Genomic DNA, 72,089 nt, shown 5'->3' with positions numbered 1-72,089 from the left:
CTCAACAAGTGTTTGCTTCCCCTGCCTTCCCTTAAAAGAATCTTTTTCCCCCTTTATTTCACATGAATTCTAGAGTAGAGGGTAGTGTCCCTTTGTGAAATAATATGGCTTTGAAATTATTTTCTCCTGGAAATTGTTCCTAGACCTAGTTCTTTCTTATTAAAAATAAATAACTCCTATATTATGTAATATAAAATTCAAAAAATAAATTATTCATAATCTTAAATTTCTCAAATGATTAGATTTTTAAAAGAGAGAGAGAAAAGGAGAGGAAATGGAGAGGGGACTATGACCATGGAAAACCAGCATCTAATATGTGCTCATGTTTATAAAAATGTAAATTTCTTCAAGATTTCAAGATGCAGCCGACAATATTTTTCGGGGAATCACTCAGGGCAGCTGCCCCGCAAGCAGGGTGCTTCTAGGGAAGCCCCACCCATTCGCTGATGAACACTGCTGAGCACTACCCACCTGTAGGTGGCCACCATCCTTAAGAGCTATGTGCATCTGAGGGTTTGATTACTTAGTCAAATAATTTATAATTTTAAATGTTGGCTTAAGTTTTCTAAAGTTTCAACAAGTGCGAAAATGAAAACCTTGAGACCCCACCAATGAAATCCTGATGAAACAGAGACAAGATGGAAATTCAGGGCTTCCCAGGCCGCAGGCCACTGCCCAGGGAACAGGTGGCCCCAGGAGCCAGGTGACCTGAGACGGAGTCCCTAGGCCTCAGGGCTACCAGAGCACGCAGCCTGCTGACCCCAGAGCGTAAAACGGCGCTTTCTGTGTGTGAAAAGGGGTGGCGAAGGGCCAGAAGAGACTATGAGAAGACACAGGGAAGTTGGACGGGAATGTCGATGAGAGGAATCATTTAAAACCTCACAGAAAAAGTCACTGAAAAACAGTCACCAATGATTATGGAGATGAAGCCAATTAAAAGGAGATAAGAGTTAGAAATGAGTTACAGCTGTGAGCATCGCCAGGCAGAGTAACTGGGTTGAGTTACACAGGCAAATAAATACATTAAGCGCTCCAATAATGCTAAAGTGTCTGAAACAATTACTTTATCATAAAATCTGCTTCTAGCACACATGCACAGGAAAATAAATATTTTGGCTTGGTTTTGTTATTTTTCTTAGGGCTATACAACTCACAGTCGCGCTCCCCGCAGTGCACTCTAAACTGGAATCATCACCGGACACAGTTATTCAGCTTTTAACTACACAGCCAGATTTTAAAATGCATGCTTTTTATTGGTAACTATAAAAATCTACTTGAGTACAAATATATATGCTATTCATGAACTGATAATTAGTAGTATTTCTTATTTCAGTGAGTATAAAATTTAAATTTTAGTCCTGGGGCAATAAGAAAACAAAAGATTGGCAAAGTTACAGAATTATAATCAAACTTAATTTAGATAATCATATAAAGATGGTTTCTTGTTAATATTCAATTCAAATTCAAGTGATAAGCTCCCTTTGAGAATGCTCAGACTGGCTTGAAATTAAAGTACCTTGTTCATTTTGAAAACTTTTTTTATTCAATTCAAAATATAGGTAAAAACCTTACAATTAAGTGTCTTAGAAATTATTTCTATTCTTAAGGAATAGCCAGTCCACATGTAAAGTCTTCACAATCCTTGAATACTCTTAGTATTTTTTCATTGTTTATTTTTAAAATAATGTTAAAAACTGAAATAAGATCAGTTATTTCTCAAATAACACTTTCGATTGCTTAGTTTTCCCCTGTCCTCAGCCTTAAAGTATTTTATTTCAACCAAAATACAGACAATCAGCCAATACTGGAGTTATAAAGCACCACTGGTGTTGTTACTATTACTACTTAAGAAATTCTATGGTTTAGGAATGTTCATCAGTTACTTTTCTAGTATCTCTACAGAAAATAAAATCAATTAAATAATAATCTCATAAACCAGAGTCACTTTACATTCTAGTATATTCTCTCTTTTTTTATTGGGCAGGTATCAGTATAATTTTTTTTTAATTTCTCATTTACATTTACATGCAATATTATATTAGTTCCCAGTGTACAGCATAGTGATTGGACATTTATATAACTTACGAAGTGATCCCCAATAAGTCTAGTACCCACCTGACACCATACATAGTTATTCTAGTATATACTTATGAACATTTTTCTTACACATGTTTTTTTTTGTTCTCTTACATAATTATCAAATTATCATCCTACAATTTTGTATCATGCTTCCTAACCTAATATTATATAACAAGCATTTTCTATCTATTGGATTATATTTAAACCACATTATTTGTAATAGTTATGTATTATTCCACCTTATAGCTACATTATAATTGATTTCAGTAGTCCACTATTGTTAAACATTTAAGTCATTTACAATATTTCATCGCTAGAAACGCTACAGACTGCCCTGGTCAAAACATTAAAATATGCGCTAGTGTATAGCAAACAAAATAATTTAAATCTCAGTATGTAGCCCAATGCAAAACAGGAGAGGGAAATTGCTAGGTTCCAGAAACAAAGCGAATGCTAAAAATTTTAAGGAAATGTAGGAGATGAAAGCACTCGCCAGGGGCACCGGAATCAGACAGGGCCACAGGGGCTCGAGGCTGGGACACAGCGGGAGCCGGGAGCTGAGCTGAGTGAGGGGACGTGACCGCCAGGGTGGAACCGCGCTGCGCCCGCCAGGGGGGAACCGCGCTGCGCTCGCGGCCAGGAGCCAGGGAGGCTGCGCGCTGCAGGTGCTCGCCCGCCTCCGGGAGCTGCGGGGGGCTGCGGGGGGCTGCGGGGGCTGCGGGGGGCTGCGGGGGGCTGCGGGAGGCCGTGTGCACAGAGACGGCTGGAAAGGAACCGCCAGCCGCAAAGCAGAACCACGCGCTGCGCCCCCGGGGCCTGCGGGTCACACTCCGGCGCGGGTGTCTCCGTGGGAAATTAATGGACTAGTTTGTCCAAACCAGCGAAGCTCGTAAGTCCCCAGAAGAGGCGAACGCAAAGCCCTTCCACAGGCGTGAGCCCGCAGGGCCGGCTCTGCAGCCCGGGGCGCTGGGCCCTGTGCGGTGGCAGCCCCCCTGAAGCAGGGCTCGCAGCGGGAAACTAGGAGCCCCCCAGAAACGAGGCGGAGCGGGGAGGCGCCCCCGGCGGCGAGCCCTGGGAACGCGCTGGCGGAGCAGCCCCAACAAGGCCTTGCCAGTAAGTGTGAAAGCAAGTTCCAGATCATTTAAGAAATAAAGGAAAGAAGCTCTGTGTCAAGGACAGATTAGGTATAAATGTGGTTTTTTAAAAGGAAATTCTAGGAATAAAAATATTTAAAAGCATAAATATTTCAGTTCAAAGGTCATTAGGTGGGGTTCAGCAAGAAGGGCACCTGTGCTCGGGCAGTGAGTTGGTCACAGCTGCAGCGAGAACTGGGCTCCTTACAGGTAGAATTAATGCAATAAGTAAATATGTTGAGGATAATGGGAGCCAGTTTCCTCACCGTCGGGGAAAGGATGGCAAATGTGAAAAGAAAAAATAAGATGAATTGGAATTGGGGGTGTCAGTGGAACTCACGGGTGTGAATGTAAACAGTTTGGAAAGTAAATACAGAAGTATGTATATGTAGATGTATTTATGTAAAGTGTGCACATGCCACAGGAGAAAGGGAGAGAATATGTGAGTGAGGCCTGAGAATTACAGCAATGGTTGCATTTAACGCTCAGATCTTAGTTTCTAAATAATTGCTCTCCACTAGGAGAGGAACCAGGGCTCCTTGGAGAAATGGCTGCTTCCAGAGCTGGGGCAGGGAAAGCATCAGGTGAGCCTGGAACATCTTTGGGATAGAAAACAAGAAAATGCTCAAAGAATCATGGGGAAATATCAAAGACACAGACGTCAGTGTAAAGGACTACTAGCCAAATTTTTGACAATTTGAGCATCAAAATAAATAATTATTGCAACAGATTATCATCCATTACATAGGATGTGAGGGCAATCTGGCTGCAACATCTGTCACCCCCTTGATTGCCAGGGTTGATTGGGCTGATCTGGCTGGCTGGGCGGGTGTCCCCTTCCCCCCTCACCCACCCGAGTGCATCCCTCCCTAAGCTGTGCCCTCCGTGGAACAGGGTGACCTTCCCTGATAGAGTAAAGGAATGGTCTTCGGTCAAGGGTAGGCGAATAGCTGCGCTCCCCTGCTAGAACCTCCAAACTAGCTCTCAAGGTCCATTTGTAGGAGAACACAGGGTAGTCAAGCTTCCAAGTCCAGACACATCCAAATGAGGTGCTGCACGTGGCAATCCACCTTCCTTAAAAAAAATTAAAAAAATAAAGATCCATTGAATAAAGTAGGAATTCCTGAGTCCACACTAATATAAATAAGTGAATGTCTAAGTGTGGAGAAAGCTTTTCTTCACAGGAGGCTCCCAATGAATAAGTGGAGATAGATTAAGAAATCAGAAAAATCACAATTTGACAACTATGAGAGTAATAATTAATTCAGCTGAGAAACATCAATGAATGCTAAAGTTACTTGGCCAAAGTTTAAAGAGGAATCAGTTACTTGTACAGCTTCAAAGTACTTCACAAAGTCCTTATTAATTACAAAGGGACAAAGAGTTCCTTTACAGTGGAGAATCGTGACAGATGCCACTTTAATCATGGTTGTGATCCCCGGCAATGGAACAAATCCAAACCATGGGCCACCTGACAGCGCAATGAGACGAGTGTGGCATCACTTCTGTGACAGTCCTATCAAGATGCACAACCTGACTCTGGCCATGAGGAGACATCAGAGGTGCAAAAACTGAGGGACGTTACTAAATAAATGGGCTGCAATCTTCCAAAATTTCAACCTGAGAGTCAAGAAAGACTGGGGGCCTGCTCCAGAATAAAGGAGATTAAAGAGGCGTGGCAACTACTGCAGGGCTGAGTCTGTGCTGGGTCCTTTATGAAGGGCATTACTGAGACCACGGACAAGATCTGAAAGGAGTCTGATTAGATGGTAGTAATAGATCGGTGTTAATTCCCTGACTTTCATGTTTGCTTGTGGTTATGTAGGAGAATTGCCTTGTTTGTAAGAATTACACACTTCAGTAATTGGGAGTATCACATAGGGCAATACATCAGCCACTTACTCTTAAATATTTTTCAGGAAGAAAAGTTCTTTATTCTATTCTTACAATTTTTCATATCAAATTATTTTATATTAAAAAATTAAAATGTTAAAAAATAGAGCAGAAATAACTAACAGCTAGTTAATTGTTTAAAACTTAGACCAGAGCCCGGCTGGGCGTGGCTCAGCGGTTGAGCGTCGACCTAGGATCCAGGCGATCGGGGTTCGATTCCCGGTCGGGGCACATGCCCGGGTTGCGGGCTGCAGCTGATCAATGACTCTCTCATCATTGATGTTTCTATCTCTCTCTCTCCCCCTCCTTTCCTCTCTCTGAAATCAATAAAGATATATTTTTTTAAAAAAAAGCCTTAGACCAGAAATGACTTTAAAACAAAGGGACTAAAACATTGGTCAAAAACAGAGAAAAAAGTGGGGCCCTGGCTGGTGTGGCTCAGCTGGTTGGAGGATCATCTTGTACACCAAAAGGTTGTGGGTTCAATTCCCCTGTCAGGGCACATAGGTTCCAGATTTGATCCCTGGTGGGGGCATGTGCAGGAGGCAACCAATCGATGTTTCTCTCTCACATTGATGTCTCTCTCTCTTTCTCTTCCTTCCTCTCTCTAAAATCAATTTAAAAATTTTTTTAAAGAAAATAGAAAGCAAGTGGGGGATTTCAGAGCTAAGGGTTTGCGAGGGCCTTACATTGGTTCAGAGGAGGGTAGATGCAGGGTTTCATCTTAGACTTTAAGAAGGCACATAAAAGCGTAAAGATAGCAGGAAAGGAACAAGAAACTTCCAAAGCAGTAGAAGAAAAAGTGAGAAATAACAAAAACGTGATCAATCTTATAGAAAGCTGGATAAAAATAGTGCCCTGAAACTGAATAAGTATGATTTAAAAAATAAAAGTTAGCAACACCAAAATAAGCCCCCTTGGATATAAACCTCTTTATATATATCTGATCATTTCCTTAGGATCTCTAGAAGTGGGATCCTATGTTAACATTTATGCACGCAGTTTTAATATAGACACAGTAACTTTTGATTTATTGATACGTAGACTAAGGTTTTACTTCACAAACTATATGTTTTAATAAAAAAAGTTTAACTGCATATCGCTTAAATTTCACTTTGCCATGCTCCACACTATTGGTAGTTCTCCAGCCACAGTGTTCTGCCTGCTCTGGAAACACAGCAGCCTCGCTCACCTTAGGACCTTTGCATGTGCTCTTTCCTCTGTATTGGTCTCCCACTGTCTCCCACACCCCGTTACAAACATTCTCCCTTTGGTCCCCCCACAGTCGCCGCCCCCCGAAAGAAGTCCTCTCTCCTGTCCCTGAGGTAGCCCCTCCTGGAAGGTCGCCTCCCAGGTAACCCACAGCCACACTGCAGCAAACGTTCAACAACTTTCTCTTCTAAATCTGAGGACTGTAGTGCCACCTTCTTGGGTTAATTTTCATGCACAGTCTTCACTTTTGACACACTATATTCAATTTTTTTCTCTCATAAGTCAAGCTCCTAAGTGCTAATAAACCATATAATAAAAAGGTAAAAGGCCTCTGTATTAATCTTAAGTACTGCTGCCTGTAATATGATTTTTAAAGCTATATTCTCAAATCGCATAAACCCCGTGGGGCTGATTGTCAGTGTCTTTCATACATAAGAAAGCCTCATTGTGGCTGTCATATAGCTTATGCCAAATCTGTTTTCTTCTCCTGAAGAAAAAAAAGAGAAGAAGAAAAGAGAAAAGAAAAGAAAAGAAAAGAAAAGAAAAGAAAAGAAAAGAAAAGAAAAGAAAAGAAAAGAAAAGAAAAGAAAAGAAAAGAAAAGAAAAGAAAAGAAAAGGTTGTTATGAAGAGACTTGCACACTCCGTGCTGTTGAAAGGAGCCACGCTAACAGTGTTCGTGACCTTGGCTTAACCGCAGAAGCACTTCCCTGTAGCACCAACACGCCTCACACATTGGAAATCCAGGCTCCCTGGTACAAGCGTCTAATTCCGGTGAAAGTGTTGGTCATTAGAGTTTTGCCATTTCCTGTAGGAAATGACGGGGACTGCCACAAAACAGCTGGCTTTAAGGGCCTAGTGATGGCCGCCAGGCACGAGCTGGTGAATTGTTAACATCACTAGACCTGTCTGCAGCATTTAGGATTTTCAGAGTGTTTTACAATCCCCTTTTCTTAGTCATAACTCACAGACTTGTGAAGGAGGCAGCTCCTGTCATTTCGCTTTGCAATTTGGATGCTGATCCATGGAAAGGTTAAATACCGTTTCCAGGGTCACGGAGAGTTTCCCTGACGGAGCCTACTTAAGCATTCATTGCCTCTGACACAGGGCTCTGGGGAGCAGGAGGGAGGCGGGGGGGGGGGGGGGGGAGCACTAAGCTGCCACGGGAATGCAGCACCATCTGCACATCGCCAGGGAAAACCTCCTCATAAACTACTACAGACAGCGGCACCACGAAATATTTGATTATGTCCAGCCTTGCTGATATTAAATAACAGTAACCTTAGAATTCCTGGGGCACAGCAAAGCTATAAATTGAAATAGATTGTAAGGAGGCTGAAAAAAGTGCACAGACTTTTTAAATACCATGATCGAATATTTATTTTTCCATTGATACCATGTTGATGCTAACGCATGTAGCCTGTATTTACAAACACTAACGTAGCTCTGTCACCTGTGCTGAAAGTGGTAGGCATTGTTTGATTTCGCTGTCTAAGGGGCACAAGAGGAACCCTGTCATCTTTCAGAGAACACTGTGGGAGGAAAAGTTAAGTGGCTCGTCCAACATCACACAGGTACCCAGGGCACCTTGCCCCCAGCTCAGCGCCCTGTCCCCAGGCCATGCCGTTTCCCTCTGGCCTGCCTCTGGTGGGCACTGCTGATACCCTTAAATATGGAAAAACATCCGTGAAGACATTTTATCTTATGGGAGGGCTTGAGTGGAGGAAATCAATTGGCAAGAAAGAGCTAATAATGAACGGCAGAGGATTTAGCTGAAATGCTGAAAATACCCCAAAATTACATGATCTAAAAACCTGTAAGTAGCCCAGCCAGCATGGCTCAGTGGTTGAGCGCTGACCCGTGAACCAAGAGGTCATGGTTGGATTCCTGGTCAGGACACATGCAGGGGATCCCCAGCAGGGGATGTGCAGGAGGCGACCAATCAATGACTCTCTCTCATCATTGATGCTTCTAACTCTCTCCCTCTCCCTTCCTCTCTTTGAAATCAATAAAACATATTTTAAAACAAACAAACAAAAGTAGAGGAATTCATTATTGTTCAGTCCTCACAAAACCCAGTTTAGCTCTTATCGTTGGCCAGAGGAGGTTGGAAACCAGATCAGCTCTGGAGGCGGTGGTGACTCTGATCCTGGGCTCAGTCCTCATGGTCACATGTTTCATCAGACTGGCTTCTGCACACTGAAGAGGGCAATAGTGTTATTTCTCACCAACAGCAGGATAACAGTTCACAAATCAACTCTCCAGCCTTCGCTCTGTTTATTCCAGATACTAGCTTATTTCCATTGCGCTTTGGTTCATGAATACACTTGGTCATAAAAATTTGGCAGTCCTTGTGGGTTAATGGTGTTTAACCTGGAGTAGAGTAGATGCCAACCAGAGCCCAGAGCTACAGAGCAGCCTTGGACCTTCAAGAAATTCCTTTCCGTCTCACCGTCCTCCAAACAGAGCCCAAGCAGGGCTCTATTACTCCTGACTGTGGCAGCAAACCACAGACTTTTCACTGTGACCATGACTTTCCTAGCATGTGAGCAAATTCATTTTTTCTCTGCCCAGCTCCTCAACTTGTCCCCACAGAACAGACTTGGCACCCAAGACGACGCCGTTAGGCAAAGCGCAAAGTCCCCAGCCTGAGGAAACACTGGAAGCAGGTAACACATTCAGCAGAGAGAGCATTCCTCCCGGCAGTGTGAGGGGGGGCCTGATCGGATCTTTAAAGCTTCAGAGGCAACAACAAACGAACGCTGGCCTGGTCCTCTTAAGTAAGGCAAGGTAGGTAATGTGAACTTAAGTTTGAGTCGTTTGCAGCAACTCTGTCCATTTAAAAAAATACCACCATGGTCACTGTCCCATACAGGCCGCTGTCATGGAGTCATTCGGCTCTGCATCCCTTGCGTGTGATCCAAAGCTCTTCGCATCTCTGACCTCCTCCCAATACCTGAAGGTCAAGTGTCCCACTGGGAGCTTGGAGAGAGAAGCCAAAGAGATGTGGAGCGCGGGAGGGCGACTCGAGCACAGATGGCCAGCTATGGATGTGCTCTGCGTATCCGGGGGGCATGTGCTATAAGGAGGCAGCTGCTGAACCAAATGCATCAGGCACAGTTTTTAGACGACACAGTGTGGATTGGAAAAAGATAGGATTTTTGAAGGTATGCAGCTGTGCAGGGCTGTGATCGATGGTTAACAGTCAGGATTATATGCACTAATTGACAGAGGGTTGTCCCAAAATGAACCTTATGGAGGGTCCGAGCCATAATCTGTTTCACTGGGGGGTCATTTTGCAAGCTCAACTTTAACTCTCTCCGCCCATTGTCCTCCTGGTATTCCGAAACGGGTTTTATTCCTAATGTGCTCTGTGATTTAAGGGAAGACAGCAGGTTCGGGTTTAAAAGAAGGTACTGAACTGTCATTTTCTTGGAGAGGGAGAGCAGGGAATGTTTTTACTCCATTTATTGATCACTTAGATGCGTGGCTTAATCTGTACGACTGGGTGAACTCTGGGTTTTCTGATTACCCATGGTGTATCCCATTCTGTTAGTGGAAAAGGAGCCAACATTACTTTGTTCTGGCTATGTGAGCAGCACTGAACTCTAATCGTGTTGCTCAATCTAAGCCCCAGAATGGAAAATGCCAAGATCAATTCATTTTGATAAATCAACTGTTTCTGATGGCCATCTACACTGAACTACAGCTGCTGTGCTTTTTCTCCCAACAAAATTATGAAGCACATGTGCTCCAACTATTACTCATACTGTTTTGCTGAACAAATGAATTGCTCTGGGAAGCCTGTTAAGAAGACTTTTGATCAATTATTGCGTACAAACTGCTTAAAAAATACATCATAGTTAGGCTAACAAATCTGTTGTGAAGCTTCCTCTCCCGATGAACGAATTCCTTGGAGATGAGGGCTTGGTGGGCACATAGGGGTACTTTGAATTTTCCAGTTTATTGATTTTTATGCTTTATAATATGATGGATTAACAAACACTGGCTCACAATTGCTCTTTGTCTAGAGTTTAATGGAGAAGAAAAAAATTCCTTTCAGTCTCTCTTAAAAAACTCCTGGATGTGTGAAAGGAATAAGCAGATGGGCTCCAGCAGTACTGCTGAGGACAGTGACCGAGATCAAAATGAGGAGGCGCACGTCAGCGGTAACCGTGGTGTCGCGGCGGCCCCTCCTCAGCTGCACTCACGTGGCCAACAGGAAGCCTCGCCAGATCAAAATAACTGGAATCAGGCCCATGACAGCTGGGGCCCAGATAAAGGAAACCAAGTGATTTTCAGTCTCCTGGATACCAAGAAACAGGAGATGTCATCGATGGTCAGTCAATGGTCTTGTTCTACACCCCAGTACTGCTCATCTGAGTGTGACACTTTCTGTAGGGTCCTTGGGCTGGCATTGCTTGTTACAGTGTTAAGAGAAAAAGATTCCATTTTCCTTTTACTGCAAAGTCAGGACTCAGACATCAAGTATCACAGAGAAAATGTCACAAGTCCAGTCAACTACATGGCCCTTTTTATAGAATAATTCTATTTTTAAATCTGAGGCAAAATTGGTATGTATACATGTTCTAGACTAGAGAGCACCCAATGACAAATGGAGTATGGCTCTGAGTTTATTAAAATTTAACCTTCTATATTACATAGAAGGAGAAATGACTACATGACGAGAAAGTCATCAGTTGAACCTCTCACAAGAAGTTTTGGGCATCGATAAGAAATTATCCCTTTTATACCTGCCTAAGTTTAAAGGCACTGCCACGTTATGCTCTGTGAGATGAAACTTAATAAACTGAACATTTTACAGGTCAGATAGGAACGTGGGCAGGGTCAAAGTCATTTAGACTTTATGCCCAAACATATAGAAAAGAATCTCTGGACTCATGGGAAGTACATTTCTCAGGGAGAATCAGTCCACCCTCTACCCCATCCCCTGAAAGAAGCCAAAAAGCATCCCTTGAATGGGCTTCCATTTCCCTGGTCCTCGTGCCAAGAACTCACCTCAGGAACTCTCCCCAGGAACTCTTGAGCCTCTCCTCCACAGAGCTTCCTGTGTCTCTCCCGAAAATAAAGATATTGAGACCAAACATGAGATAATTTGAAAAAGTGTGTTTTCCTTTGAAGACCAGTGTTAAAAGAGTCAAATCACTAGTAATTTAGGGAGTGATTCCCAACCTTCCTCACATCACAGAGCACAAAAAGTTCATGTTTGTCACGCAAGGCTGTTTGAGGTCAGGCAACCTGCCTGGGGTTGCCACCCACCACCCCGAGAACTGAGAGCAGGGGTATCTCAGGCCTACCCGAAGCCACTCACACGGGCAGCTTCGCCATCCAGCCCAGGCGCTCGACCTTTTGTGTGCCGGGCACCCCGTCAGTACCTGGTGATGCCTATGAGTCCCTTCTCAGAATATTCTTAAATGCATAAAATAAAAGTCATAGGAAACTATATTGAAACACAATTTTATTTAAATGTCAAATGCATTATATAGTATAATGCTTTTACATTAAAGCTTTAAATAAGATCTAGTGACAAGTCCAGTAACTACCATGATTTCAAAGTACTTACACATTTAGGTAATATTTTAAGATATTTGCAGCAATTACATTGTACTATGAAAATAGTTGTTGTTCTATAGTCATGGGTGTTGCTAATGCTGCAGGGGTCTGCGGCCTGTATTTAGTTGAGGAAAATGTCAACTTGCCATTAGAAGTGAAGGGTTTAGGGATGTGACTTTTTTCAAACCCCAGCTCACGGGCCTGAGTTCTCTCCATGGATCTCGGGTTGAGGAGCCTGGATTACAAGGAGAAGGGTACAGCAAACAAGGGTCTTCCCTGGTGCTCTGTTCTGCCATGTTCCCGGGCGTGGCCCATGTCTCCTAAGCCCTTTTCCTGCAGCCTCTCGCTATTTCTTCTCTGTATCTGTTTTCCCTTCCTTCTCTCCTTACTCCCTTCTCCCATTCTCTTCCTTCACTTCATTTTCATGTCTCACGCCCCATAATCCACTTCTGGATGCTCTCAGCACGTGAGCAGGCCCCTGGAGCAGGCCCTTACCTGGTCTTCCATGCAAGCAGTGAAGGTTTGGGCACAGACGGACCTGCTCCTTGAAGCACAGTCAAGGTGTGAGAGGCATGCAGCTTGCCCCGGGCCAGGCCTCTTTGTCACAAGTAAAAGAAAGAAAGCAGCGTCCACAGCTCAGAATGAAAAGGGCAATTGTTTACCACCTTTAGTCAATATCCAATCAGTAAAGCTGGCCAATCTCCAAAGTAGAATATTTGCAGACATTATTTTTAACACTTAAATATCAAGCTCTTCCTATAGAAATTAAGGTTATATTAGCTAACCCCATATCATAATAGAAATCAGCATTAGCAAAATCCTAAAAATATTTCTGGACAGTCAAGAAGATTGTAAGGAAGCTCAAGCATTTAAAATTATTATCCACATACCTCAAATATGCAACCATACACTGGCACTTAGAAGTGTAATAATACTTCACACACACACACACACACACACACCACCACCACCCTCCTCAAATAACATTCTAGAAGCATCTTATATGATTATTCTCTTAGAGGTCACTGGATTCTCTGGTTGGCCTCTGGGCCACTGCTGAGTAATCCAGAAAGGCTGTTAAATCCCCCAGTAAGTGGTTAAAAAAAAAACACAGAATAAATATGGAAACAATAGTAAAACAAGAGACTTGTAAATGAAATTTTATTTTCAATTGTGCTAGATAGATTAGACTTACCAATGAGGAAAGGGAATTCATTAAAATGTTAAATATTTCATTTCAATAAAGCACGTGTAACAACATTTAATGTCATTTTGTGTAAAACTATATGAACTAATTTTGCAACAAAAATTCAGCCACCTGGGTAGAAAGCTGTCTGGGGAAAAATGGTAATTTATTAGAATGCCAATTGAGGAAAAGCACTTACTATGCTATCTAGCAAAGAAAATGAGGTCTGTTGCAACCACTCCATTACTCTGACACAAAGATTTCCATGTTTTTTTGTTCTGGGTTCATCATGAAGACCCAGTCAGGAGGCAGGTAGACGCTTAAGTGTGAGAGTCACCCCTGAATTCACACTTTTTCTTTTAGACGACTCACCCCTTTTCAGACTACACAGGTCTCTGTTCTTATTGTTTCAACTACAAATAAACAGATGCCTCTGATTCAAATCTCGGCTCCCCTAACTGTGTGTGACCCCAAGCACTTACTTTCTTCTAAGTCCCAGTTTCTTCAAATATAAAAGAGGAGTAATTCATAGAGCGGTTATGAAAATCAAAATAGGCAAGCCACGTTAAGCTGTTAGCACTGAGCTTGGTGCAGACTAAGTTCTCAATAAACAACATGGTCTTTAGCTGATCCATTCAGCTGGCCAGATAATATTGCAAACTATGAGAAGGAAGCATAGTTAAACTTTGTGTAATGTGAATTGCCTTTTCCCTGTTTAGGAATCTGTTTTGGTCTTCTTATATTCGGTAAAATATATACCAATGGTGTGCAATGCTGTGCCATTATTTACTCACCAAAGTTGGTAGAATAATAATTTTAACTTCAAGTATAAGCAGCTTGTATTATACTGAGGGTGATGTCACTTGCCTTGATACAACGTAAAGGAAAAAATCTCACCCAAATAAGTTAATATTTGGTCATTCCGTACTTCAAAATTCAAAATACATTGGCTTAGCCTGCAAATTTCCAAAATAATAATTTTTAAGTGATCTTTAAAACCACGGAAACAATTAAAAATCCATCTCCTTTATTTAGCACATTCAAACATAATATCTATAAAAGCTTTGTGTTGTGGTGATAATCCTTTACTACTTTCTCTCTCTCCTTGGTCTTTTCATTTATTCATTTCCCATTAATCGTAAAATTGAAATAACAAGAGAATGAATTTTTTAAAGTCACTTTCCATTTGGAGCTTTGTTAATTTCTTCCGAGTGCCCTTGCGCGGTTTAATTCGTACCTGGGGGCCGCACGCTGGGATCGCTGTGCCTGCAGACAGAGGCAGTTGGCTGGGCCAGCCCGGGCCCCACCTGGCCACCAGGACAAAGCCCCAGGCTGAGTGCTCCTCAGGGCCTGCTTCCTGCGGTATCAGAACCCTTTCTCCAGGGGTCCTGTGGTAGTGGAGGCGTATTTATGGAACTCAGATCATCTCTCATCCTTTCCCGGCACACAAGGAACACAGTTGTATTTCCTATGCTGATATTTCACTACCAAACACGCCTGTTTTTATTTAAAAGCTATTGGGCTGATAAGGACTCTTTAAAGTGCACTTACTAATTTGGCATTGGTTAATACTTCTGGGGGTGTGCGTGCGTGTGTTTGTGTGTGTGTGTGTGACTGCATGTGTGGGTGTGTGAGTATTTTAATACCACAAAGCAATTTTCTGTGACATCAGCTGGGTGACTTAAAATTGACCTCAATTCAGACACTATCCACCTGGAGATAACACGAGATGCCCCAGGTTAAGGACTCAGTCCCAGGAGACTGGGCCCCTCCCTCACTTCAGATGCAAATTGCAAGTTCTGGTTGTCACTTGTGCTCCTGACCCACCAGCTATAGAGGAGAGGTTCCCATGGCACCCTCTTTGGGTTTGATTAATTTGCTAGAGTTGCTAGCAGAACTCAGAGAAATATTTTACTTAAGATTACTGGTTTATTATAAAAGGATATAACTCAGGAACAGCCAGATGGAGGAGATGCATAGAGCAAGGTATGTGGGAAGGGGCCGGAAGCTTCCATGCTCTCTGGATGCACCACTCTCCCCAATACTGTATGTGTTCACTAACCCAGAAGCCCTCCAAACCTCTTCCTTTTGGGGTTTGATGACGGCTTCAGTACATAGGGATAACTGATTGAGATCATTAGCCATTGGCAATTGATTCAACCCTTCACTCCTCTCCTCCCAGAGGTCAGGCTAGTAAGAGTGAAAATTTAAACCTTCTAATCACACGGTTGGTTCCCCTGGCAGCCAACCCCCATCCTTAGGTGCTTTCCAAAAGCCACCTCACTAACATACACTCAGGTGTGATTGAAAGGGGTTTGTTATGAATATCAAGGCACCTTTATGGCTCTTATTGCTCAATAAATTCTAAGGGTTTTAGGAGCTCTGTGCTGGGAATTGGGACAAAAACCAAACATATGTTTCTTATATAAATCACAATATCACGATACTGGAATTCAATATTTTGTTGATGTTATATGAGAGAAGTCTAGAAAAAACAGGAGTGATCTTGGTGTAGCTCAACCAATATTATGGATGTCCAGACTTTGGAAAATGTATAGATTTTGGACTATGGTTAGATTGTCTTTGTAGGGTACTGAAAAACTCCAAACCCCTTTGAATTAGATTTTGATATGTTTGAAGTGTAACCTGATATATTTCTGTGTTGAAGATGTCCTTTCTCTTACATAATAGCATTGCTAGTTTCTAGGCTTTCTTCCAAAAACTGAGCACAGCATTTTCTTTAATTTATAAAAAGTTTCACTCCCTAGATGTCACTTGATGAGCACTCATTTTGACACAGAAAAGTTTTATTTTAAAAATTAAATCATATTTCATCTGGGAATCTGGTACCCAAGAGAGCAGGCATCTTTAAGTATCTATCGTGCTGCATTCAAATGAATCTAACATTAAGCATTTGTATAAAATCAATAGTGTGAGGAAATGTGTAAGAATTTTAGATGAATGGGACAGAACAACATTTTTATTTTTTATGCTTGTAATTAACCCTTTATTTTTATTTGTGAACAATATTTACATCTTTCTCCTTAGGTTTTAACAAGAGACGTAGGATTCAGAAGACCTCATCTTGGAGGTGTTGGAACTTTCAACTTAGAGAATGATGCTCCTCATCCTTGGTCACGTTTTTTCTGGTCTTAGAAGCTGCTCAATACCAGACCCACAGGTGATTCAGGGAAAAGGCCAAGTGAGTGATCACATCAAAGAACTCAAGGGAAGCCCCAAAGATCTTTAAATCAAGTAACTAAAAGTTATAAGTTTCTTCTTCCAAAGTAAATTAACTTTTTTCTAATTAGTTGGGAAAGCTATCTGCTATATAGTGGGTTTTTTTTTTTTACTGTATACAATTTAAATGGCTGTTCACAGTTTTAATCTAGGTTCCTAGCTCAGAGCCTAGCACATGGAAGATGCCACATAAATATCTTTAGAAATAAGAAGAAGTTAGTTTAGGGAATACATAAATGAATGAATGAAGACCATATGCTTTTTTTACTTTAAATAATTTTTATTTTTCAATTACAGTTGACATACAATATTATATTAGTTTCAGGTATACAGCCTAGTGATTAGAAATTATATAACTTACTAAGCGATCACCCCAATAAATCTAGTACCGATCTGACACCATACATAGTTATTACAATATTATTGACTATATTCCCTGTGCTATACTTTACATCCCCATGACAATTCTGTAATTACCAATTTGTACTTCTTAATCCCTTCACCTTTTTCACCCATACTCCTAAAACCCCTTCATCTGGTAACCATCAAAATGATATCTGTATCTAGGAGTATGTTTCGGTTCTGCTTGTTTGTTTGTTTTTGAGATTCCACATATAAGTGAAATAATACGGCATTTGTTTTCCTCTGTATGACTTATTTCACTCAGCACAATACCCTCTAGGTCCATCCATGTTGTGCAGATGGCAAGATGTCATTCTTTTTTATGGCTGACATATTCCATTGTATATATGCACTACTTTTTCTTTATCCGTGCATTTATTGATGGACACTTAGGTTGCTTTCACATCTTGCCTATAGTAAGTAGTGCTGCAATGAACATATAAATGCAAATGCCTTTTTAATTTAGTTTTTGAGGTTTCTTCAGAAAAGTTGAATTGCTGGGCCCTTCTTTGTCTCTTGTTATATAGCTTTTGTTTTAAAGTCTAATTTGTTTGGTATAAATATTGCTACCCCAACTTTGGTTTGTTTCCACTTTCATGAAATATCATTCTCCATCCCTTTATTTTCAGTCTGTGTCTATCTTTCAATCTGAAGTGAGTCTCTTGTAGAAGGCATACCTAAGGGTTTTATTTTGTTATCCATTCAGCCTCTTTATGTTTTTCAATTCAATCATTTAATTCATTTACATTTAAAGTGATTATTGATAGGTATGTATTTATTATCATTTTATTATTCAGATTTTTTTCTTCTTCTTAAAAAGGAAGTTTTAATATTTCTTTTAATACTGAACTCCTTTAGTAGCTTCTTCTTATCTGGGAACCTCTTTTTCTTTCCCTCAACTCTAAATAACTTTGCTGGGTAGAGTAATCTTTGTTGTAGGTCCTTGCTTTTTTTTCACACAAATCCCTTCTGGCTTTCAAAGTTTCTGTTGAGAAATCAGCTGACAGTATTATGTGAGCTCCGTGTAGATAAATAACAGCTTTTCTCCTGCTGATTTTAAGATTCTCTCTTTGTCTTTAACCTTTGTCATAATGTGTCTTGGTGTGGGCCTCTTTGGATTTATCATGTTGGAAACTCTCTGCACTTCCTGGACTTGTCTATTTTCTTCACCAGGTTAGGGAAGTTTCAAATAGATTTTCAATTTCTTGCTCCCTATCTTCTCTTTCTGGAACCCCATGATGTAAATGTCTGTGCCCTTGAAATTGTCCCAGAGGCTCCTTATACTATCCTCATTTTTTTTGTATTCTTTTTTCTTTTTGCTGTTCTGAGTGTTTTCCGCTTCCTTATCTTCCAAACCTCTGATTTCATCTTCTACTTCATCTACTCCACTGTTGATTCCCTGTAATGTATTCTTCATTTCAGTTAGTGTACTCTTCACTTCTGGCTGGCTCTTCTTTAAATTTTCTATCTTTGTTTTTTCTCCTGTCTCTTAGTTGAAGTTCTCAATAAGTTCATCTACTCTTCCCCTGAGTTCATTGAGCATCCTTATGACCAGTGTTTTGAACTCTGAATCTGGTAGATTGCTTGTCCTCATTTAGTTTAGTTCTCCATCTGGAATTTTGTTCTGTTTTTTCATTTCGGACATGTTTCGTTATCTCCTCATTTTGGCAGCCTCCCTGTGTTTGTTTCTATGTATTAGGTAGAGCTGATACATCTCCTTGGCTTGGTAGAGCGACCTTATGTAGTAGATGTCCTGTAGGGTCCAATGGCACAGCATCACCAATCACCTGAGCTAGGCACTCCAGGTGTGCTCCCTGTGGGCTGTGTACACCCTCCTGTTGTAGTTGAGCTTTGATTGCTGTTGGTACCTCAGTAGGAAGGATTACTCCCAAGCCTATCACTGGATGAACTGGTTGTGACCACCAATGAACAAGAAGGATCAGCTATACATGGGCCTACCCCAGGAAGCAGGACTTACTTCAGTGGGTGTCTGGTGCTCACTGACTCCACCCCTTGCATTTGTTGCTTCTGGAAGTAGTTGGGTGGTTCTTCAAAGTAGTCTGAAGATATCCACTGGGTACAATGGCACTGCAGCCTCCCAGGAGGTTTAGACCAAGGTCATCTGCCACCTGTGCCCAACCCAGGACCACCCAGCATGAGCTTCAAGGCAATCTGCTGTTCTGGACTTGGACTTACCCAGGAAAGTCTGCCACTAGTGCCAGGCCTCGTGCTACTTACCAAGAGGTACAGGGCATGTTAAGTCCAGATGCTGTTTGTTTGATAGATTTTAGGAAAGTCTGAAGCATGAGTTAAAACAGGCTCTTTATATGGAAAAGGCACTGGAAATGGCTTGGATGGGCCCGAAAGTTAGGTGGGGTGGAGTCTCAGGGAATAACTAGCACTGAGTGAACAGTTATAGCCAGGCTGATGGAGGCTCAGATATGGTGCCTGCCTGCTGGCTCTGCAGGGGGAGGGCTCAACAAAGAAACAATGGCCTCTGCCAGCACTTCTGTTTGAGGAAAGCTGCCTCTCCAGCTCTCTCCCTGAAGCCAGACAATTCCGTTTCTCCCTGTAAGTCCCTGGTGCCTTTCAAGCTGCTGCCCCAGTGCTGGAGCTCAGAGGGAGTGAGTCTAAGTGAGTCTGTGTGTGGGCCCTTTAAGAGGAGGAACACCTAGAACTCCAGCAGCCCTTCACTTCACTCAGCCACAATCTCTGCTTGTTTTTACAGCTAGAAGTTATAGAGACTTCTCTTTCTGGCACTAGAATTCTGGGTGGGAGTGCCTGGGACCCCTCACTCCTCAGGAGAGACCTTCGCAGCTGAGATATCCCTCCCAATTTTTATCTGCCACACGTGGGTATAACTGCCCCTCCTACCAGTCTTCATGTGGTTTCTTCTTTATATCCTTAGTTGTAGGACTTCTGTGCAGCTAGATTCCAGGCCGTTCTGAATGATAAATGTTCTGTAGTTTAGGTGTAATTTTGATGTGGTTGTGACCATCTTGTCCAGTGAAGACCATATGTCCTGAGAAGTTTTGTTGTTAATGTTATATTAACATTTATCATCATCACATTTTCCAAACTCATACTATCAAAAATGTGCAAATGTAGAACTGATCTCTAGATTGGATAAGAAGCCAGGGAACAGAGCAAATCGAGGTGGAAGAAATTTTTCTATCTCTTTAGCTTCTCTGATAAATGAATAAACTGTGCTACATGTTGTTCTGGATTAAAAAATGTTTTAAAATAAGTTACTTTTTTTATTTTGGCCCATTTAAGAATCAACCTAAGTCTTAGTTTGCAAATGTGAAATGTCCTTTTACCAAAAAGGGCAAAAGGGAGCAGATTAAATGATACACTGAAGGGCTCTGTCTTAAAGAATTAGGTTGCTATGTTGCCTCACAGCAGACAGTCTGGAAATGACAATTGGTAGGCTTTTTGGTGGTATTAGCAGAGTAGTAAATATAATGTATGTCATTTTTATTCCAGACAGGAAGACTGGAGGTAGTTAGTAGTGAATGACAGTAAATTGTACCAGTAAATTTGAACAGTCTTTTAGCAGCACTTCTCATATTCACATACTCATTGGTATTTTAATTTTTAGGTATATAACTCAATACAAAGTTTCAATACAACCCCACATAAAAAGAAAATTTCAAAGATGTCTGTAGAACAACATTCTGTTCTTTAGACAAGTATTCATAGTTTGATAAAGAAATCATTCAGTATCTACCCAAGGGAATGAAAACATACACCCACACAAAGACTTATATGTGAATGTTGATGAGTGAAAACATACGAAGTGCTCATGAACTGGTGAATGGATAGACAAAACGTGGTCCATCCAGACAATGAAATAGTATTCAACACTAAAAGAGAAATGAACTACTGATAAATGCTACAACATGAATGAACCTCAAAAACATTATGCTAAATGAAGTAAGCCAGGTACAAAAGATCTGGAATAATATAATATTCCATTAATACAATATAATAATAATAATGTAACATTCCATTTCATATAAATTATAATATAAAAATCTATTTATATAATATAATATTCCATGTATATGAAATGCCTAGAAAATAAAACTGTGTAGAAATAGAAGGCAGATCAGTGATTACCTAGAATTGAGGATTGGAGCAGGGATTGACTGCAAAGGGGCCGGAGAGATATATTTGGGATGATAGAAAGTTTCTAAAGTTAGACTTTGGTGATAATTACACAGCTCTGTAAAGTTACTTCCTCATTGGTTCCTTATCAATTCTTATTTTACATGACCTCTCAGCAGTATGCTTTTGGGCGTTAGATTTGATGCTGTAATGAACTGAGACTTTGGGAATTTGGGGACGGGTGAGTGTCTTTCACACCTTCACCACTCCAAAGACCCAGACCATCACTTCCAAATGCCTACTGCACATTTCCACTGAATAACACATTGGCAGTACCGACTCACATTCTGTATTCCGTCTAACCTAAATTGCCACCAATTATAAAATAAATCATTACTTTACGTATCACTATTTAACTTAAAAAGTAACCAATTTGATTATGATATGCTATTCACTGTAAGAACTATAGCAAATTGAGATACATTAAAATGGGGCGGGAGGGAGGACAGCACTGCGGCTTGGGGTCAGCGAGGACCAAGGGTTTCCTCAGCTGGACTTCAGGAAGGGACATACTTCAAGCAGCTGGCAGGGCACGAGCAGAGCAACCAATGTGTGGAAGTGTCTGGTCTGTCTCCGCAACTCCGGCATCTGGAAAGACCAAAGCCAACTAGAAGCAGTCTGTTATCAAAAGGACCTGAGCAATTAATCAGGCTTTCAACAATCACCCATAATCTCCTCGTTTGGAAACGTACTCAGTGTCCACATCAACAATCACCCATAATCTCCTCGTTTGGAAACGTACTCAGTGTCCACATCAACAATCACCCATAATCTCCTCATTTGGAAACGTACTCAGTGTCCACATTCAAATTCTCACGGAAGCTCAGCCTCATTTCAAATGAAAATGCACCGTTCCCTTTAGTCTTGAAACAACCCCCTTTTAAATCACCTAGTGAGCAGTTACATATTTTTAAGAATTCTATAACTCAGAAATTAGCAAATTACACTGAACTCAGGAATAAATTACATTGGTTCTTTAGAATCCTAAAAAAGCAGTTCTTTTTAAAATATGTGTTAAAGGGGAAAGAAAAAAAGCACATGAAGAATGTCTAGTGCTTGCACAGATTTCTGCTAACAATATCAGGCAGGCCAAAGTCCAGAATGTGTGCCGAGCTATGGGGAAAATGTCAAGGATAACAAAGCTCATTTTGGGTTTTGAATCCAGATCAGTTGGATCACGAAGACGCAGGAATTAGCAAGAAACGGGTCCCTCTTCCTCACTGCACGTTGGGGAGGTAGTATCAAAAACTAAAACAAAAGACAGAAATGCGTGTACAGCGCCCAGCTGCCCCAGCCTGCCTTCACCGGGAAAGGGTAGAGGATCTGGCCCAAGAAAAGTGGGGAAGAGCACAGCCAGGCCCACTTCCTGCGGCCGCCCCAGGCCCCGCTGGACTCAGGGACTCAGCTCCCCCGGGGGATGGAAGCACCTGCAGATGTTCAGAAGGAACAAATGCCAAGGAACTTTAAAGAAATCAAGTCACTTCTATTCAAAAAAAGCATCCCACTCTAGTTGCCGCCCTCTTTGTAGGCAATTGCCGTTGCTTTCCATCTCGTCACCTCTCAGCTTCCACTCCTCAGGCCATGCTTCAGGGTCATAGTTGTCCCACCTCATGGCACCTCACGAAACTGCAGCTGCCTCACTCAGACAGAGGAGGTGGGTTACCACTGGTGTCTGACTGACAGAGCCCACAGATGCTGCTAAACACCCCACAAAGCACAGGACGGCCCCTACAGCAAAGACTTGTCCAGCCCCAAATGTCAATAGTGTTAAGACTGAGAAAACCTGCAGTAACCTAACAAAATGTTGCTAATTCTATGACTATAAACTCATTTCTCATTTGTCATGTATTCTTGGGTATAGAGTCACAGTACCTGCCTTTGGGGATTTAACAAAAAGAGCCAGAACATGAGCCTGTTCCACATAGCTGCCATGCGCACATTTCCATATTCAGAAATCGCCAGCATCAGATAAAATAATGCATGTCAAAACCATTGTTGACTTTAAATTCCCAAAATACATGTAAGCTATTAATCTGTGTAAATCAGCAACAAATCATTTAATAAGTGCATGAAAGAGCAAAGTCACAGGTGGTTGCTATGTATAATTTTCACTGTGAGCCTGTTCTTCACATTGTTTCTCAGCCCCACGGAAGCCTTATCTGCATTGAACATGAATCCCTTCACCATAACCAAGCAAAGGTATGGAGTCCTCTTTCCAGATCTCCTGACCTGCACCACACCCTGACCCCACATGGCTGCAGGGTAGGTTCTGGATGTCACTGAAGCCCATTATGATGTCCCTACAAGGCAGTATTGATATATGTGAACATTTTGTTTGTTGGATAAAATGCTAAGTAGAAATGAGCAAATGAATGGTTTCAAAAATCAGTATAAAGTGAGAGACTGAAAAAGAAAGGAAACCAGGAACAAAAAGAGAGTTCTGGTGTTTTGTGGTTTTTCTTATCATCAAGGCTCATGTCCGAGATGTTGGGGATAATTTCTTCATCTGTGTCCCTTGCTCTGCCTCCAAAGCTGTGCCATTGTCCTGTATTTGGTCCTGTGTTTCTCTCAATCAACTTGTCAGTCTGCCAGTTACAATTTGCCATCAAACAAAACTTTTACCAACTGCCACCCTTATGCCCATTGGACTTAAACCAGCTACTCTTCCCTGCATTTTATACTCTGAACTAAATTGTGTGTGAAAATTACCTTTTATTGACTTTAGTGAGAGCCTTATACAAACAACTGAGGGCAGATTTCAACTGCCCACAGCCAAAATAGCCCTCTGCCCCATCTGTTGGATGCACATATCATTAAGACTTTTATTAGCCTCAGAAATAGAGAACTCATTTTATGGTGTTAGCTAAAAATCTACAGAAGTCCTGAAAAGCAGCTCTTGCCAATCCTGGTAAAGCCTGTATCTAAGCAAATGCAGCTAAAGAACCAGATTGGCAACAGACATTGAGAAATAAAAATGCCTCCAAATGATAGCACCAAAATGCGGTTTCATACTTTACATTAAACTGCTCAAAGAAAATAGACCTACTGTCCCTTTGAAAACAGAGACTTTTTAAAAATTTAAGTTTTAAAGAAAGAATGAGAAAATTTCCTCAGAAACATTGGAAAAAACATATTAATAAAAAAACCACTGTGAAGAAAAGACACACCATCAGAAGAAATCAAGAACTTTCTTGGAAATGGAAAAGTTGTAAAAGTCTTAACCATTAGGGGCCCAGGGAGAAGCAATGATCTTTTACCAGGAGAAGAAAATAAAATCATGGAAGCCTGGTATGGCTTTTTACAGTTCTGCTTACAATTACACATTAAACAACTTACCCCCGTGGATGCCTCCCTAAAGCCTGCTGAGATGCTGCACTCCGAGAAACGAGGACATGCTGTGTTTTCTTCTGTTGTGTTTATTTTTATTAAAACAAAAACTTACAACAACCAAAAATATTCACTATTGCTTGAATTTTACCCTTTCCAAGAAGACCAGCAGCATGGGTGAACATTTGTCCAATGTTTGTTGTAAGTCCGGCAATAAAAGACAATGGTTTATACGTCCGTGCCCAGTCAATGTCCTGTGGGCGGGCGTTCATAAAATCAAGGCGGCAGATGGCATACCTAAATTTAATTTGCTCTTTGATTTATCCTTGTGTTACACTCTGAAATGCAGATACTGACTGTTTATCTAACACTGTTAGAAAACACGAGACCATGCTTTGAGCAACTTCATCATGTTATCTGATGCTGGCTCATTAATCCCGAGAATAAAAACTGGAGCCCAACGAGAGAGGCTCTCCCCAGATTGACAGGGAACCGTGAACGGCCAGCACCCTGTGTGTCAGCGGTGGCATTTCATGTGGCTTGGAATCGCTGCCCGTGGCAGTAAAGCAACAGCAGAGCCCATGGAGGGGGAGAAGGCGCCTTGGATTCTGTTGGTCTAATTTGAAATGAGGGGAGGGTTTTGTGTGTTCCAGCCTTACCTCCCAATGTTCCCAGAAAGCTGGTGTTGACAATGTGATCACTTTTCCTGGTGGGCTCTTCTCGCGAACATTGTGCTACTTAGCATGTAGATATCCGACCAATATTCTAGACCACCGCATTCTAAAACGAAAACTCGAGTTTTATGTGACCGCTCCTGGCAGCTGTCAGAATAATTCCTGCTGACATCATGTTTAACAGACTTGCCTCCGAGTCAGATCGATGTTGGGAGCAGCGTGCAGAGCTGCAAAATTAGATCATTAATTGTGAAGCAAGCTCAACCCTCCTTGCATTTGGAGACCAACATTCTGGGGTAAAAGGAAACAAAACAAGGATTCTGGAATCTTCTTTTAAATCTCAATCAAGGTGTCAATTTCGCTACTTAATTCTCAGCTCTTTGGAAGGATTTTATTATTTAAGAATATGATATAATACCTAGTCTGCCAAAGGAACTGCACAGCATTCCAACATTAAAATATATCACTCTTAATGGGTGAAAATCGGAGTGATAACATCCATCATACTGATCATCTTTCTCAGCACTCAAATGTCAATTTTTTCAAATGACTCTCGGTTCTCTACCTGTAAAATTCCTCATAGTAATATAACAGAGACAAACACAAGCATCTCAATGACTTAGATTCGGGGAACAGAAAAACCCCACCTGATGGTTAGAACCAGATTGCCAAGTGGCAGCCTCGGCTGCAGTACCTGTGTGCCTGAGGTTGCCCTTCCAAACTAATTTTAAGAATAAATTGAAATTGAACTGGAGCCATACAAACCTTTTTAAGATTCTTATCAGGTAAAGAGTAAACAGGTTGTCAGAAAATATTGACATTTTCTTTTCTAAATTGATTCTATGCTTTTATTTCTCTACCCATATGACATTTTATATTATTAACATTTATTTATGAAAACCCTGCCCTTTCCTCAAAAGGTTTTAAGGAGCTTTAATGTTCTGTTACAGCATTTTAAGAATAAAAATAGCTCCCCATTACCTTACAAACTAGAATAAAACAAATCTTTCTCATAAAGTAAAAGTGTTACTATGGAAATATAACATGTAATTTATTCATATAATAAGACAAAATACTGGGGAATTTTTTCCTAATACCTATCATCTCATACACAAATCAAAGGTCAAAATATTAAGATGATCTATAAGAATTAACAAAGATAAATGTAGGTACAAAACCAGGTTGATTTATTTGGCATCATTCCAACTTACCTCCCCATGCCTCTGCCCTGATTAATTGCCCTCAGCAAGGAGCTGGAGCCTAGTTATGCTGTTTTCTTAATTCCTGTTGATGGAGTGTTGATACAGGTCTGGAAAGAGGACCAACTGCCTTCTAACTAACCCATTCTTCATGAGCTAATCAATCATAACTTGTCCATTGTAATTATCTCCCAAATTCCAAATAGAGATATGCTTGCAGTTTCCAAATATTTGCATGATTAAAGATGTTTTCCTTGTTTCAATAAGGAACCTCAAATGATGAGTCAGGTGGTAAGATTTATGGGATGAAATTGTCCTATTTATCTCCCAGCTTTCAAAAATACCGGTCTGCAGTTCTTAACAAACATTCCCACCAGAGATATGCAGACCATGCCCATTAATGATGATGATGATCATACATTACATATATATATATATATATATTTATATATATATATATATATATATATATATATATATATCAACATCATCAGTAGATGCCAGAGAGAAAAGCCAACCAAGAAAATATTAACTAGCATCTCCTTTCATGTCCATAAAAAAGGCAGTTTATTAGAATAGTAAACATGATCATGTCCACAAAAAAGGCAGTTTATTAGAATAGTAAACATGATTACACAAAGCTGACAGGCCCCTGTGCACCTGGATAACATTTTTGCATTGTTTTTGCCCTCCTAGGAGCAATACCAATAGCCTGGGTCATCAATCAGTTACACTCATCAGGGAAACTGGCTGCCCCACAAACAACTGGTCAGTTGAGTTAAGATTAGGGTATGAGCCGTAGTTTTCACTGAATTGGCTGAGCCAATTAGTTAATTTGACTGGATGCAAACAAAAAGAAAAGCTAACTCTTTTCAGAAATAACTTCCCATTTAGGAGCTTCCCTCTTCTATGGCCTAAAATCCTTTTGTGTTTTTAACATCAGAATTGAAGCAACAGTGTTCTCCTTTCATAGCAAACAGTCTAGCAATTGATGACAGGACATGACAGTGACGGAGATGACCACACAGGATTTCTGAATCATTTTTATATAAAATTTTTCCTATTCAATATCCAATAGACACAAATACATGTACAAAGCACTTAACTCATCCAAGTCATTAGAGCTGTTTTCTCTGACTTAACAGAAATTGCACGTTCCCTAATTTATCTCTCTTCCTTTTTGTCATCTGGTCCTTTAGTGACAAAGAGCCCTCTATTTCCTCCTCACCTATCAGTTCGAGGTCGCATTCAGGTTGAGAGAATGGTTAACCCAGAATCATCAATTGACCCTATTGTTAACCCCACACTCTAAAACAAAATGAAAACTGTCGCGAAAACTACTCCCTTAATATTTGTGCCTGACCACTGCGTGCCTGGCACAGCAGGGCTCAAAGGGCAGAAATAGAGCCCTTTCTATCTCTGAATATTCCGTAGCCCTTAACCCAGTGACCTTAACATTGAAGTCAAAATAAACTCATTAGCCTTGAACAAAACTCACCAAGAATCCAAAAACCCAAACTTTTAATTTAATGTGACTCCATTTGTGAACTCAGTCAAGTTTCCCAAAATGGCCTAAGTGATGCGTTTGAAGAAAGTGTTCCACAGCCAAACACACTGGAGTGTGGCAACGGTGCTAAGCCCTCTAATTTTATCTGGTCTAACTAACCTAGTGCTCTACTGTGAGGTACATTTTTGAAGATTTACAATACACATTAGACTCCAAAAAGCCCTGCACTAAAAGAGCTTGTCTGTGTTAGTTTAAAACATACACATTCGATCTCAGCACCCTCTCTTATTTAACACCATGGAATATGCTTGGAAATGTTTTTCCAGAAACTGAGACATCCCATAGGATGAATTATAACATCATGGGGCAGTTACAGATTCTCCAAAATCTCACACTGTTATATCAAACACAGACATAACGGTGCCTCTTGGCTTATTAATAGACAAAACTGTGCATAAAAAAGAATTCAAATATATAAATATGAGACGGGAAACAGAAATTTCAAATCAATGAAAAAATTATTGTAAATAACAAAAACAAATTTTAATTACTAACTGAAAATTCCAATTGTCCTCCATTTAGATTCAAAAAGCATCAATTTGGGGGGGGGGGAGGTGAAGGGAGGTCTTCATATATGGTGACAGGAGAAGATATGACTTTGGATGGTGGACACACAGAGCAATATACAGATCTTGTAACATAGAAACCCACACTTAAAACCTATATATTCATATTAACTATTGCCACCCCAATAAATTTTAAAAAGTGTTAAAAGATGCATCAATTGAAATAAACCCTCTAGTATATTTGCAGTTCCAAGCGTAACACCACACGTCACCCACAAGTGGTTATGTCCTTCTTCAGTGTATGTTTGTCATTCTTTTTAGCCATCAGATCTGAACACCTTCTCTAAGTCTGCAGAGTGCTCTAGCCAAAGAGCCAGAGGAGGCAGAGACCCTTCCCATTATTTAAGTTAAAAGTCAGACTCCCACTTTCCCAGCCTCTCTTGTAGCTAGGGCCTGAACTTGCGACCACAACTTTGACTAGGGAGCCTGTGACAAACACAAGTGAGGACTGCTCAAGATCCATCCTGGGAAAGGTGGCAATAGCTGTATTTTGTGTGGGGCTTATGCCAAAGGCGTAGGGTTGGTCATATGACTTAGGCCTGGCCATCAGTACATCTCATTATCCTGACCACAGAATTGCTTCAAAGATAGGGAGGCACATGTGCCAACTCAGTCCACTAAGATTCAATCTGAAAATTTGGGAAAGAATTTAGGGGAAAAAGAAACTACTTTTACAATAAGATTGCCAATCCAGTAGGATGCAAAACTGGGCCAATAGTGGCCATTCTGTTATCACATGACAAAACTGACTGACAAGAGAAACCCAGGTTTAACAAGCATCGTCAACTGAATTTGTGAAGCCAACACTATTGCTGAACTTAGTTACATAAATGAGTTCTCTCTTTCATTCAGCTAGTTAAGACCAGGGGTTGTTATCCATGATATAATGGCCCTAGATTCCCTCCTTGCGGGCCATGGTGAAGTGCGTGCAATAGCTTCTAAATCCTGTTGTATCTGTATTACTGCTTCAGGTGAAGCTGAATAGTCAGTACTGAAATTTAAGAAGATAGCTACATGGCTTTCTAAAGCAGACGCTGATGGTTTATGGAATTTGTTCAGCTGGTCGGGTCTCGTATCCTGGGGAGGCGTGGTTGAGGTCAGTGTTGCAGATAGGTTTCATCATGCTGCTGGGAGTCCTTTGATAGTCATCTTAATTAAATGCCACATTGGACAAATTGAATGGATTTGGTCCCAGCCCATCAGTCAGAATTATCAAAGTGACCAAGAGAGTAACATACTCTTGGGAAAATTCACCAGAAGTCAAAAGTATATAGAAAGGTATTGTTGAGAAAGGTATCCATGGAGTCCTCTGTTTCTGCATGTCTTAGGACAGTTTTTATTCTGAACTACCTTTTCAAAGATATTTTTACAGAAAACAGCCTGGAAGACAGAAACAGTGTCTGCCTTTAGGGCAAAGAAAGTTCTGTTAACCTCTAGGATAATAAAGCTAATGTCTCTTCTGGAACAAAGGTTGGCAGATTTGCTAGCAGCCCCCACATAAAATTGGGAGTTCCTTAAACTCAGTATACCTCAGCTGTGACACAAACCTGAGTACCAAACATTCACCTGGGCCCACCATCCATCATCCCATGAGACTGAGCATAAAAGGACTGGTACAAATATAAAGCTTATGCCACCCACTGCGCCGTAGATAATAAAGTCCTTTGATTCTGACCCAGGAGTGTCTTGTCTTCTGCCAACATGTATGAAACTCTGGCAGGATAGCTTTTTTTAAAAAATATCTTTCTTGATTTCAGAGAGAGGAAGGGAGAGGGGGAGAGAGAGACAGAAACATCATTGATGAGGGAGTCGACATTGATCGGCTGCCTCTTGCACACCCCTGACTGGGGATCGAACCTGCAACCCGGGCATGTGCCCTGACCAGGAATCGAACCTCAATCTCCTGGATCCTAGGTCGATGCTCAACTGCTGAACCACACCTGGTGGTGCATGGCAGGATAACTTTTACCTTGAAGGTAGAATAAAATCTCAGACCCTTCACACTTTTTCACAAAGACCTAAATTAACATACAAAGACAACATGTATATTAGTTGAAAGATTCAATATCATAAATATATCAGTTCTCCCCAAATTGCTCTATAGACTCAGTGCAATCTCAATCAAAATTCCAGCAAGATTTTCCATAGAAATTGACAAATTAATACTAAAATATATATTGAAATATAAGGCGCTTAGAATAGACAAAACAATCTTGGAAAATAACAAAGTTGAAGGACTTACATACTATATCACTTAAGACTTACTATATAGTATAATAACCAAGACATTGTGATAGTTACACAGAATTAGACAAACAGACCAATGAAACAATTAAAAGTCCAGAAATTACCCCACACCTATGGCCAAATGAATTTTGACAGAGAAACCAATGTAATTCTATAGGGAAAGAAAAGTATTCTCAAAAAATAGTACTGGACCTATTGGACACCCATATTAAAAATGTGTTGATCCATACCTGACTCCATACATAAAGACCTAAAGTACAAAGCTCCTGTAAGAAAACATAGAGCCTGGCCAGGCGTGGCACAACAGTTGAGCATTGACCTAGGATCCAGGCGATCGGGGTTCAATTCCTGGTCAGGGCACATGCCTGGGTTGCGGGCTCGATCCCCAGTGGGCCGCTTGCAGGAGGCAGCCGATCAATGACTCTCTCATCATTGATGTTTCTCTCTCTCTGAAATCAATAAAGATACATTAAGAAAAGAAAAGAAAACATAGGCAAATATGTTTGAGACCTTGGAATAGTAAAAAATTTCTTGAATATAAAAACCATGAATTATAAAAGAAAAACATGGATAAACTAAAACTTCATCAAAATTTGAAACTTCTGCTCACCAAAAGATAATGTTGAGAAAATAAAGCCACATACTGGAAAAAGTCTTTGCAAGATATAGTTTTAAAGAGGACTTGTATACAGAATGTATAAACTACTGTTATAAAACAATTTTAAAAGGCAAAACAATAAATTTCTTTATAAAGGCAAAAGACTTCAAAAGATGCTTCACTGAAGGGAATTTACAAATGGTCAATAGCTACATGAAAAGATGTTCAGCATCATCAGTACCAGGACAATACAAATTAAAATGGTTAGGTACCACTTCACACTCACTAGAATTGCCAAAATTAAAGATTAATACCAAAATGCTGGAGAGAATGCAGAGCGACTGGATACTGGTGAAAGCTTAAAGTGGTACAACCACTGTGGGAAAATGGGGAAGCCTTATAATGTTATAGCGCATCTACATTATTTAGCAATTCCACTTTTATTTACCTCTTCTCAAAATTAAAATATGTCAACAAAAAGATTTGTATAATAATTTTTATGGGGGTTTTATTCACAATAACACAAAATTGAAAACAACACAAATATCTGTCAACAGAAAAATAGATAAATGTGGTATGTTCATATAATGGAATTCCTTGTTACTTGTTAATAAAAATGAACAAACCACTAATGCAAATCAAAATACTAATAAATCTCAAAAACATTATCTTGAAAGAAAGAAGCCGGACACAAAGGAATATATGTGGTATGTCCTCAATTCCATGAAGTTTTAGTACAGTCAAAATTAATGGATGAAGCTAGAAATCTGAATAGTGGCCACCTAAAGGAAAAACAAACTAAAATGCACCCCAAAGAGCTTTTCAGTGTGATGAAAATATTCTATGCCTTGATCAGGATATTTACATGGGTGTATACATTTGTCAAAACTCATCAAAATTTACTTTTAAATCTATACAATTAATTGTATGTAATTCTCAATTCAAAATGAAAAAAAAAAAAAAGACTAAAAAACAGATTTTTTGTAAAACTCCTCTCCCTCCAGACTATTCAAGGCCTGACGCCCAAATTAGATCGGTTGAAGTTGAGATTATTTGTTCTGTTTCCACAGGTGTGGAGGGAGATATCCTCTCTGACTTTACTCAGCCACCAAGGCAGCAATGCCAGGAAAGTCGTTAATCACGACTTGATAGCACCTATTTGCAATCAGAAGAAAAAAACAAGGAACACCCTGGATTATAAAAGCAGGTGAAACACACCCAAAAGACCTAATCAGGCACAATGTTGGCGTTCTTGGTTCTCGTGGCCGTGGCCCTCGCGTCTGCTCACCATTCTGGTGAGCACTTTGAAGGGTAAGTAAGCGGCTCCTTAGATGAGCAAGTCCTTCCTCGCCAGGCCCCAAATGTGAATGTATTGCCCAACCTGAGCTGCCGTCTCCTTCTGCCGTCCCACCTTCAGGGAGAAGGTGTTCCGCGTCAGCGTTGAAGATCAGGATCACATCGACCTGCTCCAAGAGCTGGCCAGCGCCCACCAGGTAAAGAACAGTTCTGTGCCGCAGGCTTGCTCACACTTACTCTAAAGTTGAGACTTTAGACTGCACTGTGATTCCATCAAAGGGAGACTGACATGAAATATTAACTAACGCATTTCTGTAGCAAGAAATAAAAACTTGAAAAACACGTAGTGCCACATACTTTTTTTTCCTGCCTAAATTAGATTGCCACAAGCCCCATAGTGTTATAAATCCAAGGTAACTTTTCTAAGAGCTGACAGAGCATGTCAACAGGATGAGCTGGACTGTCACAAAGGTCAGAGGACAGCTAATGTACAGTCACTTCCCTTCTAAGGCAAAAAAGAAAAATCATCAAGTTGGATCTTACTGAAAAACTGGGCTTTTGTCCAACTTGAAATTCATTTCCACATCCCATGTTTCATCTGTCCTCTTTGATTTTATTTCATTCCAAATCAAACAGCTTGAGTTTTCAGGACCTTGATCCAGGCCCTCTTCATGATATGACATGGGGGGAGGCAGTTGCGCGGGGGAAGGTAAAAAGGCATGAATGATTTCCATGCTTTCTCTTTACTTTCACGAAACCAAAATGTTTATGCTACTTTTTAAAAATCCACTGAATGTGTAATAAAAACTGACATCTTTAAGTATGCATGTCTTGTAGCAAGAAATTGTTGCTGATCACAAATAGTTCACTTAGGTCAAAGCTCTTTCTTCATGAATATATAAACCAAAATAATCTTACTAGCTCCTAAGTATCTATCCATCTATCTCTTCTTTCTATAGACTTTTTTTTTTACCTTTTAAGGTATGGAGGCAAAGAAAAGAAGGTAGACAGTGTCATAATGTAAAACAGAGTCAGAAGTTTAGAATTGAAAGATAATATAAAGTCATCTATCCCAGCCTTCCACTCAAATCTGGAATTTCCTCCATAGAAATAGCATCACCCCTGCTTGGTAGCCTTAATAAAACCTGTTTCAGCACTTCTAGGGACAGTAAGAATACTGCTCTTCAGAGCAGCCCATCTGCCTTAAAAATAATTCTAATAGCTATATGAAGCTGAAAGCTACCTCTTCTAGCTTGGACCTAGCTGTGCCAAATACTGTCTTATCTCAAAGATTTATCTTTTCCAGGCCTTCCATCATTTCTCGTAGCGCTGCTTTACAGACACTTGATCATTCTGGTCACCTCTGAACATTGCTCAAGGTTTCTGTCTATGTTTCTTTTCTAAAATGTAGCTCTCAGAACTGACAATGGACCTCCAGGTGTGCTCTGATTAATACATGCTGCAGGACCATTGCCTACCTTCATTTGTAAAGCAGACATTTATTAATGGGGCCCAAGATCCTTTTTAGCATCTTGAACAGTCATTGAATAATCTTAGCTCATAGTAAACCTATGGCCAATCAAAACCATTAAGCTATTTTTTCTCACATGAATCACCCTCAAGTAAGATATCCTTCCTTATGTAATCTCTTAATTGATTTTTAACCTAAATGCAAGATTTTAGATTTACCCCAATAAAATTTATCTTAATAGCTTCTTTTTAGCATGTTGAGATCATTTAAAAAATAAATTCAGTCATTCAGGGTAATAATTCTCCCTAACTTTGCATCCATAGCAAGTTTGATAAGTTGCCTTCTCAACTTCATCTTTGTCACAAAAAAAAATATTAAGGAAGTTGGGGGTCAGCACAGAATTAGAGGCCTCCTTCATGGTTTATTCATTCAATGCATATTTACCTTGACCCTCCAACTTGCCAGACGTAGTGTTAAGCACTGAAAGTGATTCATTAACCAACTCTTCTTCTATAAGTTTGCCCAACTGCCCATGTTTCTGTAGTTTCGCCTACAGATAACACTGTTTTCCGATTTGTAAAAAAGAATATAAGTGAAGACACTTGGTCAGATGTTTTGCTGAGACCCAAATTCAGCATGCAGGCTAGCAGTCTCTTCCAGTAATAAGGTGAAGCTAATTGGGCCCGACTTATTCTTGCTTTAAACCGTACTGGCTCCCAGGGATAACAGCTTCCTTTTCTGAGCATTCACAATCCATCTGCTTCCAGCTTATTCTGCAGCTTTGCCAGCATCCATGCCAGGCCCCAGGAGCTCCTGCTTTTCTCTTTATGAAATCCAAGACTTGCCCCCTCCACTCCTCAGAGATGCCCTCAAGCTCTGATTCCTCCAAGATTGCTGAGAAAGTTCTGCAAACACATCTGCAGTACTTTTTTAGTTACCTAAAATTCAGCATTTTATGGTAATCAAGAGAAGAGAATATGGACCCAGACTGCCTGGGTTCAACTCCTGGGTCTGCCACTTGCTAGCTGGATCTTGGACACCTCCCTGGGTCTCAACATTTTTGTTAATCAAGTGAGGAACAATGATAGTATTTACCTTATAGGGTTTTTGTGAAATTTAGAAGAATATAAGTAGAGCACTTAGAAAGAATGTATACAATAAGAACTATATAAGTGTTTGTTACATCTGGGATTTGGAAGGCAATTTACAAGGCCAGTATAATCCCCTCTCTTCACATCTATCGTGGGTCTCAATGTTCTCTGTCCAAACGAGGTTATTTCTGCTAAAATCATAATGTGAAAAATTCTTTCCTTATGTTAATTTCACTTCAGTATAGGAAGAAACAAGAGATAATGGTAACTCCTTGGAAAAAACAAAGCCAAACAGGAGTTAAATAGGGCTACTTTCCCTCTTCTAGCTGCAAACACTATGCTTTAGCTCCAAGCAGTGGAACTGCATGTTCCTTCTTTACTCATTTTAATTCCAACATGATTGAAAAAGAGATTTTTATTCTCCTTAGCAATCTTGCAAGTACAGCATATTCTGGACTGCAGCCTTCCTGATAAGATCATTACAAGGACATCTAGTCTTTGTATTCATCCTTGGCCATGTGTCCTTCCTCTCAGCTTTTGAACATGTCCTTTTAAAAGTTAAATGTATTGGAGAGATCTGTGACCACACTGGACTCTAGCTGCCTCCCCTTTTTCATCTGTAATTGTATAGTAAGGACTTTTATTCTTTGCAATCAGGGTTGCACTTGTTCCTTTATTGGTGACATTCACCATAAAGCCTACTCTCTTCTTTCTGTCTTTATCGATTTTAGAGAGGAAGGGAGAGAAAGGGAGAGAGCTAGAAACATCAACAATGAGAGTCATTGATGGGCTGCCTCCTGCACGCCCCCTACTGGGAACCGAGCCTGCAACCTGGGCATGTGCCCTGACCGGGAATCGAACCAAGGTCTCAACCACTGAGCCACCCGGGGCCAAGCTCTCTGTACTTTTTAAATTATGTCTCTCTAGTTTAAGGTACATGTTTATCTGTGCCTAGAGTAGCCTGGTTACAGTCTTCCAATGTTCTTGTCACTCCCACTACATTAGTAAGTTCTTCCATGAATCAGGAGGAATCAAGCCTACAATAGAAGTCACCTCCACTCCCAATAAGAAAGGAAAATTTCATCAAGATAAATGAAGAATCTATAATATGCTCAACTTCTGGTCAAATGCAATGTGAAGAAACAAATTTGTGTAAATTTGTGAAGAACCAAAGATCCTCAACACCAATATTGTGTTATACACCCATTTTATTCCCCAAAGAATTTAAAATGAAGAATGTACTTAAGATAAAGTAATGGACATACTACTGTATCTTGCATTAGCTTGTGATATGTTTTAAGAAAAGCTCTTTAGTTATTAGCCAACTGGCTGATTAGGCTGACATCTCATATTGCTATCACTTAAAGATATTCTTTTATCTTCCAACTTATGTTCTTTATGGTTCTTTGTCACTCCATTTCTTGGATTATATTTATGACCTCAGTTGTATAACTTCTTAACTTATAATTCAATTCCCCACATTTCATATTATATATTTTACTCCATTTCTATACTTCAGACATAATCTCACTCACAAGGTCATGTAATTACTGAAATTTATATTTACCTCCTTGTGCTAATAATTTGAGTTTATTATTTGTATCCATACTTGATCCATTGGTAAACATCTGTGTGCCTATAGTGTTGCTCTGGATTTTTGGCTCCATTTCTCCTAAGCACTGGGGAGTGACTTCAGTATAATAAGTTTGCATCATAATTGCAGGGCTCCATAGTGTTAAATGTCAGTATGTTTGCTAAAGGATTTCTCCATGCCAAACTGAAATTTTTAAGGAACTTCAGGTTAGGTCTGCAAGTCTTTTGTCAAATATATTTATGAGATTCCCCCACCTTATTTTAAAGAATCCATCATTCTTACTGCAGAATCATATGTATTCCTCCCCCCACCCTCTGCAAAATTTGGCAGAGCCAAGACAAATGCGCAAGGGATTAAGAGATCAGGGAAGGCAACTTGCAACTTACTAACAAAAATAAAACCATCCACAAGATCATTAGGCTGTTTTGAAGTGGAACTGGACCTACTCAAGAATGTATTGGAACCATCACCAAGGATATTGTGCAAGCATTTATTCCACTGAGTGGGATGCTACATCTTAATATGGATTCTCCCAGAGCAGACCCTCAGACAAAGATTTGAGAGCAAAGATTTCATTTGGGAAGTGCAGGGAGCGCTGATAGAGAAGTGAGGAGCGATGCAGAGAAACCAACAAAGGGGTCCCTATTAAGTCAGTTACCACAGAGGATGACTAGAGCTTAATGCTACAGAGAAACTCTAGGGAAGAGTGCAAATCACACACTTCAGAATTATCTTACCTGAGAAGTGAGGGAATTGGAGTATTTAGACATCCACTTCCAGGGTCATGGTTGAGCACTTCTCTGACAAGAGTTATTTCTTTGGGAGTTCCTGCCTGCTTGGAACTGTTAGCTCAGCTTTATCCAATTCTCAGGGAAATAGCTTTCAAGCACAGAGGTGCAGATCTTGGCAGTGGGGAGCCCTCTAAGGACACTAATAGATCCCAGCGTTATGTATGGGGAGGGCACTGCCAACTTGCTACAGATACTTAGAGGACTTTATGTGCTTTACCAATTCTAAACTTCTGTGTCTACGAAGACACACCTCCCTCTCCCATCCTACCTTAGAATGACAAGCATTTATTAGAAACACAAATTCAGAGTTAACTTAGGAAAATATGCTTTTCCTATAATGTGCTTGTCTTCATTGTGCTCTTGAGAACGTTGGCTAACCAGAATTCACTACCAGTCCCTTATTTTCTGTCCTTATCACGATATGGTTTCTACTCCCTCCAGTATCTTTCAACATCTCATCTTCATCCTCTGAACATTGACTCTCTAGCTCACATGCTGTAGCCAGTCCTTATCAAATCATCAATACTCTATCCTTTCAAGACCTTGTGACAACCACACTGTTTCTTCTGGAATCCCTCCTGATGTAATCCCTGTGTCCCTGCCTCCCACTGCACTGACATTCCCTGTGACCCTGACTCATGACTCAGCACCCACTAGACAACTACAGTGGTTTGAAGATTACCAGGACAGGATATAAGCTATTGGATTCTCCACAGGTGTATCTAGAATTGAGTCATCTTAATATTTTACCTCACTAGTTTCTATTAAAGAACCTCTAACTCTGCCCAACTCCCTTCCAAGTTTCCAAGCAATGGTCCTAACTATCTCCATCTGTCACATCTCAGGCCTGAGACTAGCTTGTAAAATCTAAACAGGGATTGTGCAAGACACCGAGGTAGAGAAAGACCCACTGCTCACATCAGGCCTCCAGGCCTTTATTCAGCCCAAGGAAGGAACAGGAAAACAGACAACTACAGAAGACAGCATGTCTTTAGTTATTATTTTTCCATGGAAAGAGGAGATTTGAAACCACACATCCATTTTTAAAAATCATTAGAATTATCAAATACATCATCTTGTTATTTTCGTGCATAATTTTCTCTAAAATATCCCTCATGAGGACAAAAGCTATGTTAGATTTGCTCACTATTGTTTTTGCTCACTATAGTCTCAGGCACAGAGCCTAACACATAGAAGGCCCTCAATAATAGCTGATGAATAACTGAACAAAAGTACATTACCGGATTCTCAAGAGTATTTTGTTTGTGGTCATGGTACCTAGATGACTACTGTGGAAAGATACATTTTTCTTCCCTTATGTATCCTCCACAGGTCAGGAATGTCCCCGGGTTCACTCATTATTCTGACATGTACAGCACTGACTTCATCATAAAATAAGTTCATTAAAAATTTAAAAGGAAAGCTCAATTTCTCTCCATTAAATTTTGTGGCTCTAATTAATTCTTCATCACGCATTCAGCACATTTATCCATTTCCACAAACATTGCTATTTCAATAAGCAACTGCTCTTGAAAATCAATAAATAGAAAAGAGTAGTTATAGAAACTACAATTAACTAGCATTCTGGGAAATAATTATATGTTCTTCATGCTTGTTGATAATCAATTAAGGTTATGAAAATATATGTAAACATTTTTATTGGCATCTAACTACTTGGTCACAACACTTATTCACTCAAAGGATATATCTCTAAGAGATTTCATGAATAATTTGAGTTTAAAAATAACTCAATGGAGTAGAGCAATATGTTCTTGCCAATGATAATCCATCCATTAGATTATAGGTGTCCAATACAATATATTTTATTTCTTACTCAGATTGACTTCTGGAAACCAGATTCTGTCACACAAGTCACACCTCACAGTACAGTTGACTTCCGTGTTCAAGCACAAGATATTTCCGCTGTGGAAGACTTTTTGGAGCAGAATGAACTACCATATGAGTAAGTTTAAGTTTTATAGCTATTAAAATTCTCTCCCATGTATGCTCTCATCCAAGCCTCTGAATAACTCTGGGAAGGTAAAAATAAGATCAAGACTATGACTTCCCCAGGTCCCCACAAATAAGTCATGGCAGAGGTGGTCTTGGATTCCAAATCTTAGGACTTCAGGCCTGGTCAATTTTGTGTTTAGTTATTTCTTCAATAAAAATTATTTTTATTATTGAACCCCAAATCTTCAGTCAGGTAAATATACTATAGGCCAAACCAACTGATGCTCTATTATCAGCTAGACACAATTTTATTCACAAATCATATCAAGTCCACTTTCCAGGTGAGAAGTCAGACCTATTATGAGCCATAAGGGCTATTCGTGACTCATAATAGGACCAGACTAGAGTTGGACTGAGTGGTCCTTCTGTCTTTTGTTCCCCAAGGCCCCACAACTAGCTCTAGTGGTAAGAGAGGCATGGACAGAAGGGCTGAATAAAAGGAAGGTGGTTCTCCAAAGGCCTAGAGTAGAGTTGGCTAAGCTGATCACACTAAGTCTCCTTTCCCCCAGTAGTACACTGGCCCAGCCTTTTAAGATGAGAATGTTCTCCTAAGTAAAGGCAGTTGTCCATTTGTTCACCCAGCAAATAGTGAGTGCCTACATATACCAAGTACCAAAAAGGATAGATATGGCTCTACTTACTTCAGAGGAAACCAGACTATAAATAAAAATTTCAGTAATGTGGAATAGAAGTCAAGAAGAGTAAAGGGCTCAAGATGAAGTGAAATAGACCAAGTCTAGGGACTAGAAAGAGCCACCCTGATATTTTAAGATCTAAGATGGTGGCAGAGTAGGTGAATGTTACATTCACCAACTCCCAGGACCAAACTGGAATTACAACTAAAGTATAGAACAATAAACCTGAATAACCAATTGAAGACTAGCTAAAGAGAAGTCTTATGAGTAAGGATTTACAGAAGAAGCCACATCGAGACTGGAAGGAAGGGTGGAGATGCAAAAAGGCTTGGCCCCACTCCCACAGGTGGCAGCTGAGATTCTGGAGGAATATCTCTGCTGGAAAGGTTCCCTCTGAGAGGCATGGGATCTGATCAGCCCAGAGCACCTGAGCTCGGAAGACACCCAAATAACATCTGGCTATGAAAATCAGCAAGGATTCTGTCCCTCAGGGAGAGACAGGGATCCACTAGAAACGCAAGTGCCCTCTTAAAGGACCAATGCAGAAATGTCATTCACAGCCATTCACACTGAGCTCCAGCATCAGGAGGGCAGAGTAGGCTAGAGTTGTGTGAGGAAACACTGGGGTTTGTGGCACTAGGGAGAGAGTTGAAGGAACAGCCACCAGGATCCCTGTGCTGAGTCATTATCCCAAACAGGACATGCCATCTTCCTTGGGTGGAGCACTCCCCTTCATATGGCATCACCCTGGAGGAAAGCAATAGCTACACCCTCTGAACTCCCTGTGGCCCACCCTGAGGAGTTTTCACTCTGCTGAGGAGTCAGCTGCCTGGGCCAGGGTATAGAGGTCTGGGCAGATTCAGGGGGTGTCATGACTGAGTAGTGTGGTTCTGCAGCAGAGGCCACTCTCCTCACCTTCCTCCAAGCATTACTTATACCTCTCTCTCCCGGCAGACCCACTAGACCCAACTCCATGTGGCCTTCCTCTGCTAAGAACAGGCTTTTGGCAGAATCTGGAATAACTTGAGTTGTGTGGCTCTAGGACAGGGGCCATTTTCCCCTCACACACCCAAGTAGTACAGAGTCCTCCCTTCATAAGGCCAAATCTTGCTATGTTTGGGCCTGATGAACTCTGCTGGCCACACCCTGATGACTCTCTGAGACATTGTCCCACCATGAAGCTGTGCGAGCACCCAGCAGTGGCAGCCAGGCTGGGTATATACTGGGACATTTGCTGAATGGCCTCAGGCCCAGCCCTGGCACCAAGCTGGAACTTGCGTCAATCTAGTGAACACCACTCAGCCCTACCTAGTGACTCACTGAGAACCTACCTCATGTAACTTGACTATCACCAGAGGCTCTTGCAGTGACTAAAGCTCACAGGCAGCCAACAGGTGGAGGCGGGTAGAGGCTGATTTCAGGGTCCCTTGATACTTTTGCTGACCTGTCCCTGGGCCTGGTGCTGGTAAAATCTGCCCTTGGTATGCAGTTTGGTCCCTTCTGCACACACCCAAGCCAAGCAGAGGCAGCCACAAACTTTGGTTCATTTATTAGCTCCAAACAGGTTGTCCAGGGCCAGTCATAGACAGTACCTGATACTTGGCCTGTACCAGAGTCCCTCCCTAAAGGCCCCAGAAACAACAAACCAAGTGGCCAGCTTCAGATAACATCAGAGCAGGATCCAATTAGCTTCGCAATTGGCATATCCAAAGGGAGATTTGGCAGGCATCAGCCCTTGCTGAGGTGAAATCTGCTTTGTGTGATCAACACCTCCACAGCAGCTCATACACTGAGGCACAGGTTGGTCTTCATGGTCAGCCAGCCTGAGGGTTGACCCCATGTACAAATAGACCAATAGAAATCAAGACTCAATTACAACAGGAGAGCCCACATAACCCACATAAAAAGCATTCCCGGAGGACCCAGCTCAGGTGACCAAGGAGACAACACTATTGGGTTCCACAAGACACCTATTACATAAGGCCACCCTACCATGACTGGAGCTCATAACAAACCTACCTGATACATAGAAACAAACACAAAAAGGCAGCAAAGTGGGGAGACAAAAAAAAATGCCACAAATGAAAGAACAGGAGAAATCTCCAGAAAAAATAGCTAAATAAAGGCAAGCAATTTACCAGATATAGAGTTCCAAAAACTGTTTATAAGGATGTTAAAGAAACTTCAACAAAGAGATAACAAGCATAAGAAAAGAAATAGAAACCATAAAAATGAACCAGTCATAAATGAAGACTACAATATCTGAAATGAAGAATACACTAAAAGGAATAAACAGTAGGTTGGATGAAATAGAGGACTGAATCAGTGATTTGGAAGAGAAGGTAGCAGAAAACACCCAATCAAAGCAGCAAAAGGAAAAAAAAAATTTTTAAATGAGGGTAGTTTAAGGGACAACATGCAGTGTAACAACATTCACATCATAGGGGTACCAGAAGGAGAAAAAAGAGAGCAAGGGGTTGAGGTTTCCAAACTTGATGAAGGAAAAAGACACACAAGTACAGGAAGCACGAAGAGTCCCAAACAAGATGAACCCAAAGAGGCCCACAACAAGACACATCATAATTAAAATGGCAAAGTTTAAAGACAAAAAGAGAATCTTAAAAGCAGCAAATAAATAAAATCAGAAATGAAAGAGAAGTAACAACTGACACCAAAGAAATACAAAAGACTGTAAGAAAATATTATGAACCACTATATACCAACAAATTGGACAACCTGGAAGAAATGGATAAATTCCTAGAAACATACAATCTTTAAAAAGGAATCAGGAAGAATCAGAAAATCTAAATAAACAGATAACAACTAATGAAATTAAAGCAGGAAAAAAACAAAAAACCTCCCAACAAACAAAAGTCCTAGGCCAGATAGCTTCACAGGTGAATATTACCACACATTCAGGGAAGAACTAACACTTACCCTTCTCAAACTATTACCAAAATTTTAAGAAGAAGGAAGACTCCCAAGCTCATTTTATGAGGCCAGCATTATCCTAATTCCAAACCAGAAAAAGACCCTGAAAAAAAAGAAAATTATAGGCCAATATCCCTGATGAACATAGATGTTAAAACACTCAATGAAATATTAGCAAACCAAATCCAGCAATATCTTTTAAAAAATCATACACCATGATCAAGTAGGATTTATTCTAGGGATGAAAGGTTGATACAATATCTCCAAATCAATAAACGTGATACATCACATAAATAAAATGAAGGATAAAAATCACAAGATCATATCAATAAATGCAGAAAATGCATTTGATATAACCCAGCACCCACTTATAGTAAAAACTCTCAGCATACTGGGAATAAAGGGAACATACTTCAACATAATATAGGCTGTATATGACAAGCCAACAGTCAACATCATACTCAATGGTCAAAAACTACCATCGTTTCCCTTAAGATCAAGAACAAGTCAGGGATGTCCACTTTCACCACACTCTTACTCAACATAGTACTGGAAGTCCTAGCTACAGCAATCAGACAAGAAGAAATAATAGGTATCCAAATTGGAAAGGAAGAAATCAAATGGTTATATGTATGTGTATATATATACACATACATATATATATATATACATAATACTATAGAGAGAGAACCTTAAAAATTCCACCAACAAATGATTATAAGTGATAAATGAATTCAGTAAAGTAGCAGAATACAGAATAAATATCCAGATATTAGTTGTATTTTTATACATCAGTAATGAACTATCAAGGGAAGCTAAGAAAACAATCCCATTTACAATTACATCAAAAAAACAAAATTCCTAGGAATAAATTTAACCAAGAATGTAAAAGACATGTACTTGGAAAGTTATAAGACACTGAAGAAAGAAATTGAAAAAGATACAAATAAGTGGAAGCATATACCGTGTTCATGGATACGAATTATCATCACTAAAATAGCCATACTACACAAAGCAAGCCATAGATTCAATGTAATTCCTATCAGGATATCAATGGCATATTTCCCAGAAGTAGAACAAATATTCAAAAAATTTATATGGAACCACAAAAGACCCCACATAGCAACAGCAACCTTGAGAAGAACGAAGTTGGAGTAATCATGCTACCTGATATCAAACTATACTACAAGGCCATAGTTAATCAAAACAGCATGATACTGGCATAAAAACAGACACATAGATCAATGGAACAGAATAGAGAGCCCAAAAATAAAACCATACTTTTATGGCCAATTAATATTTGACAAAAGAGGCAAAAAAAAAAAAAAAAAAATGAAATTCGACTAACTTCTTATACCATACACAAGAATAAACTCAAAATGAATTAAAGACTTAAGTGTTAGACTTGAAACCATAAAAATCCTAGAAGAAAACATAGGCAGCAAAATCTTGGACATTTCTTGTAGCCAATTTTTTTCTGATATATTACCTCGGACAGCGGAAACAAAAGAAAAACAAACAAATGAAATAGACTACATCAAGCTAAAACGTTTTTGCACAGCAAAGGAAACCATCAACAAAATGAAAAGACAACCCACTAAATGGGAGAACTTATTCACCAATGATACATCTAATAAACAGTTAACATCCAAAATGTATAAAGAAATTATACAACTCAACACCAAAAAAAAACAAAAAACACCTAATTAAAAAATGGGCAAAGGACCTGAATAGACACATCTCCAAAGAGGACATACGGATGGTCAATAGACATATGAAAAGATGCTCAACATCACTAATCATTAGAGAGATGCAAATTAAAACCATGATGTTATATCACCTCACACCTGTCAGAATGCCTCCATCAATAAACCTACAAACAAGTGTTGGCGAGGGTGGGGAGAAAGGGGAGCCCTAGTACACTGTTGGTGGGAATGCAGACTGGTGCAGCCCCTGTGGAAAACAATATAGAGGTTCCTCAAGAAATTAAAAATGGAGCTGCCTTATGACCCAGTGATCCCACTTCTAGGAATATATCTGAAGAAACCTGAAACATTAATTTGAAAGAAGAATATATGCACCCCTATGTTCTTTGCAGGGTTATTTACAATAGCCAAGATTTGGAAGCAGCCCAAGAGCCCATCAGTAGATGAGTGGATAAAAAAGCTGTGGGACATTCACAAAATGGAACACTACTTGACCATAAAAAAGAAGGAAATCTTACCTTTTGTGACAGCATGGATGGACCTGGAAAGCATTATGCCAAGTGAAATAAGCCAGTCAGAGAGAGACAAGTACCATAAGATTTCACTTATATGTAGAATCTAATAATCTAACAAGCAAAATAGATACAGACTCATAGATACAGAGAACAGACTGACAGCAATCAGAGGGAAGGAGGGTTGGGGGTCCTGGTGAAAAAGTTGAAGGATTAAGCAAATTTAGCAACAAACTCATAGACACAGACAACAGTGTGGAAATTGGCAGAGGGAAGAGCATGAGGGAGTTGGCATTGTGATGGAAGGAGTATTGAGCTGAGGTGGTGAACACACAGTACATTATAGATGATGTATTATAGATTTGTACACCTGACACCTATATAATTTTATTAACCAATTTCACCCCAATAAATTCAGTAAAAATTTAAAAAAGAAAGGGCCATCGTAAGAAATGAGGCTTCAGCTGAGAACTGAAAGGTAAGTAGGAATTAACCAGACAAAGATAAGAACAAGTTGTACTCTAGGCAGAGAACAGACTACATGCTAAGGCTTAGAACTTGGCAGAGCATGTTGACCTAGAGGCATGGACACTAGAGGGAAGGAGAAAACGAGGCTTTAGCCCTAAGCAGAGTTCTTCCTCCAGGGAGTGGGTCAGCGTGGAGCAAAGGGACAGTTTCACGCTCCAATCCGGAAAATTCAATCGTCTCCCCACCAATTCCCCACCACAGGAAAATGTGACCTACATCATTTTAACAGAAAATTCTTGTTTTTCACATCTTAAACATATAGAATAGTATTTATGCTACTGAACATGTCAGCATTTCCCCTTGTAAGATCTGTACCTGCATCAGGAGAAGCGGTGCAGCACAATGCAACAAGTAAATGCTTTGGTAAAAAGCAGACCAGATTCAAATCCCGGCTCTGCGACCTCCTGGCTGTGTGACCTGGGACAACTTCCTTAACCTTTCTGAGCCTCAGTTTCTCTCTGTTAAGATGAGGATGTGATGCCCCTCTCAAAGGGCTATTGTGAAAAACAAACAAAGCACTACATAAATAAATGGCACCTGACACTTCTATTGCTATGCTTTAGTTTTGTGCAAAGAGGGAGATTATACATTTTTAAAGGTCAACAGAAAGGGTTACATTTAACCCCATTACCGTGCTTTGCATAGCTGAGCTATCTGCTTCTGCCTGTGGGAAGTCAAAAAAATTTGACCTTAAGAGCTGACTGTTTTTTAAAACAAAGATATAACACAGTAAGTTTCCAAATGTGACTAAGATTCACGTTTGTGACATTTTGCTCTTATTATTACACTAGGAAGGACTTTTAAATTCCTAGCCTGTAGGAGCCTCCCGTAACATTCAAAAGATGATAGTTTCTTTGCAATTCTTTAAGAAGAAAGGAAGATCAGTGGCCATAAGCTAGCGCTAGCCACCTGAATGCTAACTCTACCCATCTCACAAAGGAGTAAAGTGGCTCCTAATCACACATCAATCTCTTTGAATCAGGTCGAAAATGTACTCATTCTTTCAGGGGTAAACTTTCAGGAATTGTTCGTGAACATTTTCTCATCTAGAACACAGGACGTTCCCTAAAGGCAAAGATCTTGTTAATTTTTGCTTCTCTGTTCACTGCGGAGCACATTTGTGCATGTAATTTTCTAAATATTAAATAATAATAAGTCCCTAGAAATCCTGGAGAAGCACACTAGCAATATCCTTGCCAAGGCCGCAAGCAGTCCCTGCGCATCCCATTATCACCTCGTATGGTAACTAATTTGTGCTTAGACTTTAGTCGATTTCCTGCCTCAAGAGTGTGCAGTTGTGTATAATAGGAACCATCTACTGCACAACTTCCACCAAAATAGCTTTTCCGATGTTTCAGTGGTTCTGACCCTCTCCACCAAGACTCGTATCAGATTCTGAATTATCATGGGGAGAATTTCACAATGTGTGTAACCAGGAAAATACCCACTTTTAAATGCTTATGTTGCACCGTTAGATGCAAAAAAAAACTAGGAATCGGATGGTGTCAGCCTCCACTCCAGGGAGGGCCTGACTGCTGCTGCCTAGAACATTGTTCTCTGCATGCAGATTCTCACAGGAACGTGTCCTCCAGAGCAGGGGGCGCATGGAAGTGTCTTCCCATAGCCATGGGCGCCACCTCCAGGACCTGAGCAAACACCCCTCTCCCAGGGCCCTGAAAGGCGGAGAGAACCGAGGCATGTCTCCTTCTCAGGCATTGTACTCCTGGCTTTGTGGGGAGTCCCTGTTATCTAATTTGCCTGCATATTTTTAAAAAGGAAGTTGGATAGCACTATTAAAAAAGAATCATATAAAAGTATAAAATAGTGTACATGCCTCTGTATTTTGGAGCTGTAATGCGGTCTCCATTACATTAAGAGGCATTGTTTTAATCTCCTAGAATAGAGGCTCATTATTTAGTAATAATATTTTGTAATATAGCTAAAATAGTGTTTTGTCCTAAATCCAATAAAATTAAATAATCATAAGGCTGGAAAGAGCATTTGAGGTCAGTCTTCCGCCTTCAGGCAAAAGCCAGCACCACATTGCAACCTCATTCTGATGCTGTTCTGTAAGTTCCTAGAGGAGACTTTTGCTCTTAGATGTCATCTTAAACATAGCTTATTTTTATGCTGCTTCTCCTGGCTATTGATTAAAATGCTTAATATTTAACACAGTCATAACGTTAACAGAATGCCTTGTCTTAGTACTAAACAGAACACCAACCCCTGCACAGTCACTGATCCTCCTGAACAATTTGGATTTGAGGACTGGGTGCAGGAGAAAGGGCAGGATGCGCTGTATGAGGTCTGCAGCCCCTCCACTCAGGGCCGGTTCCCCGTGGGTCAGAGACCACCGCCAGGTTTATGGTCTTAGATACAAATGGCTAGTGGAAGTCCTGAGGCTGTGGAATGCCTGGGAGCAATTAATTGATGATTTCTTTCCTCTGGGCACCCACGAAGTAGCCGCATGACCCAGATGCTATATTACCTGCCCACTGACCATAGTAAATCTGTTAAAGTGAAGATAGATATCATGTACCTTTTCCTCTTGGATTTTTAGTTTGTCATTGGGTCAGAGAAGTTCATCCTTATTTGGCAGGATTTGTTCTTTTTCAATTTGATGATCTTGGAATGTAGTTGTTTCCTTAAAATTTTCTGCTTGCTAATTTTTTTAAGTTTTCAAGATTTTTTTTTTTGTTTTTGTCTGTTTTTAATTTTTAGTTGTATTTGAAAATAATTTTCCTAAACCATCTCTATTCTAGACATTAGTTTCTTCTGTGTTCTCCTGAATTTTGTGAAAATGGTAACTAGCAACTTAACCATAGTTTAATTTTTTTCATAAACCTTGGAAGACATCTTTGTAAATGAACAAGGCCCATGGATTTGAGTCAAGTCATTGCATCTTAGAGCTGAAAAGAACATTAAATGCCAGCTAGTCAAATGCTCCCATTCTGAAAATTATAAAATTAAGGCCTAGAGATTAAATTAATTTTTTTAATCCAAATGATAAGTTTGGCAAAACTATGTCCCTGCTCTTTTGATTTCTAATTTAAGATTTCTTCCACTTCTTCCCTCTTCCCTAACAATCCAATTTGGGGGTTGAAATATATTCATAACACTTACTATAATCATTGTTTCTAACTGCAGCAGGCAGAATGACAGTCCCTCCAAAATGCCTACATCTTAATCCCCAGGACATTTGAATATGTTAACTGGCAAAGAGGAGTGAGTGTTGGAGATGGAATTAGGGTTGCTAAGCAGCTGACCTTAAAATAGGTACATTATCCTGAATCGTCCAAATAGGGCCACTGTAATCTCAAGGGTCCTTCAAACTGGAAGAGAGAGGCAGAAGGGGAGGTCAGATGCGATGTGAGAAGCTGGCTTCGAAGATGGAAGAAGAGAGCAGAGAGCCAAGGAATGTGCCTCTAGCAGCTGGGAAGGGCAAGGAATCAAATTCTCCCCTGGAGCCTCCCGAAGGGAGCTCAGGCCTGCTGATTCCCTGATTCCCGCCCAGTGAGGCCGGGTAGGCTGCTGACCCACAGAGTGTAAAATAACAAACCCGCGTTGTTTGTGGTCGTTGCCGGCAGCCACAGAAAGCAGTGCACTGACAGTGCCCACGGCTGCGCACAGAAAACGCCCTTTCCACAGAACACACTGTAAAATATGCTCCTTTTCCTTTAAAAAAAAAAAAAAAAAAAAAAAGGCTTTGTAAAACAGCATTTGCCTTTTGCTAGGAGGCAAATATCATTTCGTACTAATTTATTGCGTTTTCCATAAACAGACACAAGTTCATGCCCAAGTTAACCGAATGAAGGAGCCTCGGGCGGGAGGGCAGAGGACGTCGCTGCGGGCCGGGGCCTGGTCCCAGTGCCCTTGGGCAGCGGAGAGGCCGGCTTTTGATGTGCGGTGCCTCCTCCGTGTCAGGTCAAGACAGCTCAAGGCTCCACTGCCGTTAACAGAGGCTTCTGCAAACTGGCCTCTGCCCAGAATATTCACAGGGCTGCGATTAAGGACATTCATGCTCACAAAATTGTGTCCCTTCAGAACATACCTTCCACTCAAAAGCAGCAAAGAGAAATGAAGTCACACACCCCGTCAGGCCTGCCTCCGACAGCAGGCACTTTCACCTGAACAATCGTCTATAGAAAAGCAGGCCGCAGAGGCTCTGCCACCCGTGTTCATATTACCTCGCTGCAGACCCACTCTTAGATTTCTTTAGGCAGTAGAAAGACAGGCAAGAGGAAACTAGGTTTTTAAACCCAGTATTCTTTTATCTAATAAATCTTTCACTTGTTAATATATTTCTGAATTTCCCCCCATCAAGATATTTTTCTCAAAAACATACAGACAGGCCTCCAGGGATCACCTGTCCCAATTTACCTGGGACTGAGCAGGTTCCTGGGACCTGGGACTTTTAGTGCTAATGTCCTGAGGAAGACCACAGATAGGGCTCAAGTGTATACTTTGGTGTGGCAGCCCGTGGCCCTGACCTAAAATGCCCCAGATACCAGAGTAAGCCATTTTTCCAGTTTAGGGTCCAGGTCACCCAAATATGAGAAGTTTGGGCCCAGGAAGAGCCTGCCTTGCTCACACTCTGCGGTATCCTTCTCAGCGATCTGCTCACCATTTGTGATCATCCGCTCAGGGTGAAGGACATCGGGAACTACCAAAGAACACACGTGACTCCCTGGAGAGCGCGTTGTACCATCTACTAGTGCAGTGGCTCTGGCTTTTCGCCTGTGTCCATTGGGAAATGTCCTTGTGTTCACAGGAGCACCCATTTTGGTTTATTGCAGGGTGTTAATAAGCAACCTGAGATCTACGCTGGAGGCTCAGTTTGACAGCCAGGTCCGTGCGGCTGGACACAGTTACGAGAAGTACAACAACTGGGAAACGGTATGAACTGCACATCACTTAGTCAGATGGTACTTTGGGAATTGAACCAAGAATGTCACATTAATCCACACGGTTCCATTTGGTAGATAGAGGCTTGGACCGAGCAAATTGCCAGCGAGAATCCAGACCTCATCTCTCGCAGTACAATTGGCACCACATTTGAAGGACGCACCATGTACCTCCTCAAGGTAATTGTTCTTAACCATGACCTTGCCATATCTGAGGGCTTTAAATCAGTGAATTCTAACACATCACCATCTGTTTCACAGATTTGCTCATCCCAAACATTGTCAAAATTCCTTCCCTACCTATATCCCCCAGGGGATCAAACAGATTTCCTGCTTCTTTTGTCATACATGGATTTTTAAATCATTATGTTGACTTATTCAAAAGAAAAAATGCCATAAAATGGATGTCCTATAAATTTAACCACATTCCTCTAAGCAACGTAAATGATCATCTACCTTGATGAAATTCTTTTCTCCCAGATGTTGTTTGCAAATCCCATTTGCTAAAGAGGTTCATAAACTTCATGTGTCTCAGACAACGTTACAAAGCGTATCAATAATTTGTTTCTGTCATCTTCTAATGCCACTTAGGTCATATGATTCTAATGAAGAAAATAAAAAGAGGAAGAATAAGGGGGAGAGAAGCAAAAATTCTTACAAGATTAGCAACAATCACTATTACTACTAATTAGGCATCCAGTTGTCTTGGTCATGTCTCCTAATAATAGCAGCTGAAAATAACCTTCACCTGAGGACAAGTAAGAGGGGTAACCAAGCATCTTCTGAAAATATGAGCTTGTCAAGCTTAATAAAAATAATAAACGGCCACGTAAGCCTTCAGCTCAAACGCTGTGGGTGTCTAGAGGCAAGAACACACGGTGCTAGTATTACGTTTCAATCTAACCGTGGGATATAGCTCTTGCTCCTGTCAACTTTCACCTGTTGAGTCCAAAGCTCAGAAGCATAGAGAATGTTAAGCCCCAAATGTGATGAATCATAATTTTCTTTTTGTTTGCAATAGGTTGGCAAGCCTGGACCCAATAAGCCTGCCATTTTCATGGACTGCGGTTTCCACGCCAGAGAGTGGATTTCCCCAGCATTCTGCCAGTGGTTTGTGAGAGAGGTAAGTATGTAAAGTGATTTTGGGGAGAGGGAAGTAGACAGTGCTATTTTATTTCAATCAATTCCTTATAACCTAGCTACAGTAAAAGAGAATAGTAACAGAAAAATCATAATTTTAAGTTCCCATTTTGGGGTATTAGTTTCAACTCTCATCAAGAGACCTTCTTAAGGCAAGGTTTAAAATAAAAAGTTAGCAACTTGTATTTACTTGAATTTCCCTCACCTGGACATTCGCACCCAGCTTTGGTGGAGAGGCTAATAGGTAGTACAGTGGATAAAAGGTAATGCTGGATAAACGCTAACTCGATCATTACCTCCTGGGAAGAGCCGTTGCATGTTTCAGAATAAAAGAAAACAGTGCATAGTGGTCCCTACTATAAAGTGGCACTGTTTTCATTCCTTATCATTCTAAGGATAAGATATATGTGAAAGCCCTTTAAAAACTAAAATTTTTAAATATCCATGAAGCCATATTTATATAAATAGATGATTGAGTAAATAAAAAGGAAAGAAGGAACTAGTCTTTCTTACAGAATTACTACTAACGGATGTACAAAGGATGAGCAAAATGGAAAGTCACCATTCGGACACCACAGTGCTCATCATTTCTGGGAAGTCAACAGGTGTGTGCAAAATCGGGGGTAAAGGTTTAAAGAGAAGTCGAATATTTGCAGTCCCAAAAGTATCTACTCAAAAATATGTATCAATTTATAAAGGCAAAATTTATAGTGGAGAAGCCTAGCAGGAACTCCCTTAGCCAAGTAAGTGATCAAGGTTAACATCACCGGTATGAGACATAATCAATACAATGTACCCTCTAATGTTATGCACTAAAAAGGCACATCATCTCTGTGGTATTCTTCTCCAAAATTCATAACTCCTCTCTAATTATTTTTTAAAAACCATAGAAGCCCAATTGAGGGACCTTCTGCAAAATAACCAGGCCAGTACCCTTCAGGAGACATGTCAAAGTCATAAAAGACAGAGACAGACTGAAGAACTGTCACAGATAAGAGGAGACCATGGAGACATGACAGCCAAATGCACTGTGGGGTCCTAGAAAAGAAAAAGGACACTAGCAGAAAAACTGGTGAAATCTGAGTAAAGCCTGTAGCTCAGTTTATCGTATTGTACCAAAGTGTATCACGGTGATCACCGCACCATGGTTATGTGAATGGTAACCTTAGGGAAAGCTGAGTGGAGGGTATTTGGGAACACCCTGTACTTGCAACTCTTCCACAAGTCTAAAATTATTTCAAAATTCAAGGTTTAAAGCATTAAAGGGCTTTAAAAATATAAGAATATTATTGTATGCAATATAATTTCTTTCCTATGAAGCACTTCTGTGTCTATTTGTATGGTTTTGGTTTCTAGACAAGTTATGTATCCAATTGGCACCATTTAACCTCAGTGGCTGTCTCACCATCTGTCCTCTAGAAGAAACTGTTATCATCACTGTGGTTATCTCCAATTGTAGACCACTGGAAAAGCATGGTTCCGTGGCTCCTCTGACCTCACAAGCCCATGCTTGTCACGTGTTGTTATAATGAACATACACACATAGAGTCACAAAGAGTATATAAAAACGATTAATACATAGAAGCCTTAAGCATCTTAAAGTCTATTCAAGCAAGCCTATGGAAGAGTTCAATTAAGTTTAAAATAATTCTGGAGCTGAGACCGTGACTAGGAGAACATAATGAATGGGCAGGAGGTCCTCATTCGTAGATAGGTGCCCACATTACGTAGCGTGGAGAACTAGTCCAGCCCCTGAAGAGTTCCCTTCTCGAGAAAGAAGAGCAAGAGGAAGACTTCCATTGTCGTGCAGCTTGGAGCCTCAGTGAGAGGTTCCCCCAAATCCAGAGGTGCGAGCTCAGTTTACAATGGGAGAGTTTCTCATTTTTCTTCCACGAGGGACACTCTGGAGAGACCATCGACAGGAGGTTTCACGGACACTTAATAAATTTCTAGATGACATTATGAGAAACATGACAGCCACCCACAGGCATTCCTTGCTTAGTAGGGTCTTACCCTCAGATCCTACTAACTTTGAAAAGAAGTTAGCAGTTATTATTGCGAAGGAAGTGAATCTGTATGTCCTTTCGAAGTCTTTAATTTTGTTAAACCTCTGTTCATTTTTAAAGTAAAAAGTAATAATTGTGTGGGCTACATGGAGATGAAATAGAGTATCCTGGAAACAGAGGAATTAGAAACAAGCATTTTAAACAAAACTATCAGTAGTATTTTGCTAATTGCTTTTTAAATATTAATAATATCTACTTCAACAAGGGACACTGCTTTCGTTACCAAAGTCAGCGTTCATCCGGCCCACGTAAATTTTAGCAGCCCCGTGCTTTCCGCTGTTCCATGAAATTCTGCTTCGCAATCGCCCGCAGGCCATTCGCACCTACGGACGTGAGATCCACATGACAGAGCTTCTCGAAAAGCTGGACTTTTACGTCTTGCCTGTGGTCAATATCGACGGCTACGTCTACACCTGGACCAAGGTATGTGGCCCAATATCGAGCGCACCGGTCAAATGACAAGCAGCCGCCTCCTGTCACACTCGCTGTCCCCTCTGAATCCACTTGCAGAACCGAATGTGGAGAAAGACGCGCTCCATCCACGAGGCGACCGGCTGCATCGGCACAGACCCCAACAGGAACTTCGACGCCGGCTGGTGCAGTGAGTGTCCGTCTGACCATGAGAAACGCAGGAGTGTCTAACACAAGAGAGCACATAACACTTTATCACTTGGAGTTCTCACCTCTGAAAGCACAGACAATAGAGTTTATTTATTCAGTCAGTAAAAATGTGCTGTGCGCTCTAATGTGTGGCCGGCTGTGCTAGATGCTGGAAACACAAGACTGAACAAACCAGACATAATCCTACTACTTGTGGAAGGTATAATCTAGAGGAGACCATCATTAAACAGTTATTTAAATAAAATCATGATAGAATTATAATTTTGTGATTCGAGCCTCAGAAAATGATTACAATAATAGGAAAATTTCTCATAGATATTAGTTTGCTCCTTACTTTTTCATTTTCTTACACTCTATTGATCTCACTGTATAATACTACAGAGGGAAACATTGCTGATTTCACATGCAGCCTGTTCCCCGGTCAGCTTAAAAGCATGCTACTCTAACCTTTGACTAGATGTGTACAAGTTTTAGAATGTATACATACATGAGGATGATTATAAGTACCCCTGTGGAAACCACTTATTTTTAACTCTCTAATCTGAAAGTTTGAAACATGCCCTGTGAGAACTGCAGTCGATGATCATTTACCACTAACAATATATGTTTTTCCAGAAATGGGAGCCTCTCAAAGACCTTGTGATGAAACTTACTGTGGACCTTCTGCCGAGTCTGAAAAAGAGACCAAGGCCCTGGCTAATTTCATCCGCAACAACCTGTCTTCCATCAAAGCGTACCTGACAATCCACTCTTACTCCCAGATGATGCTTTACCCTTACTCCTATGATTACAAACTCACGCCGAACAATGCTGAGCTGGTAAGTCGTCATGACAGTAGAGATGGTATTTCAGCGCGGAACTTTTTAAAATTCTATTCCTGGAAAAAAATTATAAGAACAATTTCTAGAAGTTCCATTAATAATTTTTAGTAATAGAAGCAAAAGACTTAAAACGGATTTACTGGGAATCTAGAATTGGCTAAACAAATTAGCTAAAAGAAATATGACTTTGATGCAGAGAATGGTCCCCAAAAGGTGGTTTATCCACTTATCTTCAAAATGACAATAGTTCTACCTCCTCCTGCTTCACCACAATACTGTCTCACAGGAGGATTTCAGAGGCGTCTGGGGTAATCAACAAAGTTCCTTCATCTCATACATAATCTTAATGAGAAAGTCAAGTTTGTCAAGTTGCCTTGAGCTGGATTTGACATAGGCAGAGCGTGGCAGATGTCATTAGGAATGTGGCACGTTTGGATGATATTGGGTTAAGTGATGAGATCCTAATATTGCTTATATCACTGTTTGACGAGGTGAGACAGAAAAGTAAATTAATCAATGAAAAAAATGATGTGAATGGGTCCTTAGTTGATACAGAAAATTATGCAAAAAAATTTTGTATCCCTGACTCAAAAAAACTAGCCATCTTGTTGGAGACTCAAGATGTAACTACATGAAAAGCTAAATTACATAATTAACAAATATCACACATCAATGCATATTTTTTAAGTAAGCAGGTTTGAATTTTTCAAACAATATTTTTTTAATTTATGAAAAATCTGGCTGCCAGAAGTTGGGACCAGTGATCTAAAAGAACAAGATTTAAAGCATTTGAGTTGTGCCAAAAAAAAAGTATTCCACTTGGACAATGACACAGATATTTGGCTCACCTAAATACATAAATTTGAAGACCCAGTAACTTTAACAAGGGGAAATTATTGTTTTGTACTTTCAGAGTCAGTCTTTCAGAGACCAAATAAAACATGTAATGCTGTAAATATTTTGTGAAGAGCAAAACAGAAAAATAACTCAGCATCTTAGAAAAAAATGTTAGCTAATAGCTGACAAGGTCCTTCTTTAAAAAAATCCTATTTTTCAAAAAGCTTCCCATTTTCCATATCTGTAACCAAAACACAAAGGAAAACATCATTAGTTGGAGCCATTAAATATTTCAGTGTTTCAATTATACTCGGTCTGTAAGTGTTCCCAGTGGGTGCTCAGGGCTCCCTGCCCCAGAGATGGGTGTGGTCAGCTCTTCATTTCAGCCCAAGGGGTGGGGGGGTGCTTGACTCCTGTGAGTATGTTTAAGTTGTGCCACATCAGAAGACAAAAAGATGAAGCCATAATAACTAAGCACTAATAAACTAATAAGTAAAACAGTAAAACTAAAATTATAAACCATATTAAGTATAACAATAACCAGGATATCCAGTTTGCTTAATAGCAACTAGTTTTAAACATAAATTCTAAAAGACTAACACTTAAAGTATTCTTTGGAATTGAACTGCTTCACAAAGTTTCAATACTTTTTTTTTATTTTGAGAATAAATTTAAGCCCTTGTAGATGGGCTTAAACTTTGTCACCCCACACAATAATAATATAGTATCTGGGCTACTCAAAAATCCTACAGATTCTCCCTTTAAAAAAAATCAAGTTCTACTCTTAGAATCTCCTGAATAATTTCTGCTACTTCCTGTAGTAGTTTTATCCAAGACCCAAGACTCCGAGTTAGTGGGTTGGTGGGCCAGTTCACATGCACCCCAAAAATGAAGCTGTTCCCATAGAAAGCGAGCCGCCAATACTCTGACAATCGGTCCTTCATTTCAAATCAAGGAAAGGGAAGTAACAGTTAAAAAGATATTAGAAATCCTGTCCTCCGATATTGTTTTTAAATTCTAATTAGCAAAGAAGTGTAATAAACGGAATTATATCAAAGTAAAATATTCACAATCTATTCTCAAAAAAAGCACAAATCACAAGATAATCTTACCTTAGATGTTTATTTTTATATTCACAAAACTAATGAATTCCAGGAAAAGAACATGCTACTTCTTATCTCTTTCCAAGCATAATAAGATAGGTGAGTAAAATGCAAAATGTAATTGTACTTAGTTTAAAAGTTACTTTAATTTCCAATCATTTTTTCTATAACTAAACTTTTGCCTAGTATCTTTAAAGAAATATTTAAAAGCCACTAGTAAAATCTAAAGTAAATGTTAGTTGATTTTCTGATTCCTTTGGGATCTGGATTTAGCTTGGCACCCCAAAGCAACTTTAAATCTTTTGAATAACTTAAGATCTTTCCAACCTTTTTCTTATTTTGTATAAATTCAATTCACTTTCTTCAAAGCACATTTTTCTAGAGCAACTCATAACTATAGAGTTATTATAAAGACATGTATAACCAAAAGAGAATTTGAGTCTCTCAAAACGAAAATCATTAGTCTTTTCATGGGTTTTATTTGTAATGCAGATATCAAGGAAAAAATAAGTCTTGATCTAGAAAGATGAGTGTTCCATCCAAATCTAGTGCCTCCATGTTAATTCTCAGTTAGAAAAATGTGACCCCACAGTAGAAAACAAAAGGTAGGGAAAAGTTAATGGGATAAATTCTGGGCATACCACATTACAGATAAGTCAGAATTTTCTTAAAGCAACGCAAAGCAGATTTTGTCTTACATGAAATTTGGTATGTGTGTGTATAAGCATGATTCTAATTTCTCTATATACTTATAAATTTTATAAGATTATATTTGTTGCCAAGAAAAATGCTTCAAAGAGAATGAGTCCAGGTTGAAGGAAATTACTCTGTACTTACATTAGCATTCTCAGCCCAACCTAGGACATATCAGAAGTAGCAATCCTTTGATATCTGAGTCATGATGAAAATTTATGTGGCTCTGTTTCTGAAAGATCTGACATGTTGATTGCCTGACAATCGCTCATATCATGAGACAACCTTCAGAGGGAAGAAAGGCAGAGATAGGAATGCAGAAGACCAGCGAGGTGAAAGGACAGAAGTTACTGCGCAGATGCCAACCAAACAGCGAGGAAGGCAGCCAAAACAGACACCTTCGGGAGATCAGTAAAAAAAAAAGAGTGAGGAATCATAAAAGTATCACACATGCAATGCTCCCCAGTTTGCAAACTGCTTTCAGAGAAAGAAGAGGGAGTGCACTGTGAGTTTCCAGGGCTTTAACAAACCGCCCAGTTCCTCACTATCTCCAAAGGAAGGTTTAAAGCTCAGATAAAGGCTATACTTACATTTTCAAAATTCTAAGGGACAATGAAATATTGACTTGTACGACCCCTTTATTGTCACAGGAAATAAAAACTGGGAGACACCACTGAAAAAGCTCCCAAACCTATTCATATCTTTGCACTTATTAAGTATGGTGAGCTCCCAAGCTTTGCTCCACCTTCCTCCCAAAGAGGCCTACATGGCACTCTTAATAATTATTATTATCATTATGCCACTTCTAAGTTCAAAGGCAAGATCCCAGGATAATAACATGTAAACTAAGCATCTTGACCCAATGCACAGCTGATGTGCACAGATAAAGGCTATACAAAGGTCCACCAAGGGGCATGCATCTCACACCACATTTCTGCATTAGAAGCTCAGAATTTTCACAGCTGGAAACCTTGGAATTTCTCTGGTTTTCTCGGTTTCCAGCTGAGATAATAAAGGCTTGGCTAAGACAACAGCAGCAGTAGAGGGAGCCTAGGGCCTAGAACTCCTGGATCCTGAAGAATTCCCTAGGCCGCCCCAGTTTCCAAGCCTACACACACAGGCTTGTGTAGCTGTGCCCCATGTTGGCACCCATGTAGCTGTTATTCATCAAACAGTCTTTCATGCTCCCGCCCCTGGACTTTGCTAAGGATTTACACTGGTCAGCTGAGGTGCCTGACTTCTCAGGGTCCAGGCTTTATGATTCTGGCTGTGCTTTCATAGGTATATATTCATTAAACAGGAGGAAAAAAAATCACAGTCTTAATGAAAAATTCTTAAACTTGATCAGAAGATATATTTTTCTAAAGCCTAACACCTGTCAGCCTGGCGACACCTCACTACCTCTCAATTAAAGTTTCAGTTAATGAGCCACCAGGATAGAAACCCACACTCCACCCGAGCATCTGAGCACAGAGCAAGGCTCTGATTAGAGATAAACATAAAAATCAGAGGGAAGAAATATTGTGATTAGGAGGTGGACAACTGCAGGGGCACGAGCACATCCAATCACAGCTGTCACCACATCCCTGCCTGATAACAAGAGCACTGGGGCCACAGCCCACTGTCAGGCAGGCCACCAGCAGCTAAGGCAGACAGGACTTGAGGCACAAAACATCCCCTTCAGGATTTTCTCAGAACTTGTAATCTCACTTAAAAGACAAAAAGTTTCAAATCACAGCTGCAGAATTTCTTTGATTAGAGAAACTGGTTGCTGACTTACCACTAGACATTTTCAGTGACTTCTTGGCTTGTTAAAATTCCCCTCCAGGGGCCTGTCAGTCCATGGCTCATCAGGCAATTCCCAGAAATTTCATGGAGCCCCTATTAAGCGCTCAGCATAGACCCTGGTTCCTGCGATAGGGAACAGCGCGGGTCTTACGGAAGGGCTGAGGTTCAGCCTCTGACACCACACAAGAGACAGACAGATGGCAGTTTCCAACCAGGCACAACAGCAGGAGTTCAGGGTGGGGAGACGATGATATGTGGTGAAGCTATTCAATGAAGGTTACAGAGAGGGGACACAGTTCTGAGCCTTGAAGGATGCACAGAATTGGGGTGGCAGAGGAAGGAAGAGAGCACTTTAGACAGAGAGAAGAGCCAGTGAACGTGCCACGGTGGGACTGGAAGTGGAGGTGATGGGCCCGCGTGGAGAGTTCCCCTGGGAAAAGAGCGGCCTGAGGCGGCCGGGCTGCGGGGGAGCTGGAATGCCCGGTGACCCCGTGTGGGAGCTGGGCTCCGGAGCCATGACCCGGGACACGGCATTGCCAGGGCAGGTACAGGACTCAGTTACGTGTGAGTTTCAGAAAAATAATGAATAATTTTTAATATTTAAGTATGTCCCAAATATTGCAGGTGGCAGACTTATCTGAAAAAGTATTCTTTGTGTATCTGAAATTTACATTCAACCGGGGAACCCCCTATTTTTTGCTAAATCTGGCACCCCAGCTGGTAGCACTATGTTTGAGCGGTATTGACCTAGCAGCAGTTTTTAGGAGACATTTATACCATAGTCAACAGGGAAATAAGGATTCAGAGCGCCTTTAAAACCAGTTCTCTTCCTTTTTAATTTTTTTCTATAAAATACACTCTTTTTGCCATAGTTATGTCCTTTATCTGGCTTTCCTTTAAACTAGTTTTGCCCCCTTCTGTGCCCCCAGGGAACATCCGGCCATGTGGGGGATTTGGGGTCATCATAACCGTGGGAGAGCTTGGCATCGGGTGGGCAGAGGCCGGGGGCGCTGATAACAGGGCGGCCCGCAGCGGAGAGCTGTCCAGCCCACGTGGCCGGAGCTGGCTGCTGAGCAACCCTGCTGTAAGCCCAGATAAGAGCCGAGCCACACTCCTGGCCAAGGCCCCTGGCTTCCACAGGACCTTCCACCCTTCTCCCGAGTAGTTTTCAGTGTCCTGCAAATCTGAAGTGCAGGAGACCATGTGCATCCCATCCTAAAGCATTTATTTCTTAATATTTATTTGAAAGAAGCACTGTTTCCACCAAAAAAAAAAAAAAAATTCTCTGGACTTTGAAACTTCAGCTGACTCACGCTTCACATTTTCCTTGAATTTTAAAGAGCTTAAAAATATGTCTGTAGATCAGCCAAAGAAAAAATGTGGTTGACATCAGTGAAAACATTCCCACACTCGCCCTGGGCTCTGCCGAGACGGGCAGCCTGCTCTCCGAAGCCAGGCCCTCCAGCTCCGCGCCTGCTCTCACCCCAGGGCCTCACAGCCAGAGCCACGCTTGTTTACCTCTTCCTGTTCTCAGAAACTGTTGTTTTTTAAAGTCCCAAAGGCTTTCTCCTCAGTGCCGGCTCTAGGCCTTGCAGGCTTCTCCTTTTGCACCAAAATTACAAATGTTAAATTCCTTGTTGGTCCCTTGGTGTGAGTTCCCCGCTATCGCAGGACAGAAGAAAGGAAACTGCAGTTAAAGATCAATTTGATGCTTCCGTTATCACGTCTGCACCCCCAGGGATGGTTAAACTCCAGACTCCAAGTGAGAAACAAAGTTCTGAAGAAAATGTCCTTTGAATTGGTTTAGAGCCCTAGTCAGTCTGAGGCGTCTGTTTCTCGTACTAGAATAATGGGCCCGGTAGATTAGGCCGCAGCCTCCCTGTTGTGACACTGCTGTGTGCACGGAGGCTGCAGTGAGGACCGTGAGCACCGTCCTGAGTCAGGGGCTCCCTGATCACAGGTCACCTGGGAACACAGGTCAGTGGGAAAAACACCCTCACTCTCTTCACCTCACCAGCCCCCCGGAGCTCAGAGCCTGCAGAACCGTTACACCAGTGGCTCCTTTGTCTCTTGGGCTTTGAGTTAGAGGTGACACTTTAGACTTGCTCTGTCTTTTGCTGTGTGACCAAAGGCCTCTTTCTAAGAAAACAGGTGACAAAAGAGAGAACATGCATAAGATGTGGTAGGAAACTCATAGCTAAGGATTAATAAAGGCTGGCCATGTTTGGCCTTGACTAAAAGCAAAGTTTTCTCGAGGCTGATTTATATTTAGCTTTCTTCTGTTCTTTACAATTGGTAAAACCAGCTCCAGCAACACTTCTTTTGAAGTATTTGGAGGCCAGGAGGAGAAGTGAAAAGGAGCACAGGACTTGAAGCAAGAAGGACCTAGCACGAGCCAGCCACTTACTAGGGCTGCGTGCCCTCGGGAGAGCTCTTTTACCCTCTCTGAGTGTCAGTTCTTTTATCTGTAAAATGGGGACAAAAATACCTAGCTCTTATCAAGCATTCTTTGTAGAGTCTAAGGTTTATGTAAATATTAGTTCTCAATTTGAAGTCCATTGAGCAAAGACATAAGATGTCCCTCAAATGACAGGTTGTACAGAAAGTGTTGTTGATTGGAGTTTTTCAAGATGTGGCTCACACTCCGATGAGCTAGTGCGTCTGCGGGTCTTTGGCCAGCTGTCTGCACCCCTTTATACAGAGGTAGACAAGAGAAAGGAGTTACCACTCTAACATTTTCGCAAATGCAGGAATCACTCTCCTCTCCCACTCCTGGCAGGGCTCAGTCACTCAGCCTGGTTGAAGCATCCCCACCAAGCGCACTGCCCTCATGGCATTCCATTCCCCCATGAAATTCTGTGTCGATGAAATGTGGACAGATAACGTTGGAAAGATAAATGACTAACATTTGTGAAAGTATTTGAACTCTTGAAAAGAAAAGACCCACACTGAGTCCAGAGATTCTTGTTAAGATCATTGGAATTTAAAATGGTATTTTGGTTGATTAATGTGTGTTCTGACTTTTTTGTCTCTTGGCTTTGAGGAGCTAAGAGAAAGGGTCCACAGATTTCTTTTTTAAACATTGCTATATAATGTTCATATATGTAGCAAATTTGGTCTTGCTTTTCTTTTTAATTTTTTTTTTTTATTGACTTCAGATAGAGGAAAGGAGAGGGAGAGAGAGATAGAAACATCAATGATGAGAGACAGGCATTGATCAGCTTCCCCCTGCATGCCCCTCGTTGGGGATCAAGTGACAAACCAGTCATGTGGCCTGACCAGGAATCAAACCAAGACCTCCTGGTTCATGGGTCAATGCTCAACCACTGATCCAAGCCAGCTGGGCCATGAATTTCATTTTTAAAAAATTAATAGAAATAAATGAAGTTCACAGTGGAGGTCGATGTCTAAAACTGTGGCAACCCATCAGCCATCAGTACATAGTACTGCCACCCTCCCCACCGGCATCCCAATCTCCACTAAGGCGATCACAGTTCAGCCTTTGCAGAGCTCAGCACCCTGCACCCCATTCCAAATCAGGCCAGCTGTAATGCCCCGATGCTGCAGAATTAGACTCAGTCAACCATGTGCTAGGTGCTATGCAACCTGTTGAGGATACAAAATGAATAGCCAAGAACCCCTTCTCATGAGGAGCTCATGGGGGGAGGAGAAAATAAATACCAAAAAAACTGATTATAGCACAGAGTGATAAGAACTCTGATAGAGGTGTGAGCCCTCACAAAGGAGGGGACTCAGTGCGCCTGAAGAGAGTTTGAGCATGTTTGCAAAGAAGGTGACACTAAAACTGAATCTTGAAGAACAATAGCAATTCTCCATGTGAGCAAGGAGGGGAAGGGGAGTCCAGCAAAGGGAGAAGGGTACCCAAGGTCAAGAAGGTGAGGAGAGGTAGGGAAGGGTGTGCAGAGATGAGTTCAGGGAGCCTAGCTCGGAAGGAACAGGTGAGACACAGCAAGTGATGCAGACTGAGAGGGAAGAACAGGGACAAGCCCACATTCTCATGCCAAGAAAAGAGGAAGGTGAGAGCCACTGACAGATGTGGTGATGATGTAAATGTCCAGTTGAGAGAGCAATTGAGGGCAAGGGGGCTGACGCTGAGGTGCAAACTAAATGTTCCTGCAACGTGCACTGTGACAGAACAAAATGACCGCAGTTTTAAGATAACATCAATCTTCAGCATCAAAGGCACAGCAACTATTTCAGAAAAGGCAAATTGAACTTTTGTGTTGACCCTAACTGTTGTTCTGGCTAAATTGATAAGTTGACTCAGTCAAAAGGGGTAACAGATCACGAGTTGGCCCCTTAGGTTTTGTCGGATGACTCAAATATCATGTTACACCAATAAGGATATTGAGAGACTTGAAGGTCAGCTGACGCACAGGAGTTCAGTAGAGGATGACAATGATCTTGTCTTAAATGTTCTCTAGTCTTCATAACTTTTCACATTTGGACCTGACCCTGAAGAATCATATCTTTTTTCCCCCAGCTTTATTGAGATATAACTGACATAAGATTGCATAAGGGTAAGGTGTGCGCTATGATGACTTGACACATGCACATATTGTGAAATGTTTCTCACATTAGTCACCACCTCCTGTAGCTCACAGAATGACCATGTGCTGCAGTTACAGGGAGAACATTAAAGCTCTATTCTCATAGCAGCCTTCAGGTGTCAAAGCAGTACAGTCACCTATAGTCACAATGCTGTACCTTAGGCCACCGGAGCTTATTAGAGTCATGTTTTTACTGAATAAAAATAGTAACCCAAGGCTTAGGGGGGGGAAACAGCAGATGAAAAGCCTGAAAAAGGTAACTAGGGAAGAAATAAAAGTTTTTTAGAATCAGAGATTCTGCCTTACAGAAAAATAACTAACTACAGATGTCCTTGGGCAATGGCAAGTTAAAGAAATTCTAGAATAGTAAAAGCATACTGTTTACCGACCAAAAGAATTAGTACCTCACCATGTTTCGCATCTCTAAAAGATGGTTTAAATCTATCCTGAGCATTATGAAATGTTTGTAGACTAGTTCAATTCTATTTGGCAACAGTCCCTGCACTAAAGGGTGGCCAGAAGACCTGACTCTGGTGAATGAGACTGAACAGGAACTAGACATATCATGTCAGTAAAGAGGCCGTGCAGTCAGAGAAAGCACATGTTAGTTTAGCAGTTTGGGAAAAAAGGAAAGTGAAACCCTAAAATTTTCACGTTGCTATCCAAAAGTCTGAGAAAATTAGTTCCCAAAAACGGTTTGCATCATTTCAGTCAACCAAACCAGAAAATCGTGGTTTAAATTTTATAATTCTTTTAAAATGTTCTAATTTACCATTTAGTAGATGAAGCCTGAACTCTTTGGGGGCTGGAATCCTTGAAGCCTTACAGACATGTGCTCATCAATTGCACATAAGACTCTACTACACTGGCTTTAATATTAGAAAAATAAAGAAGGGAAGTTGCTACTTTGTAAATAGAATTATTCTAATTTCGTCACCAACCTCACAGTTTTCCAAGCATATGTACAAGACATACCAAAGATGCCCAAGTGTGAAATATAGCCAGTTTCATCACCAGAGTGAATCGTGGCTTCTCCTATAGTAGACAATCGGGTTTCAAGTCTGTGTTCCCCAGGCAGCCTAGGCAGGCCTTGCCTTTCAAATGACCTATTTAAATAAGCAGGGTGTCCGTGGGTATTGGGGCGTCCACAGGGCAGGGAGGAGCTGGGCGCAGAGCTCTCCTCGGGAACTGAGGGCAGGGGCAGGACGGCAGTGGGTCTTTGGAGAGGGTGATGCTGCTTCTAAGAAGAAAAGAATACACACGAGTTAATATTTCCTACTTTTTTATCCTGGAACTCAAACGTTCTCCCTTTTGAAATAGGATAAATGTTCTCTAATTTTTCAGTCTAAAAATCTTCCGGCCGAACTGCCCGGCATCCGTGAGACTGCCGAGGCCTAAGCTTCGCGGTGAGGCGCTGAAGGTCGCCTGACCCTTCAGTAGCTCTCCTGCCCAACCCCCACGGTCCTCTCATGGCTTTATCTTGGCTTTATAACCTGCATCATTGCCGGGTGGTTTATGTTTCTTGTTTGGGGTTCTTTTGTGTGTATTTTACTTTTGTCTGTCTGTAATAACCATAAAGACCTCTTTGCCTCCCACTTTTCTCTTACAAGACCCAGAGACAGGATAAATTTGCCAAACTAATCCTTAGACATGACCTGACTTTTACTACACAGTGAAATTCTATTATGTCGATAAATGTGGTATCTGGGACAGTTACAGATAGCAATAGCCTCATTTCTCTAGCCTGAGATAGGATTTAAAAACATTTTTAACAGGCCTAAATAAGAATTCCAAAAAAAAAGCCAACTAAATTCTATGTAAATAAAAACAAAAATGAAGCAAAAATTGTCCTGTAGCTAAAACAGAACTTATCCCTAGAACTCATACTTTTCTGTAACAGTGATTTAAAATAAGTAAAGGACCAATTAAGGAGAGTGCTGCCCATCCTCAGAGTTCCAACAAATAGTTACTGATCAACCACTAAGTGACAAGCCCTGGACTAGACTCTGAGGACACTGAAATAAAGACAAAAAAAGTCGCTGAGGACTCAGAGGCCAGCAGATGGTCTTGACGCAGATGCCACGCTCTGTGGGACGAGGGAAGCTCGGGGACCGCTTGCGCCCTGGGAAAGGCATCCTTTCACGGCAGCCCTGGGATCTCCTGGCTGGAAGTCGGAATGGGTGCTAACAGCATGAGCCGTTAGGGAGCTGCAGCTGTCCTGACGGCACTGTGTGGGTGCTGTCCGTCTGTCTGTCAGCGTTGCTCTGATTTCCTGCTCTTTTGCAGAACGCCCTGGCCAAGGCCACCGTGAAGGAGCTGGCCACGCTGCACGGCACCAAGTACACCTACGGCCCGGGAGCCACCACCATCTGTGAGTCTCGCGTCGCAACTGTGCAGGGAGCCCGGGGCCTTTTCTTTCTGATCATTTAAGGCATGAGGCTTTTGCCCGACAGTGAATTTTTTATAAAATATGTCATCAGTTTTCTGTTGAGAAAATAAGAGAAAAGTATATCACTTTCAACCCACGGAAACATTCGCTGCCTGTGAACGTGCGCCACTGAGCATCTGCCGTGTGCCAGCCCTTCCTGGTGCTGGGAAGGAAAGGAGGGCGGAGGGCAGGACAGACGGCAGGAGGGGGCAGGAGGGCCCGGCTCAGTCTTCAGGGAGCCCCGGCGGGGAAGCAGGAGCCGGCACGGACGGGCGAGCTACATGCTGACAGAGGGGGCGCAAGGGGAGCACGCCACGGACTAACCGGCCCAGCGCGGTGCCGGGGAGGCTGCCCAGGGCCACAGCACGGAGCTCTGTCTGAAGGGCACTTGCTGGAGGAAGCGCAGGAGGGAGGCCTACTTCAGGCTCAAGCCAGTCACTGGGGGTGTGCAAGGGAGCGACGAGACACAGTGAGAGAACGAGGCGGGTGAGACCTAGCTGGGATCTCACCGGGGAGGCACATTCTGTGCGCTCTGTTTTCAGCTTCTACCAATATTGTTCTTTGCCTTTGCATGCTTTCTTTCTGCCCCAGCTCTGAAAGTACTGGAAATACAGGAAAAAGGGCCCAGGCCTATCATCAGGGGGCCTCCAGGGCAGCTGGGGAGGCTCCAACCCCAAGGCTTTTATTAAGAAGCTTTACGTAGAGCACAGTTCTCCGTTCTTGTCCTTTTTAAACTGCTCCGAGGCAGACAACAGATACTATTTTCTTAAGGGTTCTAGCAGCAATAACCCACCTCTCCATACCCTGAGAACTCCTTGTATATTTTACTTAGACCGGTTCAGTGAGGCTTTTCATCCTAATGTAAGGCCTGGGAGGTCAGAGGCCATGTCTCTCCTTTGTCCTGACATCCCCAGAGTGAGCCCACGGCCTGCTGCTCAGTGGGGACTGTGCGTCATTGACTGAATTAAATAGTTGAGGGAAGGAAGGAAGGAAGGGAGGAAGGAAGGAAGGAAGGAAGGAAGGAAGGAAGGAAGGAAGGAAGGAAGGAAGGAAGGAAGGAAGGAAGACATAATCCATGTGGCAGTGGCACCAACTGTTATTGAATGAGTGACTGGACGAATGTCTAATCTATGCCAGGGCATAGGCCAGACCCTGAGAGAGCGAAAATGAAGGCCCAGCCCTGCCCTCTGGCTGCTCCCATGTCATCTCTCAGCTCAGTGGCAGCAGGGCTTGGAGTCCGCTCCTCTCACCAGTCACCAAGCAGCTTTTCTGATTTTTCTAGCAGGTATACATTCTTTTCCCAGAAGTTACATACTACGTAGCATAGTTTACCACAGCACACAAGCACCCTGAGAAGTTTATACGTTGGAATTTCATACTTCCTAGGGTAGTAAACATATCATCCCCACAAAGGAGGCTTCGAGGTAACAATGGTCTAATTTTTTTAAATAGCCCCATATCTTTATGATCCTGTTTACTAGACAAGCAACCTACCTATCTTATTTTGCACAGTGAAACATTCATAATTATAAAAGGAAGCTGGGTTTTTATCTTAATTTCCTTCCTAGATGTAAAGATTTTTTTTCTGCTGTTTGCACATTTCAGATCCTGCTGCCGGAGGCTCTGATGACTGGGCTTATGACCAAGGAATCAAATATTCCTTCACCTTTGAACTGCGGGATAAAGGCAGATACGGCTTTGCCCTTCCTGAATCCAAGATCCGGGCAACCTGCGAGGAGACCATGCTGGCGATCAAGCACATCGCCGGCTACGTCCTGGAGCATCTGTACTAGTCGAGCATCTGAGAGCCTTAGTCTAAAACGCTCAGCCTTTCCTGTCCTGAGTTCTAATTTCTGTTTGCCTGGATGTTTCCAGATCCCAATCTTTCTTTTAAGCTTCTGGGTCTATTAAATTAGTTGGAAAAAGGAATAATAAAAGTGAGTCATTATCATCAGAAAACCTGACAGATCGCCTACTTCTTTGGGGACAACTGGAGTGAACAAATGACTAAGCGCGCTGGGCACAGGTAATGAAGTGGCCCACTGCACATGGGAGTCCTGGGGGTGCTGGCCAACCAGGGCCGAGTACTGCAAGGTACTGGCCATGAAGGGGACTTGCAAAGGGGAATAAACATAAGGGGAAACTTAGGGTTGTAAACCATAGTATAGGAGGAAAGACCCCATCTTGGTTTAGCTTTCATCTCACTCAACTCATTCAGGTTATTTCATGAGCTGTGTGCTACGTGCGATGTGCTTTGCTAAGCAATTGAGAACATTTGCTTAACAGTGAAAAAAAGAGAACATTTCTGCCCTTAATGGTTGTATAGACCATTTGGAAAGACAGACGTGAAACAAATAGTTATTTAACTTACTATTTAATAATTCATTAATTTACATTAAGCAGGTAAGAGCTGGACAAACTGCATAAAAAACCCCAAAACATTAAAAGGCCTATCTGCCCCATGTGGAGAGAAGGCACCCAGGAAGGACTGAACCTAAAGAATAAGTCACAATTAGCTGGGCGAAAAGAGCGCCCCTGCCAGGCGCATGACTCTTCAGAGCCCGAGAGAAGGAGCCAGGGATGTGAGACAGAGAGTTGAGGAAAGAAGGGCCTGTGTATGGGCTGAGGAAGGGGTGGGGACCATACTGGACAGGTCATCTTAAGGATCTGGAACAGTGGTCTAGGAACAATGGAAAGCAATAAAGACATTAAGTTGTAAATGGCGTGATCAGTTTTTAAAACACCCACCAGGCTGAGGTGTAGAATGTAGATTGGAAGTAAAACAAGAGGTGCCAGGAATCCTGGCTGCACCAAAAACCACTCCAGGACTTGAAGTTTTCCAGAGTTGGAACTGAACGTGCTAATGGTGGAGTGTATTTTGCAAAGTGCAAATTTTAAAATAATACGTATTTAGTTATAGTTTGGGGATGTCTCTTACTTTAAAACCATAGAACAAAATATTAGTTCATTGTTTTCTGTGTGGATTCAAGGAAAATAGGATTCCACATCTCCATAATATGCTGAAATATCTAGGACAGTGTTCTATTCAAAAATTCTATTTTGTGCTCACCACCAAAAGAGCACACAATAGCGTATACAGATACCTACTAATAATGTTGTACACCTGAAATTTACATAATGTTATTAACCAATGTTGCTTCAATAAAAAAAAAAAGATTAAATGATAGTATGTGACGGAAAACAAAACAAAAAAGAATTCTTCGAAGTCACACGGTTTATTTAGAAGTTGTCCAGCCCAAGAATGATTAACTGCATTCATTGTCCACTAGATGGTAGCAGTGAAGCTGCTACAATTTGTCAAGCAATCATCAAAATAATTTAGTAATACATTGTCTAAATAAGAAGATAAAAAGAGACATCCTGGCCCTGGTAGGGTTGCTCACTTGGTTGGAGCGTCATCCTGTGCACCCAAAGGTTACAGGTTCGATCCCTGGTCAGGGCACATGCCTAGGCTGCAGGTTACAGTCCCTGGTCTGGCGCACAGGGGAGGCAATGGATAATGTTTCTCTCGCATCAATGTTTCTCTCTATCTATCATCTATCTATCTACCATGTATCTCTTCCTCTTTCTCTCTCTAAGAACCAATAAGGGGAAAAACCATATCCTTGGGTGAGGATTTTAAAAAAGAGAAAGACATCCTTAAGGACAAAAAAGAAATTCCCACAAATCCTTAAACGGTAGTGATGGTAATTTTAAAAATAGATGTAATTTAGCTAAATTGTCTTTCCCATTCTTTATTTAAGTCACATGCGTGCTGTGAACTGGAAGGCTAACTCAGCCGGTCACTGAGAGATGTGCTTGCTGGAGGCATATCACCGAATTCATAGTTCCACAGGACGCTCCCTTACCCCGCCTCTAGGGGGTGCTGTGGCCCAAAGTTCAGAAGTCCAGCGAGTAAAAAAGAACCCCCCAAAGTCTCTAAATTGAGTGTTTTAAAACAGAAATTAGGAATGCAGACAATATGCAATAGGAATATAATTTAGGGATTTTCTAAAATCACAAGGAATTTTTAAACAGAAGAACAAGGATTAGGAAAGCAAATACAAAATATTCTCATTTAAAATCCCATGTAGCCAAGATTTCCTGCACCGGAGACATTTTTGCTCTATCTCCTGCCAACTGAAAGTTAACAGCTAACTGGCTAACTGGCTAAGAGTGTCACTTGCCTGAGCTAAAGCAAAAAAATAATCCAAAAAAAACCCCCACAAAAACCCCAGAAAGAAGAGTCTGCTGTAATCCTTCCCAACGCAGTGGTGCCACATGCCCTCCTGCCCGGCTGACTGGAGGCGCCGAGGGCCCCCAGGCCTGCCCACCAGGAGCCCCGGCTGTGAGGTCACTTCCCCTCTTTAGCTTACTCCCAGCCCGGAGCCCAAGACAGGCTCTGAGCCCTTCCTTCAGTTCCCGGTTCTCATCCCCCCCAAAGCAGCAACGAACCAACACACGGGAAAGGCCCTGAATCCCTCCAATGGTTTGGCTACAAAATAGCAAGACTGGTTTTCCAGCCTGGATCATGGAGGTTCCACATACCTAGAATCACATCCCATGTGTTCAGCTGCCTTTGCCAGCTGACCTATATGAATTGGCCAGAGAGAATTTCAGTTAATGAGGTTATTTGGGTGCCAGGTGGGGTCTTGATGATCCTTTCAGGTCATCCCATTTGAACAGGCAATCACTCGCCCCTCGTCAGGTCCAACCCTGCTTGAATCGCACACCCAGTTTGTTCTCCACTAAGGAAGACAAGTTTTTCTGCAGCATTTTGCTTCAGTGTTAAGTTTTGTTTCAATGTTAAGCATCCAACATCCACAGTTAAGGTAACAAATTTTCCTTTTACCATGTCCTTTATGAAATGTCTAAAGGTGTGCCAGAAGTTTGTTGGGTTTGATTTGAAGACAGAAAACTAAAGATTCTAATAATTACAAGAGAAATTTGACTTTCATTTTCCAGGACATTTCTCTTATAGCAATAATGTCTGAAAATATGCAGAGAAGCATAGTTTAAAAAACAATGGGATTTGTAAACCATAGTTAGACATACACTACTGAAAATCCTAGGAGTACAAAGACCCAGAAAGGTGGAAAATTATTGCCATGTGAGCATTCAATTCTACATCTCTTTTCAAAGAGACTCATTATAACTATAAAGCATGTTGCCTCACAGAGCCAATCCTGCAGCGAGTGATACAGTGTCCAGCAGCTATCCTACCCCATACAAGTACCAAGACCTTTTATAAATCTTGCTGCAATAACGTAAAGTTGTACTGAACTACGCTTGCCAAGAAATCAAACCCATTCTGAGAAAAAGCGCCAGTATATTCTTGCAATCCATCTATTATACCATCCTTCAGAGGCTAAATAGACTGGGAGACGTGGCAGGTCTTAAAAGCATCACGTGCCTGTGTCCTATTCCAGAAACAGGGAGCTGTCGGCAGTCAATACCCAGCAGATACGAAGAAGTCAGAGATTT

At 41.2% G+C, this 72,089-nt stretch overlaps 1 protein-coding gene across 1 annotated transcript; it reads left to right on the top strand.

Annotated features, from left to right (window-relative positions):
- Positions 1 to 32,305: 32,305 nt before the first annotated feature.
- CPB1 (carboxypeptidase B1) lies at positions 32,306 to 68,398 on the top strand (the record flags this gene model as incomplete). The annotated part of the gene is made up of 11 exons (XM_081138638.1): positions 32,306 to 32,376; positions 32,483 to 32,558; positions 39,147 to 39,271; positions 50,430 to 50,529; positions 50,616 to 50,717; positions 51,559 to 51,660; positions 54,056 to 54,166; positions 54,254 to 54,344; positions 54,980 to 55,182; positions 66,464 to 66,548; positions 68,211 to 68,398. 11 exons carry the CDS (start codon positions 32,306 to 32,308, stop codon positions 68,396 to 68,398), a joined length of 1,254 nt encoding a protein of 417 aa, XP_080994764.1.
- Positions 68,399 to 72,089: the final 3,691 nt, after the last annotated feature.

Source organism: Miniopterus schreibersii, assembly GCF_964146895.1.
Source record: "Miniopterus schreibersii genome assembly, chromosome: 5".
Classification (NCBI taxonomy): Eukaryota; Metazoa; Chordata; class Mammalia; order Chiroptera; family Miniopteridae; genus Miniopterus; species Miniopterus schreibersii.
The sequence above is the reverse complement of the archived record's forward strand: the minus strand, read 5'-3'. Positions and strand labels throughout refer to the sequence as shown.